Source organism: Podarcis erhardii (genome assembly GCF_964252035.2).
Source record: "Podarcis erhardii genome assembly, chromosome: 5".
Taxonomy (NCBI): Eukaryota; Metazoa; Chordata; class Lepidosauria; order Squamata; family Lacertidae; genus Podarcis; species Podarcis erhardii.
Genome location: NC_138509.1, coordinates 99,968,304 through 100,040,054, shown reverse-complemented (window position 1 = coordinate 100,040,054; position 71,751 = coordinate 99,968,304). Strand labels below are relative to the sequence as shown.

Genomic DNA, 71,751 nt, shown 5'->3' with positions numbered 1-71,751 from the left:
GTGGCTTGGCTGACCTTGCACCTGTGATTAGCTCATTCTGTGGGAATGTTGAGGGCATTGGAAAGGATATATTGATTAATATTATCCTTCCTCACTCAGGCTAATGAGGTGGTAGCAGAGCACATTCCCTTGTATATTGCAGGAAACTAATTGATTGGATACATGAGAATCACTTGAGTTAAGCAATCCAGTGTGGCTAGTCCAGATTGGACTTGTTCCTGGTAAAACCGCTTTTGTTCCCTCTTAAAACAATAATGACACAGTAATCTTCTTCTAAAGTAATGATAAGGTTTGCTCACGGTCAATCCTCTGTGTGATCCTGAAGTCAGGCTTTACCTTGTGGTTACAGATACAGAGAAAAGTCTGGGTTCGTCCTCTTGTCAGGAGTGAGCCCGTGTGCTGCTGGCTGAGAGCCAGCAGACAGCAAAAGCGTCAAGATGGTTGTGGCGTTTGCCTCCCCGGTGGGTCATAAGGAAAGGGTTAAATGAGTGTGATGTGATTGGCCAGTGGGAATGCAAGGGAGGAGTAAAAGTTAGAGTGGGAGGTTTTGAAAGTCAGTTGAGGTTTGGGCATTGGAGAAGGAAGAGGGAGGAATAGGCAGTGGGTTGGTCGAGTTGTATTGTGAGAGAGTGAGAGGAATTGTTAGGTGGAGTCAGATAGACTGTTGGAACAATCAGTTTGAAGTTGTTAGTGTCAGTATATGGAAACATCACCACTGCAGACAGCCAGATTGTTGACACGACATGATGCCCTTATCTGTGGGAAAGAAGATTTTCCCAGGACGTTCACAGGCTGGATAAGTCTTTGTGAAGAGTGTAACTTGAAACCTTCTGTGTGCGCATGTTCAGGAAGTTTGTCAGACTTGCTGGAAGAACTGAACTGAAAGGACGTGTTTTTCTCTGGTGCTGTAATGTCAGAAATAAACATCATGTAAATAGATTTCTGACTTATTTTCTTTCCCCTGCGGAAGCAGGAGGGAGGGGTTGTGCATTTTGCCCATGCTTGGGAAAATGTCGCCTATCAAAATCTCCCTGGTCTGCCCGAGATATCAGCCAGAGGAGGTTACCGGTAAGCAAGCTCCGAGGACAGTGAGAGGGGCCAGCCTCTATGGAGAGGGCTTGCAAACCAACAGTTAGGACACATAGGTTGGTAAGAAACTAAGATTAAGAAACTGCCAAGAAAAATTAACTGTAACCATAAGCTTGTTCCTGCATTTAAAAATAAACTTGATTATTTGTTTATGTTAACAACTGTCTGGACTCTGTGTGTCCCCATGAGAAACAGGGAGGTGGCAGCGGAAAAAGCAATCGCAGTGGTGGCACAGGGTCAATAGACCGTCAAACGTCCGGGGGCCCTGTGTGTGATTGCCACAAAATTGGTGGTAGCGGTGGGATAAATAAAATACGTCTGTGGTAGGATAACAACACCTGTCACCACAAAAGTGGTAGGCAAGTGGTAGGATAATATCTATACGCTTGAGGTGGGACCAGAGAGATACGCCGGGGGGGGGGGGGGAACAATACACCTGGAGTGGGAAAGGTAAATCTGTGAAGTGATTACCTAGCCCGGGGGTGTAGTTGTGAAATACCCAAGATAAGCTGCAAAGCCAAAATAACAAAGAGAAAGAGAGCTCAAAGTGGCAAAAGAGCAAAAAAGGCAAAAGAGGAAGATGGCTGGGTGACTAGCCCTTTCATGGGGTCTCTCACACACAGGAAGGCCTCCTGGCTGGGGCAACATTCCCCCGTGTGTCTACTCTGGGAAAACAGGAAATGTTGCATTTGACTGCTTTTGTCATGTTACATCCCACACATCCATGGGAGTGATTCTTGCTGATGAAGGGAATTTACCCCTTCTTAGTTACTCCTACACATTGTGGCTAGTAGGCGTTGATAATAATAATAATAATAATAATAATAATAATAATAATAATAATAATAATATTTATTTATACCCCACCCTCCCCAGCCAACACCAGGCTCAGGGCGGCTAACAACCAATAATAAAAATAAGTTGATTAAAATACAACTTGAAAAACAAGATTAAAACACAACATTAAAACATTAAGATGCAGCCTCTTCACAGGAGGAGAAAGGGGGGGGGAAAGAGGGGGAGGGAATCGAATTGACTCCAAGCCAAAGGCCAGGCGGAACAACTTTGTCTTACAGGCCATGCGGAAAGAAATCAGATCCTGCAGGGCCCTGGTCTCATGAGACAGAGCGTTCCACCAAGCTGGGGCCAGTGTTGAAAGGGCCCTGGCTCTGGTTGAGGCTAAGCTAACTTCCTTAGGGCCCGGGACGTCTAGGGTGTTGCTATTTATGGACCTTAAGGTCCTCCGTGGGGCATACCAGGAGAGGCGGTCCTGTAGGTATGAGGGTCCTAGGCCGTGAATAGCCTTTTCCCACCATGGATTTGTCCAATCCCTCTTTAAAGTCACCCAAGTTGGTGGCCATCACTGCCCCCTGTGGTAGAGAGTTCCATAGCTTAACTGTGCTGTGTGCGAATGCCCAATGGCCCGGGATACTGACAGAAGCTGCCGGCCCTGCTCTTGTCCAAGCACATGCCCAAAGCAGTAAGCTAAATCAGTTGCCAGCCCTGTGCAGATCAAGAGACCACAAGAGCCAATGACCCACATGGAAGAATTGCAAGGAAATGCTACCTAAAGGCCACAAGACAAAATCTATTCAGATTACGAGGATTCAAATGGCGAGAAATGAGATTTCAACTGAACATTAGGAAGAACTTTCTAAGGGTAAGAGATGTTTGACAGTGGAACAGCCAAGCGCTTGAAGTTTTTGAACTGAGGTTGCCTAACAAAGTGTTTTCCTGCCCCTTGTAGGGACACCTGAATCCACCTGAAGTTACAGGAGGAGAGGCTTTTCTGAGCAGCAGCTGCTTGAGCACATCTGCAAAGCCAGGCAACTTCCTCTGATTCATCACCTGATTTTCTTGGAATCAGGAAGCTTAAAACTGGATTGACTGGGGGTGGGATTCACTCCTGGCAAAGGCAGCTACCAGAACTAGTTATACCAGGTCAGCAGTAAATCACACCTTCCTGGACTCTTCTTTCTTTGGCAAACACTCGTAGCTGAGTAAGATTGTCTCCCATAAACATGGTCTTAACAGTGAGTCCGTAAGTGACTGTGGAGGCCAATTCTGGATCCACACGTCCTTCCACAGTGGGGACATTGGTTTCCAGGCAGGAGTTGATCCTGGTGAGGGTTTGCCAAGCGTGCCTTCCTCTTAGCACATTTCTCCCTTGCATCCTGAGTTCGACTGTCTTCAGAGCCCATGACACCTTTGGTAAAGGCTGTTCTCCTGGAATATATATATATTGGTAAAGGCTGTTCTTCCTGGAATATATATGCAGGCACAAAGTTTAGTTTGGAATAAGACGTTGCCAAAACCAGGAGGGCCTGATCCTGTGTAAATAATAATAATAATAATAATAATAATAATAATAATAATAATGCGATGAAACATTAAAAAACTTCCCTAAACAGGGCTGCCTTCAGATGTCTTCTAAAAGTCAGATAGCTGTTTATCTCCTTGACATCTGATGGGAGGGTGTTCTGCAGGGCAGGTGCCACCACCGAGAAGGCCCTCTGTCTGGTTCCCTGTAACCTCACATCTCGCAGAGAGGGAACCGCCAGAAGGCCCTCGGAGCTGGACCTCAGTGTCCGGGCTGAACGATGGTCCCAGGAGGCAGTGATGGCCACCAAGTGGGATGGATTTGAAAGAGGACTGAACAATTCATGGAGCAGAGGGGAGGACTATTGATAGCTACCAGGTGGGATGGTCCTGCTCTGTCTCCAAGGATAGAGGCAGCAAATGTTCCTGAATGCCAGCTGCTGGAAACTGCGGGAAGGGAGAGAGCACTTGGGCTCGGATCCTGCTTGCAGATTTCCCTTTGGGGTATTTGGTTGGCCACTCTGAGTACCGGATGCTGGGCTGGATTAGCCCTGGCTCTCCTAATTTCTCAGTGGAAGGATTCCTCCAGGTGTCACATCTATTGAAACTTCACAAGGCTGTCCCAGAAGACAGACTTCATTGATAATTTGTTCTCTTTTATTTATAAGACACGGTGCATTTAACCTGATTTGCACGGGGGGCGGGGAGTTTACACGCCTCACTGTTAACCGTTTCCATACTTTCCAAGCAAAGTTCCCCATCCCTTTCCCACAGAGAAGTCCGTTTCTTTTTAAAGTGATTTGTTACACAGGAGGACGAGAGAGCGCTTTAATCCACAAACCTAAATTCTTGGTGCATTCCCTTTTGCTGAATAGTGACAGTCTCTGGAGGCACCAAAAACTCTCCTGCCTGTGCTGAAATAAGTCTCGCTGGGACTTACTCCCAGAGTTGTATGGGGAGCAGGGAGAAGAGGTATTCCCCATGGTGGGTGCAGGCCAACCTAGCCTCTGATGGGTACCGCTGGAATGGGAACTTTGAAGGGCGAGGACAAAGAACAGGTTTTAAAGCACAGAATCTTGCAAGCTGAAGGTTTTGTGTTGACTCCATGTCTGTCTTCTGAGCATTTTCCACCAGGTGGCAGTAGCTTCTTCTTGCTCAGGTACTGGTGTCAAACCATAGAAGAAGGTTACAATTTGGAAGTTCTGGAGACAGACGATCCCATCATTTCACTTACGGACCACATTTGCAGCCACACAAATAGATCACCTCTCTCCCCCTCTAACACCCCTCCCTCCCTCCCTCCCTCCCTTCCTTCCTTCCTTCCCATGGGTAGTGGTGGTGTCCACTGAAGTTTGGGAACTGTAGCGTGAGGGCAAGGGAGGGGGGGGGAGCCAACTGCCCGGATATCTGCACAGTTCTGGGTACCACAATTTAAGAAGGATGACAAGCTGGAATATGTGCAGAGGAGAATGACCGAATTGATCAAGGAGCTGGAAACCAAGCCTTATGAGGAACGGTTGAAGGAATTGGGTATGTTTAGCCTGGAGAAGAGACAGCCACCTTCAAAAATCTGAAGAGCTGTCACATGGAAGAGGGAGCAAGGCTGTTTTCAGAGGGGAGGACACAAACCAATGGATTCAACTCCCTGAGAGCCGGAGCCCCCTGACAGGGGAACAGATGCCCTCCTAAGGTTCCATAGGAGATATCCAAACCCTTGAGAAAGAACTTGAAATCCAACAAGGGCAGGTGTGTTCAGGCAGCAGCAGCAAGAGACACACCTATTTCTGAATCAGCCGGTGAAGCAAATGAATCAGGTTCAGTTTCAACGTGATGCCGGAAATGAGCAGGAAAACTTTATTGGTCTTGGTGCTACATTTAAAGTTGGCACTTGGCTATTACCTGGGTAATGTCACGGCACCTGCTCAGGTGACCGATGTGTTGGATTACACTTTGCATACACGAAGGACGGCTTGATTTAAACCGAACCTCACGATGAACGGGTATGCTTAGCCTGTACAGTAGAATAATAATAATAATAATAATAATAATAATAATAATAATAATAAATTTTATTTGTATCCTGCCCTCCCCTGCCAGAGCTGGGTTCAGAGCGGCTAACATCATATAAAACACAATATACCAAACAAACAAACAAACAATTAAAATGCATCCCAAAATTAATTCAAATGAATTAAAATTAGACTGGACAAATGGCCAACCTTAAGTTAAAATTGAAAGCGATTAATACTCGCCAGAACCAGCTGTTTCCACTGATATTTTAAGGACCTGTGAGCAGAAGGCTGAGAGATGTTGGGCTGGCCATCTTTGAAGACCTCAAAGGCTGTCCCATGGAAGATGGAGCAAGGGGCCCAAAACCACGGATCCCAATTGCAAGGGAGGAGATTCCCACTAAACATTTGGGAGAACTTCCTGAAGGTAAGAGCTGTTCAGTGCTGCAACAGACTCCCTCCATTGGAGGTTTTCAAACAGAGGTTGGATGGACATCTGCCAGGGAGTCTTCAGCCATGACTGTGGCGGGTCGGACTAGATGGCCACCGGGTTCCCTTCCGACTTCACGATTCTGTGCTATTATTCTGTTTTCCCATGGTGCTTGAAATCAGAGAGCGCTGGCGCCGGGCGGGAGGGAAGATTCCCCAAACAGAGAGACAGCGGAATCTCTTTTGGTCCGAGGCAGGCAGGTCCTCCTGGACAACAAGTCCTGAGAAGATCCTCCCCACCTGCCAGGGATTCTTCAGCTGAGATTCCTGCATTGCAGGGGGTGGGACTGAATTACCCTCCCCCCCCCCCTACAATTATATGATTCTAGCCTGCAGTGTTGGCCACAGCTGCCCTAAAATCCTGAGACCCTCCCTGCCTGCAAACTGTCTCATCAGAGTGGTGCATGCTCTAGTTATCTCCTGCTTGGACTACTGCCTTGCGCTCTACGTGGGGCTACCTTTGAAGGTGACTCGGAAACTGTAACTAATCCAGAATGCGGCAGCTAGACTGGTGACTGGGGGTGGCCGCCAAGACCACATAATACCAGTCTTGAAAGACCTACATTGGTTCCCAGAACATTTCCAAGCACAAGGTGCTGACCTTTAAAGCCCTAAACAGCCTTGGTCCAGTATATCTGAAGGAGCGTCTCCACCCCCATCGTTCTACCCGGACACTGAGATCCAGCTCCGAGGGCCTTCTGGCGGTTCCCTCCCTGCGAGAAGCCAAGTTACAGGGAACCAGGCAGAGGGCCTTCTCGGTGGTGGCACCCGCCCTGTGGAACGCCCTCCCACCAGATGTCAAAGAGAAAAACAACTATCAGACTTTTAGAAGACATCTAAAGGCAGCCCTGTTTAGGGAAGCTTTTAATGTTTAATAGACTATTGTATTTTAATATTCTGCTGGAAGCCACTCAGAGTGGCTGGGGAAACACAGCCAGATGAGCGGGGTATAAATTATTATTATTATTATTATTATTATTATTATTATTATTATTATTATTATTAAAACCAGGCTTTCATCCTGAGTTTGTCACTGTGAGATCAGGCCCCGATCCACAGCAAACTTGAATATCAGGACTGTAGCCTTCCTCTTATGGAAAGTGTGCGTCACCAGCTTCTGTGGAAGTCATTATGGGGTGTAGGCTTCCACTTTAGGGGGCGGGGTTTCTGTGGGTGGGTCAAGATCTGTGGTCAACCCTCCCCGGTCCTGACGTCATTCCTGTTCTGGGAAAGGAGTCAGGAACTGCTTCACTTCCTCAAACAGTTTCCAAGGAAGTGGGGAGAGAAGTGCTTTGCACAGGTGCCAGCAGCAAGGGAAAGCTTGGATTTCTGCATTTGCAGCGGGTTGGGCTAGATGACCCCTGGGGGTCCCCTCCAACTCTACAGTTCCATGATTCTGGGATTCTGTGAAGCCATATCCTGCTTTGGGGAGGCGGTGGGGTGGGGAGAAAGCTTGCAAGCTGGCAAGAGGGGAACCTACTGGCTTAATAAAATTTGCTGGAGCAGTGTGGTGTAGTGGTTAGAGCAGTGGTTGCCAAACCATTTTTGGGGGGCCACCACCCACTTGGTTATAAAGACAGGTCCCTGGGGCTGCCTACCTTATAAAAAGCATTATTGGGAATAGGGCTTTGCATGACCCACTAAGGAACCGCTCTGAGATCTATGGGTATAGGGTGGTAAAGGTAAAGGTAAAGGTAAAGGGACCCCTGACCATTAGGTTCAGTCGTGGCCGACTCTGGGGTTGCGGCGCTCATCTCACTTTACTGGCCAAGGAAACAGTAAAGCTTCCGGATCATGTGGCCAGCATGACTAAGTCGCTTCTGGCGAACCAGAGCAGCGCACGGAAATGCCGTTTACCTTCCCGCCGGAGCGGTACCTATTTATCTACTTTCACTTTGATGTGCTTTTGAACTGCTAGGTTGGCAGGAGCAGGTACCAAGCAACGGGAGCTCACCCCGTCACGGGGATTCGAACCGCTGACCTTCTGATCGGCAAGTCCTAGGCTCGGTGGTTTAACCCACAGCGACATCCGCATCCTTATAGGGTGGTATACACATTTAAATAAATAAATAAATAAATAAAAGATAATAACAGAATAAAAATTTAAAAAACAGCAACAAATGAGTTGCACGTTTATTCAAAATCCAATAAATAGCATTTAACTTAATTAATTCCACAACACTGATGAGTTTGATCTGGTGATAACAGTTTTCCAAAGTCTGATAGTATTCTACATTTCCAGCACCCCTCCCAGACGTCCGTTTGTTCTTAGGTACTCCCAGTGCCTCCGGGGGGGGGGCTGACACCCGCTTTGGAAGCTGGTTAGAGCACTGGACTCGGACCAGAGAGACCTGAATGTTACTGAGTGACCTCTGGCCAATCACTCGCTCTCAACCTTGCAGGGTTTCTGTGAGGATAAAATGTGGAGTTGAGGAGAACTAGCTTTGAGCTCCTTCGAGAAAAAGGTTGGCTAGAAATGCAATAAATAGGTCTCTCATCATCTGGGTCAAATGAGTTTCTTTATCGGAGCACTTTAGTTTGATGCAATGCGGCACGTGCTATGGGGATTCCCAGAAATGAATTCCTCCGAAAATTCCTCACACCTGAATCCTCCAGACAGCCAGTGAGTGGTGACATCAAAAGGTATGGCCACGCCAGTGGGATGGGCACAGGAGTGGCTGACAGGGAAAGCCTTGCCCTGGCTCTCACAGGAGAACCATAGAATTATAGAAGGGACAGCCAAGGGTCATCTAGTCCAACCCGCTGCAATGCAGGAATCTCAGCCCAAGCAGCCATGACAGATGACCATCCAACCTCTGCTTAAAAACTTCCAAGGAAAGAGTCCACCACCGTCCAAGGGAGACTGTTCCACTGACAAACAGCTCTTACTGTCAGAAAGTTTTTCCAAATGCTGGGTCGGAATGTCCTTCCTTGCAACTTGAAGCCACAGGTTTGAGTCCTACCCTCCAGAGCAGGAGAAAACTGGGAGGGGTGGCTAACACCCCAGAGGACAGGATCACACTTCAAAACGACCTTGACAGATTAGAGAACTGGGCCAAAACAAACAAGATGAATTTTAACAGGGAGAAATGTAAAGTATTGCACTTGGGCAAAAAAATGAGAGGCACAAATACAAGATGGGTGACACCTGGCTTGAGAGCAGTACATGTGAAAAGGATCTAGGAGTCTTGGTTGACCACAAACTTGACATGAGCCAACAGTGTGACGCGGCAGCTAAAAAAGCCAATGCAATTCTGGGCTGCATCAATAGGAGTATAGCATCTAGATCAAGGGAAGTAATAGTGCCACTGTATTCTGCTCTGGTCAGACCTCACCTGGAGTACTGTGTCCAGTTCTGGGCACCACAGTTCAAGAAGGACACTGACAAACTGGAACGGGTCCAGAGGAGGGCAACCAAAATGGTCAAAGGCCTGGAAACGATGCCTTATGAGGAACGGCTAAGGGAGCTGGGCATGTTTAGCCTGGAGAAGAGGAGGTTAAGGGGTGATATGATAGCCATGTTCAAATATATAAAAGGATGTCACATAGAGGAGGGAGAAAGGTTGTTTTCTGCTGCTCCAGAGAAGCGGACATGGAGCAATGGCTCCAAACTACAAGAAAGAAGATTCCACCTAAACATTAGGAAGAACTTCCTGACAGTAAGAGCTGTTTGACAGTGGAATTTGCTGCCAAGGAGTGTGGTGGAGTCTCCTTTTTTGGAGGTCTTTAAGCAGAGGCTTGACAACCATATGTCAGGAGTGCTCTGATGGTGTTTCCTGCTTGGCAGGGGGTTGGACTCGATGGCCCTTGTGGTCTCTTCCAACTCTATGATTCTATGATTCTAAAACAAGCTGGTTCCCTCTTCCATGTGACAGCCCTTGAGATATTTGAAGATGGCTCTCCTATCTCCTTTCTGCCGCCTCTTTTCCATGCTCAACATGCCCAGCTCCTTCAACCGTTCCTCATCAGGCTTGGTTTCCAGACCCTTGACCATCTTGGTTGCCCTCCTCTGCACGCCTTCCAGCTTGTCAACATCCTTCTTAAATTGTGGTGCCCAGAATTGGACCCAGTATTCCAAGTGTGGTCTGACCAAGGCAGAAGAGAGTGGGACAATGAATTCCCTTGATCTGGATACTAGACTTCTGTTGATGCAGCTTAGAATAGTTTTTTGCTGCTGCATCACACTGTTGACTCAGGTTCAGCTTGCAGTCCACCAAGATCCCTAGATCCTTTTCACATGTACTGCTAGTAAGCCAGGTGACCCCTATCCTATATTTGTGCATCTGGTTTTTCCTGCCTAGGTGCAGAACCTGACAGTTGTCCCTGCTGAAATTCATCTTGTTAGCTTGCACCCAGTTCTCCAATCTGTTGAGGTCATCTTGAATCCCAATTGTGTCTTCTGCTGCATTAGCTACCCCTTCCAGTTTGGTGTCATCTGCAAATTTGATGAGCATCCCCACAATTCCTTCATCCACGTCATTTATAATGACACTGAACAACAACAGACTCCCTGGTCCTGAATGGGGTAACTGTGTCCCTGAATGACCAGGTGCACAGCCTGGGAGTCATTCTGAACTCACAGCTATCCATGGAGGTGCAGGCCAATTCTGTGTCCAGGGCAGCTGTCTCCCAGCTCTATCTGGTGCACAGGATGAGACCCTACCTGCCCGCGGACTGTCTCGCCAGAGTGATGCATGCTCTAGTTATCTCCCGCTTGGACTACTGCAATGCGCTCTATGTGGGGCTACCTTTGAAGGTGATCCATGAAGCTCCGCCACTGACCAAAGGGGCTCGCAACATATCAGATGGACAATAACCATTCCAAAACTGCATTAGAAATTACCTTAGGTCACACCCAGCACCACACACCCAAAGCACATGAGCAGCACTTTCAACGGCCATGGCTTCCCTCAGAGAATCATGGGAACCGCAGCTGACCCCTCACAGAACAAGAATTCCCAGCACCCTTTGCATACTACATTTCCCATGATCCCCCAGGTAGCGTGCTTCAAACACACTTCCATATATATATATATATATATATTTAAATTTTCTGTTTTACAATTTAAAGTACTTATTTTACATCCTTCAGACAACAGTGACTTCCCTTCTTCTTTTCCCATGGTTCATTTTACATATCATAAATCCCTGCATATTTTACAGAAAGTATACCATTCAGTATTCCATTATTGCATCCATCAAAGCTTATTTACACTGATGAATTTATCTTAGCTCTGCCAGCGTTTTCAGCTGTACACAGTTGTTTCCCATATATTCAATAAACCTTTCCCAGTCTTCTTGTTCTCTTATATGTTAAGTCCGCAAGCTGCGCATATATTCTGTCAACTTATGTTGCTCTTCAAACATGCTTCCAATGCACGGTGTGAATGTGACCATAATGCAGATAAATGGATACAAAAATACAATAAATAAATGCGTACAATATGATTTAAAAATAAGCTGGCCCACAACTAAAGGGGAGAGAGAATAATGCCTAAAAGAGGGATAAGAAATCCTCTCCCGTACAAAGATGTCTTCCTGGCCTGAACTGAGCAGCCGAGTCTGGTGTTATTGAAGAAGCCAGGAGATTTGCACGTGTGTAAAGTTTTCGCCCAGACATGCCATTTGTTTTTCAGCCTTAATTCCTCCCCATTAATCGCTACAATCCCTTCTGACTGAATTGCAGCTTTGCCGTGAAATTGCTGTTGTGTTTGCTCTGACTCAGAACACTTTGTTTCTGCCACCCACACACTCTGAAGCGTTGATGTTTTTAAAGTAAAAACAACTATGTTTGGCTCCTTGAGTCGCGGCTCGCTCGCTCCTCTTTTCAGAAAAAGAAAAGTTGTCTTAGAGGCTTCTGAAGCTGAATCATTTCCCCTAAAGATAGAAACAAAGAGGAGAGAGAAGGAAAATTCAACAGATATTCTTCTTCCTCTTTCTTTGGTGATCCCTTGTAGCCGAGTAAGATCGTCTTCCATAAACACAGTTATAACAGGGAGTCCGTAAGTGACTGTGGAGGCCAATTCTGGATCCACACGTCCTTCCACAGTGGGGACATTGGTTCCCGGGTGGGAGTTGATCATGGTTTGGATTTGCCAAGCGTGCCTTCCTCTTAGCACGTTTCTCCCTTGCGTCCTGAGTTCGAGTGTCTTCAAAGCCCATGACACCTTTGGTAAAGGCTGTTCCCCAGTTGGAGCGCTCGCAGGCCAGTGTTTCCCAGTTGTCAGTGTTTATACTACATTTTTTTTAGATTTGCCTCGAGACAGTCTTTGAACCTCTTTTGTTGACCACCAGGCATTACACTTTCCATTTTTAAGTTCGGAATAGAGTAGTTGCTTTGGAAGACGATAATCGGGCATCCGACCAATAAAGCTGAATGTTGGGAGATTTGGAATAGATAAAAGAAAGTTCTTCTTTAAGCAGCACATAGTTAATCAATGGAACTCCCTCCCACAGGAGGCAGTGATGGCTACCAACCTAGATGGCTTTAAAAGAGGATTGGGTGAATCCATGGAGGAGGAGAGGTTGCCATCATTTCCTCCTGTGGGAGGGAGTTCCACAGTTTCACTACAGACTACATAAATAAGCACTTTCTTTTATCTGTCCTTTGATTTTCCAATATTCACCTTCATCGGATGTCCATTAGTTCTAGCTGCTTGCACAACTGTACCATAAAATTCAGAGATGTGTGCCTTCTGCTTTACCTGCTGGTTTCAGAATTTCCCATTAGGCAGGTTGACATAAAAAGCCCGAATCCAGTCAAATTTCTCTCCTCCCCGTCTTCTCATTGCATTCGTTGTTGTGTTTGTGTTTTTAAAATTGTGATACAAACATAAAGGAATCAGGTTTTTTGACTCACCTGGCTTATTCATTCCCTCTCACTCTCACACACATAAAGCACTACAGCCAAAACAAAACAGAACGCTAAATGCTGCTAATTAAAAGTTCATTACAGCTCATTAAAAGTACAGGGAAATGGAAGAGATTTGGGGTTTTTTAAAACAACAACAACCACCACCACATTTTTTAAATTAGCTTGAATAGTTTTTGGAGGTCATGCCCACAGTACCACGTGAGCATCCTTTGGCTGGGATGCTACCCCCCCCCCAGCACCAAAACACCCCTCTTTCCCAGGGACCCTGAAGTGAAATTCCTTGGATGCTGATACATTTACATTTATGTATTTAGAGCATTTACAGCCTGCACTTTAGCCAAAAAGAGCAGCTTACATGCAATCAAAACAAGACAGTCTCTGCCTGCAGGGTTACAATATATTTTTTAAAAAGACACACAAGGAAAAGGGGACAGGGAGGGAAGAGGAAAACCAAAACTAAACAGTTGTTCCCATATTGATCAGCTGGCACAGTTCAGGCACAGGGGGTGCTGGGACTCCAGCAAGGGTCATAGAATCATAGAATCTTAGAGCTGGAAGGGATCACCAAGGGTCATCTAGTCCAACCCCCTGCAATGCAGGAATCAATCAGGGGTCAGTCATAGAATTATAGAGTTGGAAGGGTGTGATGGCCTGGGACTCGGGCTTGGACTCGGAGCCAGAGGAGTCTCAGTCTGCACTGGATCCTCAGGCATCATCTGAACCAAGTTTGGGGCCTGATCCTGAAGAGTCCCAGTCTACACAGGTTCCCCTGAAACAAGCACCAGCTGGGCCGAGTCAAGGGCCTGATCCTGAAGAGCCCCAGTCTGCACAGATTCCCCTGCAACAAGCACCAGCTGGGCTGAGTCAGGGGCCTGAGCCTGCCCTGGCTCCAGATGCGGGGATGACCTCATTGCCTCCAGCTGGGCCATCACTTACAGCTGCTCCACTACCGGTTGGGTCAGGGGAGACTGAGGTGGCCCCTGGGTATAGTCACCCACAGACGCCTCCCGAGCTGCAGAGACTCAGGTCTGAGAGAAGGAGAGACCTGAGTACTCGCAGGAGGAGTGCTCGCCTTTGGGCAAAACAGGGAGGTGAGTCACCGGGGGATCAGGACCGGCCAATAGCCCGACAAAGATGAAAGGCTGTCGGACCCCACCCCAGGTTGCGGGAGCAACATTGCTGTATGCCAGATCCTGCCTGAGATCCTGTGCCTGTCCTTGCCTGGTTTCCTGCCTCATGTCCTGCCTTGGCCCTGACTCCTAGTGGAACCTACGGATTCTGGCCTGGTCCTGGACCACGGTTCTCGGGTTCCCCCTGGGCCCAGCGCACCTATACAGGATTGCCTTCCGAGTGTTGGATAACTCCATCTCCTCCAACATTTCTCCAGTGAAAATAGGGGCAACTTAAGGAAAAGCGGGACATACCGGGATCAAATCAGAAACCAGGATGGCTTCTCTAAATCAGGGATGTCCCTGGAAAATGGGGACAGTTAGAGACCCTGAGACCCTGTGCCTGTCCTTGCCTGGTTTCCTGCCTTGTGTCTTACCTTGGCCCTGTCGGACTGACTCCTCATGGAACCCTTGGATTCGGAACCAGACCTGGACTGCATTGCTTGGGTTAACCCCTGGGCCCAGCACAAAGGGATCACCAAGGGCCATCTAGTCCAACCCCCTACAATGCAGGAATCCTGCCCACCACTGCCCCTGGGTGGGCTCGAACCACCAACCTTCTGGTGAACAGCCACACACACTGACCCATTGAGCCACTAATGGGCATGTTAAGCTTGAACAATTAAACAATTAAAACAGGGTTTTAGTTTAGGTGGCACATGATTGGGCAGCAAATCCTGTAAACCTGAAGGAGCGTCTCCACCCCCATCGTTCTGCCCAGACACTGAGGTCCAGCTCCGAGGGCCTTCTGGTGGTTCCCTCACTGCGAGAAGTGAGGTTACAGGGAACCAGGCAGAGGGCCTTCTCGGTGGTGGCACCCACCTTGTGAAACACCCTCCCTTCAGATGTGAAGGAAATAAGCAGCTATCCTATCTTTAAAAGACATCTGAAGGCAGCCCTGTTTAGGGAAGTGCTTGATATTTAATGCTGTATTGTTTTTAACACTTAATTGGAAGCCGCCCAGAGTGGCTGGGGAAACTCAGCCAGATGGGCAGGGTATAAATAAATTATTATTATTATTATTGCTCTCAGTTTTGTTCAGTACATAGACACGGAGGCCCTTGGGTGGCTTTTTCTCTGCCTTCACTCTCCTCTCCAAAAAGGGAATGTGACACTCTCTCTCTCTCTCTCTCTCTCTCTCTCTCTCTCTCTCTCTCTCTCTCCCATCTCACCAGACCACAAATGCCTATGAGTCAACAGCCACAAATAATCTAACCTGGAGACCCTCCAAAAACATTGATCTCATGCTGGCAAAGCGTGTTTGGGTGTCTGCAGAGACACGCTGTGGGTCTGCCCCAACCTGCAGCCTTCAAAGCCACAGGGCTGTTTATCCCAAACAACAAAGTCTGGGGAGAAGTAAACAGAAAAGCAGAGTTGAGCTCAGTGCAGCGGGTGGCCCCTGCCCAGCGAAGGGAGGGGGAAAGGGGAAAGAGAGTGTGATCCGTGGAGGTCCAGCTAAAAATAGGGGTGTCTGTGAGCTCTGCCACCCCATTCATTTCTCCACGGAATTCCCTACTTTTCTGACCCAGAGGAAAGACTTTGGAGAGCCTCTCAGAGAGCCTTGCTTTTAGGAACTGGGGGAGAAAATCTTCCCCTGTATGAAGACTGGGAGGCAGAACTCACCCCACCGCCTTGGATGTAACCAGGCCAGCCCCACTTGGCCTCTTCTCCCATCACCTGTCACCTGGTGGCAGCCATCCCATCAGTGGCGTAGCGCGGATTGTCAGCACCCGGGGCAAGGCAAGTAATTTGCACCCCCTAACCCGTGGATTTGCGCCCCCTAACCCTAACCCCCAGATGTTGCGCCCGGTGCGGCCGGCCCCCCCTGCACCCCCCACGCTACGCCACTGCATCCCATCATCCAGAATGTGGCAGCTAGACTGGTGACTGGGAGCAGCCGCCGAGACCACATAACACCTGTCTTGAAAGACCTACATTGGCTCCCAGTCCGTTTCCGAGCACAATTCAAAGTGTTGGTGCTGACCTCTAAAGCCCTAAACGGCCTCAGCCCAGTAGACCTGAAGGAGCATCTCCACCCCCATCGTTCTGCCTGGACACTGAGGTCCAGATCCAAGGGCCTTCTGGCGGTTCCCTCATTGCGAGAAGCAAAGCTACAGGGAACCAGGCAGAGGGCCTTCTGACATTCAGAAGACATCTTAAGGGAAGCTTTTAATGTGTGACATCTTAGTGTATTTTTGGTCTTTGTGGAAGCCGTCCAGAGTGGCTGGGGAAACCCAGCCAGATGGGCAGGGTACAAATAATAATAAATATTATTATTATTATTATTATTATTATTATTATTATTATTACAGTGGTGCCCCGCAAGACGAACGCCTCGCAAGACGGAAAACCCGCTAGACGAAAGGGTTTTCCGTTTTGGAGGCGCTTCGCAAGACGAATTTCCCTATGGGCTTGCTTCGCAAGACGACAGCCCATAGGGAAATCTCCGGGACAGCGGGGAAGCGCAGCTCGTCTTCCCCGCTGTCCTCGGACCTCCTCCGAAGCCTGGCGGCGGGGCGGGGACACCTCCTCCCGCCGCCGGGCTTCGGAAGGATGCCCCGATGCCGGGCGGCGAGGCGGGAATGCCTCCCCCCGCCGCCCGGCATCGGAACGATGTCCCGAAGCCGAGCGGCGGGGCGGGAACGCCTCCCCCCGCCGCCCGGCTTCGGGGCGGGAAAGCCTCCCCCCGCCGCCCGGCTTCGGGGCAAGAAAGCCTCCCCGCGCCGCCTGGCATCGGAACGATGTCCCGAAGCCGGGCGGCGGGGCCGCGAAGCCTGGGCGCGCTGGCAACTCTCCGCAAGGAGCGCTCCCGCTGCTTGCGGAGAGGTCCGCGAAGCCTGTCCTGGACCTCTTCTGAAGGCAGGGGGGGGGCAAAAGTCTTTGTCCCCCCTGCTTGCCTTCCTAGGGGCTTTTAAATCGCCTGGACAGCGTCCGCCAGAAGAGCTCGGGGGAAAGGCGGTTTCCATAGGAACGCATTAATTGATTTTCAATGCATTCCTATGGAAAACCGTGCATCGCAAGACGAAAAACTCGCAAGACGAAGAAACTTGCGGAACGAATTAATTTCGTCTTGCGAGGCACCACTGTATTATGCCTCAGTGGGAGAGATGGGAAGCAGGGCTCGTTTCATCACTGCCTCTGAAAATGGTGGACTCTCCTTCACTGGAATTGGTTTTTCTTAGCAGAGGTTTTTGTTGTTATTTATCTTCCAATGATCTCAAGAACTCAAGTTGGTGTGCATTGTTCTCCTCCTCCCCATCTCATCCTCACAACACCCCTGTGAGGTAGGTTAAGCTAAGAGATTCCTGCTAGGAGTTATGGGTAAAGGATTCCAAAAAGTTTACGAGAATCTTTATGTATGCTGCAATTGCCGCCAGAAATTTAACTGCAAAAGGTGGGAAGGGAGAAACTATCCCTTCCATATCGGACTGGCAAAACAAATTAAGAGAGTATGCAGAATTGGCGAGAATATCAGCAAGGCTACGAGATGCTACAGATGAAAAATTTATTAGAGAGCGGGATATATAGAGTCTATGTAAAAGAACATTGTCAAAATATCAATCTGTTGGCAATAGGACAATTTTGGAAAAATCTAAAACAAGTTAAATACTGTAATAGGGAGAAAATAAAGTCAAGTGTGTATCCAAGGAATCTAATTTGGGAACATAATGGGAAGATCGGAGGTCATGTTAAACTGAAGTATAGAATGAGGTACTAAACAAGCAGCAATCGAGGAATGAATGAATGCTTATCTTTATTTTGTCATTAACATCTATTGATTATTTCTGTTATGTGGTTTTGAAACCAATAAAGCATTAAAAAACCCAAAAAGCTAAGAGCTGTTGACTGGCCCAAAGTCACCCAGTGAGCTTCAAAGCTCAGCTGGGATTCGAATCCTGCTCTCCCAGATCCTAGTCCAACTCTCTAACTGGATAACCATATGTCTGGGATTCTTCAGCTGTGATTCCTGCATTTGCAGGGGGTTGATGACGCTTCCAAGTCTATGATTCTATGATTATTATTCTGTGGAGCATGTGCAGAAGAAGGAGATCAAGGGTCTGGAAACCAGGCCTCATGAAGAAGCTGGTCTGGAAGAGACAAGACTGGATCTTCAAATATCTAAACATTCGGAAGAACTTTGTGACAGTAAGGGCTGTTTGATGGTGGGACGGAAGTTTTTAATGTGTGACATCTTAGTGTATTTTTAATCTTTGTTGGAAGCCACCCAGAGTGGCTGGGGAAACCCAGCCAGATGGGCAGGATACAAATAATACGTTGTTGTTGTTGTTGTTGTTGTTGTTGTTGTTGTTGTTGTTAACTTTAGCCACCTACTAAACTGCACCATCTTCCCATCTTTGGATTTTTTTGTATTTTTATCAAGGGAATTCAGGTGTGTATAAGGCCTGAGAATATGCACTGCTTGAAAATAGCCATGTAGTTTATTTATTTTGTTCCACTGTATGGTAAATATATACCACAGCGGTTTGCGAAAACAAGTTAGAAGGAATTTGAAATGCAACAGGGGAAGGTGCGGAGAATAGCAGCGGGAGCTACTCCCATTTCTGAATCAGCAGGTTAGACAAACATTGCCTGTGAAGCAGGTTCAGTTTCAGCGCTATGCCAGACATGAACAAGAAGAAAGCTTCTCGGTGCCTCATTTAAACTTGGTGCTTGGCTGGTTCCTGGGTGACAGAAACCTCATTTCACCTACAGGAAGGGTGGCTTGATTTAAATGAGCCAGGGGATGAGGATGTGTGAATTTCTCAGGTAAGCACTTGCTCACCTGCTGACACATTTCAACCAGGCCTTAGAAACTGTGAAGATGTAATTGAAACCAAGAAGACATCTGCATCACAATCCTCACTCACGCTTACTCTTCCACGTCCCTGTTGCAATTCCTACTGCAGGCTCCCAGGGCTTTTCTTATGGAATTATAGAAATGTAATGTTGGGCCCATCACCTCCTGGCAAATAGAAGGGGAAGAAATGGAGGCAGTGAGAGATTTTACTTTCTTGGGCTCCATGATGACTGCAGATGGGGACAGCAGTCACAAAATTAAAAGACGCCTGCTTCTTGTGAGAAAAGCAATGACCAACCTAGACAGCATCTTAAAAAGCAGAGACATCACCTTGCCAACAAAGGTCCATATAGTTAAAGCTCTGGTTTTCCCAGTAGTGATGTATGGAGGTGAGAGCTGGAACATAAAGAAGGCTGATCACTGAAGAATGTATGCTTTTGAATTCTGGTGCTGGAGGAGACTCTTGAGAGTCCCATGGACTGCAAGAAGATCAAACATCTCCATTCTGAAGGAAATCAGCCCTGAGTGCTCACTGGAAGGACAGATCCTGAAGCTGAGGCTCCAAGACTTTGGCCACCTCATGAGAAGAGAAGACTCCCTGGAAAAGACCCTGATGTTGGGAAAGATGGAGGGCACAAGGAGAAGGGGACGACAGAGGACGAGATGGTGGGACAGTGTTCTCGAAGCTACGAACATGAGTTTGACCAAACTGTGGGATGCAGTGGAAGACAGGAGTGCCTGGCATGCTGTGGTCCAGGGGGGGAAGAAGAGGCGGACACCCCTAAACAACAACAATGTTGGAAGGGACCCACAAAAGTCATTTAGCCCAACCCTCTGCAATGCACATGCCTTCTTGATTTCAATTGTGTTTTCACAGTTACTAAGGCCTGATTAAAATGTGTCAACAGGTGGCATTCATGGTTTTCTCCCCCCCCTCCTCATTTAATCCGTACAACAACCCCATGAAGTAGATTAGGCTGAGGGTGAGTGACTGGCCCAACATCACCCAGTGAGCAACATCGTCAAGCGGGGAATTCAAACCCTGGTTTCCAGGATCCTAGTGTGACACTCAAACCACTTCTTCTTCTTTGGCGATCCCTCGTAGCTAAGTAAGATTGTCTTCCATAAACACGGTTTTAAAAGTGAGTCCATAAGTGACTGTGGAGGCCAATTCTGGACCCACACGTCCTTCCACAGTGGGGACATTGGTTTCCGGGCGGGAGTTAATCACGGTGTGAATTTGACAAGCGTGCCTTCCTCTTAGCACATGTCTCCCTTGCGTCCTGAGTTTGAGTGTCTTCAAAGCCCATGACACCTTTGGTCAAGGCTGTTCTCCAATTGGTGCACTTGCAGGCAAGTGTTTCCCAATTGTTGATGTTTATACTACATTTTTAAAGATTTGCCTTGAGACAGTCTTTAAACCTCTTTTGTTGACCTCCAGCATTACGCTTTCCATTTTAAAGTTGGGAATAGGGTAGTTGCTTTAGAAGACGATAATCAGGCATCCGCACAACATGACCAGTCCAACGAAGTTGATGTTGAAGAATAATTGCTTTGACACGGGTGATCTTTGCTTATTCCAGTACACTGATATTAGTTTGCCTGTCTTCCCAAGTGATGCGTAAAATTTTCTGAGACACCGTTGATGGAATCTTTCGAGGAGTTGGAGATGGCGTTTATAAGTGGTCCATGTTTCACAAGCATATTGCAATCTAACCACTACCCCACCACTGACTTCTCTTCTCTTCTCTTCTCTTCTCTTCTCTTCTCTTCTCTTCTCTTCTCTTCTCTTTGGTTTGCTTTGCTTCTCTATGAAACCATATGGAGCAGTCATCCAGAGATTTGGAGCATGATGTCACCAAGATGTCCATGCCACCCAGCTCTCACTGCATTCCATCAGGAAAGGGTGTGAAGGTCTTGCAGCAGTGCCTGGAAGCAGTGATGGGCTGGATGGCAGCCAGTGAACTGAGGCTGGATCCTGATAAGACAGAGGTACTCTGAATGGGTGGTTCCCATGTTTTGTGAAGGGCTGTGGTCCCTCTGAAGGAGCAGCTTTGAACCCTGGGAGTACTCTTGGATTCCACCTTGTCCCCAGAGTCTCAGGTGGCACCTGTGGTTAGGAGCACACACGCCAACTTAGTCTAGTTTGCAAGCTGCAGCCACTCCTTGATTGGCATAGCCTGGCATCAGCTAGCCATGCTCTGGATTAGTTGTAGTTTCCAAGTCATCTTCAAAGGTAGCCCTACATAGAGCACATTGCAGTAGTCCAAGCAAGAGATAACTAGAGCATGCACCACTCTGGCGAGACAGTCCGTGAGCAGGTAGGGTCTCATCCTGCATATCAGATGGAGCTGGTAAGCAGCTGCCCTGGACACAGAATTTACCTGTGCCTCCATGGACAGCTGTGACTCCAGAATGACTCCCAGGCTGCACCCTTGATCTTTCAAGGGCACATATTGGAAGCATCCCAGCTGATCCCAGGGATCAGAAAAATCAATACATGTGGTGGAAGCCAAGAGACCTTGACCGTTCTCTTGTTTATGGAGCCTGTCTTGTTTGCTTCTTCTGCTGTTGTTTTTCTCCACGATTGGATCCCCTCTGTGGTTAAGCCAGCCTTGACAGGTAAATCACCACTTTAGCAGCCCTGTCTTGTCAAGGGCTCAGCGAAGCCCAGGTGAAATCCACCAAGTCATCAGGATGAAGCAACCTCAGCATGGAAACAATGAGCTGAACTCCCGTATCAGAGGAGTCCTTGTTTTGCAAAAGTTGTGGTTTCGCTTGATTGGAACAGCAGAACAATTAGGGTGGACACTGTCTGAGAATTACCTGGTGGAGGATTAAGGAGCAGTGCAAGCACCACAGAGGGACTTGGCAGCTGCAGAAGAACAAGAAAACAGTTATTTTCCAATGCACAAACTATTTATGGGGTTTTGGAAATATGGTACTGAGATTAGAACCCCACATTTGGCACTAACAGCCCCCTTAAGCCTCTCTCTCACTCCTTGAGCAAACGTGTAATTAAAGGGAGATATAGACGGCAGGAGAGCGCTGGATTTAAGCCCAATATACACTTGAGCCAACCTAGGTATTGCATCTGGATTTCAGGTGCAGGAAATTTAAAACTCTGAGACAGTCCTTGATCTGAATTAAAGTCTGATGGGACCAAGGAAAACAATAGGGCCCCAACCTTCCCACCTGAAAATGGCAAACTGGAGCTCAGCATTCATTTCATTCCACAAATATTCCAGTTCTGCCTGTTTGACTGTATTGGCACAGAGTTTGGCCCCTTATTTGTTTGTTTGTTTGTTTGTTTGCATTTATATCCCAGTTTTCGCTCTCTCCAAGAAGTTCAAGGTGGCATGGAGAGTTTTTTCCTTCCTTCCTCATTTAATCTCCACAACAACTCCGTGGGCTGAGAGGTAGCGAACGGCTAAAGATCACTCAACTCCCTTCACTTCTGAGCTGCGATTTGAACCCTGGTCTCCCTTGTCTTAGACCACACTGGCTCAGAAAAGAAAAGAAAAAGGTTGCATTTGAATGGATAGAAAACAACTGGCTCATTGTCATGATGACTAATCTACTACACAAGAATACATGCAAATCAACCCAACTTACATATTTATTTGAGAGTTTGGGCCTAAAAAGGGGTGCTGCCCTTATATCAATTGATTTCAGGGTCATTTGCAAAAATGTAAACAAAAAATATAATTTCTAACAAATCATAATAAAATTGAACTCAAAACTAGAATAGTAGGACACAGGCTGAGAAAAACTCGACACATTCCCCCGATGCTAAAAATGTTTAAAATGCATTGGATATAGTTCACAGCACCTTTTACCTATCAGAAAGTTCTTCCTAATGTTTAGTCCCAATCTCCTTTCTTGTCACTTGAAGCCATGGGTTCGAGTCCTCCTTTCCAGAGCAGGAGAAAACAAGCTTGCTCCATCTTCTACGTGACGGCCCTTCAGATATTTGAAGCTGGGTATCATATATCCCCTTTCAGTCTCCTCTTCTGCAGGCTAAACGGCCCCAACTCCTTCCAGTGGCAGAAGAAGGGGGTGCAGTGGGGGCGGTCCACCCCGGGTGTCATCCATGAGGGGGGTGACAAAATCCCCCCTGGGCAGATCGATGCGCTGCCCCCCTGGGCGCCGATCGCCACACCGATCGCCCCCCTGGATGCCAATCACCCCCAATGGGCGCCAATTGCTGTGCCAATCGCCCTCCTGGGCAGCTCCCCCTGTCCCCCTGAGCTGCTTGCCCCACCCCCTGGGTGCACGGCATGTGTGCCGTTCTGGGGCAGCACCCCCTGGGACGCTTGTCCTGCCCCTGTGGGTGGTTAGCCCCGTCCCCACAGACAGCTAGCTCCACCCCCAGGTGCACAGCATGTGCACCACTCTGGCTGCTGGAGCAGCTATCTTCACCTCTGACTCATTCAACTGTTCCTCATAAGGCTTGGTTTCCAGATCCTCGACCACCTTGGCTGTCCTCCTTGGCACACTTTCCAACTTGTCAATGTCCTTCTCAAAATGTGGTGCCCAGAACTTCACCCAGGGCTCCAGGTGGGTTCATCCCAAAGCAGGATAGAGAGGTGTCGATACTTCCCTTGATGCCCCTTACAGAAGTATTGGTACCTCTGAAGAATGACGAGTCATCTCCCAAAACAGCAATAAAGTTAACACACAAGTCACCAATGATTTCAACACTCAGTGTGTACATGATAGTAAGAAAGGTGCTACTGAGTCAGTGTTTTTAATTAGGTATCCTTGCAGCATCAGTAATCTCTCATCCCTTGCCACTGCTATGCCCTTAAAAGTAAAAACCACCAAGGGAACAGGGTGGATCCCAAAATGAAGGCCTCATAAGCGATGGAATGCATGATGTGCCCATGCGCGCGAAGCATGCTACGGTGGCCTTTAATGGAGGCACATGGCTGGCTCTGACTCTGCAAGGAGACAGGAGGCTGGAGCAAAGATTCCTTTTCATCTCGCTGCAATGGATGAAATCGCTGCATTTTTCACACCCAAAACACAGCAACCCTGAAATACCCAGGTTTAACCTTTTGGTGGTTCCTAACTTTCTTTTGGAGCAGTCAGGATGCGCTGGCAAACTCAAGCGAAACCACTAGGGGGCTCTCCGAGGACTCTGATTTAAATAGTGAGCCACAGGTGCAGCTGACTTTAGTTTGGGTAGCTCCTCCATCCAGCAACCTGCTCTGAAATCTCTCGGATTACAAGCGCAGAAGTACAAGCAGAAGCTCGCTTTGCTCCTCTGTCAAGGTTGCTCAAAGAATCGGCTGGGCTCCAGCGCTGATCGATCCCCAAAGCTCCAAGCCTTTGGAAACTTCCCAGGAGCTCCGGTGCAAAGGAGATGGCCAACAGTGGTCTACAGATGCTGGGCTTCATCCTGGCCTTTGTCGGCTGGGTGGGCTTGATCATCAGCACGGCCATGCCCCAGTGGAAAATTAACGCCTATGCTGGGGAGAACATCGTGACAGCCCAGGCCATCTACCAAGGTCTGTGGATGAACTGCGTCACGCAGAGCACAGGGCAGATGCAATGCAAAGCCTTCGACACTTTGCTCAGCCTTCCAAGTAAGTGGTTTGCTAGATTTCCTTTCGGTGCTGGTGGGTTTCCCTTCAATTCAGCACACCAGGGCTGTGGTGTCAATAAACCGCCTTTCTTGGTGATCAGCACTACAGGGACTCAGAATTCCAAGACAGAAGAGGCAGGATAACTTTTAGAAGTTGTCAAATTACACACCTTAACAAGAAAAGCAGGCATCTCCATGTCGCACACGGCCTTAGAGATGGAAACTTTTGGTTTCACTGGGGAAAACTTCTTTTTTTTTTGAAGTTTTATTCGAATTTGGGATTTTTACATGCATTATATTATCTCCTTCCAATTCTAAATTTCTCGTACATTTTTTTCCTTTCCTTTCCTTCCCTTCCCACCCCCACTCCCACCATATCCATTGGAAGGGTTCAAACTATTATCCTCAGCCACGGGCATAGCGTCTTTAGTTTCCACCAAACGTCTTTTGTTCCAGTAGTTTTTATCCATTGAAGATAGGGGTTCCATCTGTTCCTGACCGTGGTGGATTTGACCTTCCATGTTGTTTCCTGTGACATAACTGCGACAATGTCCGACTGAATAAGTTCAAACAAATAACTATTCCATGCCTCTACTGTCCATTTTTCTCTATCTTTCCAACCTAAAGTTATCATTGCCTTTCCCGCTAATATCATAGCTTTGAAGATAAACCGGTCACCTTTCTCTATAGCCCTGTTTCCAAGTATACCCATTGTCATGAAATAAAAGTCTATTGAAAGCTTCACTTTAAAAAATTCATTAATAACCTTTAGGGTTTTATTCCAGAATTCCCCAGGGCATTCCCTGGGGAAAACTTCTTAACCAGACTCAGGGAAATAATTTTTTCAGGCTACAGAGGCATTTCTCAGGCTTCTGCTAGGTCCCAGAGCATCAACGAAGTCCTTTGCTCTTTTCTAATTCAAAGGCCACTTGGCTTTTGAATGCTTTCTTTTACTGCTCAAACATCTTAAATGTATACATCCATATGTCCCCACATCCCAACTGCACTCCATACCCCACAGACAGGACTGTCTTCTCGGCTACCATTTCCTTAGCACATCAGTATCAGGCTGGTTCACAACAAAGAGCTCTGTGAGGTCGATCGTCACAATGCCCATTTTACAGATGAGAAACTGAGGCTGGCAGGTGGCAGCTTTCTCAAGGCTGCTCAGTGGAGGTGGGAGCTGTTCTGTCTGCCTTTCTCTGCAGAAGACTCCTGGTAGTGAGAAAACAGTTGCTAAGGCACGTAGGAAATTGTTGGTAGGGATGCAAATTCCTCTTGTAGGTTTTGTTCAAGATACGCTTGAAAATCCTTCTGGCTGCTTCTCACAAGGGTGGGGACAGTAATTATATAGTATCTATTTTGGATCATTTTTTAATGGTAGCCAGCTTTGGAGTTTCACATAACTCATTCCTCTCTGATGAGATCTGTCTAGTTCCAAAACACACTACTTTTTCATCTGAACTATTTGTGATTCTCCCTTCCCTGACCAGGGATGTGTGTTGAGGTTCCAGAGGGCAGTTGTTAAAAGTACAGGAGTTTTACGGAGCTAAAACTGACGTGTGCATGTGAAAATCGGATTCTTTGCAGGTAGCGTTTTTCACAGTTCAAGTTACTTATTTGCCCTTGACAGAAGTTTAGAATTTGACAATGTTTGAGATCGATTTCAGAAGATTTGAGAGGTGACATGCAATGGTATTTTGTATTTGACAACATGTAACAGATGATAGGTCATGAGAGTTCACTAGGGACGTTTGTCGGAATCAGACCCTCAAGAAACACTGTACAATGTTGTTTTGCCCAAGTTTGAACTGTCCACATTTTAAGAGCAATTGCATAATCAATCTTCTAGATGTCCTTTGGGATCTCTTCCAACTCTACAAGTCCTTGAATCTATGATTTCAATTTGAATGTCAAATTTTCTGTTTATTGATTCTTAAAGTCATATCCTGCCTTCGCACGAAAATGTGCCTCTGGCAACGTGAGAAGCCAAACTGAAATGTTGAGGAACTTCAAATACATCTGAAGGTTTTGCTTCACCTCTAAAGAGGCAGATATAGGCGGAATCATGAGATATCACTGCTTCCCTGGGTTTCAATATGGATGATTTTAGACACTGAACGAGAAAGAAGTTGACATGTTGGCTTTTCCTTATACCTTTTGCTCACCCAAAAACAGGCGCACCCCAAATCTGAGGTTGGATGGCCATCGATCAGGGATTGTTTGGCTGAGATTAATACGTTGCAGGGGGGTGGGGTTGGACTAGATGACATTGGGGGGTCCCTTCCAACTCGATGGTTCAGATGTCAGCATTAGTAACAGAAGCTTGTTCCCAGGGAACTTTGCTAAGAATCCTGGAAGTTAGCCAAAAGGCTTGAGGGCTCGCAGCTGAGATGCAGAAGCCACTTCTCAGCAGCGGCTACTGACTGCTGTATCACGACAAACCTGTCCGTATCATGTAATATAAGTCTTTATTCCTCTGGGTAGCTGGAAGGAAAGAAAGGGGGGGGAGGGAAGAATAATGACTATAATTTGATTTGATTAAATACTGAGGCTGGCTTGGCAAGTACACTTGAACACAGTCCGCTGTTTCTGGGGGATGGAGGGAGACGATTTAGCAAAGGTGGACACAATTAGCAGAGTTTGGGGTCCAGGAATTTGGCGAGGGTTTCCTGTGAGTGTTTTCATGCTGTTCCTAGAAAGAACCGGTTGGCTGGCTTTCTTGTTGGCACCAGCAAGGCGACCAGACCCCCATCCCGTGGCTGCTAGAGCTGGAATTAATTGGGACGCACAACTTAGGCGGTGCCCGTTCACCCTCCGCGGGGCGCAGTGGTCTCTGAGTTCACATCTGGCATTCAGGCAACAGCCTGCGGATAGATAGCGTGTGCGCAGGTGGAAAAAAGGTGTGCCCACAGTCTCTCCAAACCAGAAGTCATGGCTTGGGCATTGCTCCCGTTGTGCGCGTTTGGGTACGTGTGTGTGTGTGTGTGTGTGTGTGTGTGTGTCTTTGTGTGGGTGTTTTGGTGTGCTTTTCCAGCTCAGCTCTCCTGAGTGGGTGGAATAAGCATGAGCTTGAGGGGGTTTAGTTGGAAAAACCTCCCATCACACACACTGATTCCTCCCATCACACACACTGATTCCCGGTTGTGTGTTCAGATCCCGAGACCTCCCCCATAAATAAAAACACATTTGACTCAAATTTTGGTTTTGGTTTTTTGGCAGAATTTAAGCCACAACTTTATTGATTACAGAAAAGTGAGTGCTTTCATAGGCTCTGGTTCAACTAGCTCCCTATGCCCATGGTAGGTAGCGCTGACCCAGGGCACACCATACCGGGGGTTGACCAAACCAATTAGAGTCCTTGGATTCCTTTAAAGCAGTGGTTCTCAACCTGTGGGTCCCCAGATGTTGTTGAACTACAACTCCCATCACCCCTAGCTAGCAAGGCCAGAGCTCAGGGGAGATGGGAGTTGTAGTCCAACAACATCTGAGGACCCACAGGTTGAGAACTGCTGCTTTAAAAGAATACCCTTCACAGAGGGATCGGCACAGCTCTGCCTCCCTAACCACCTTGAACCAGGTCCTATCTGCAGCTTTACAAGTTGTGATGATTTGCTATGTGGCAGGCGAAACCCAAATGCCAACAGCCAATCAGCCAAGTGGGGGAATTCCTACCGTGCCACTGTCCCAGTGACAGACGACACACGACGGGCTCCCAGTACATTTCCAAGCACAATTCAAAGTGTTGGAGCTGAGGTCCAGCTCCAAGGGCCTTCTGGCGGTTCCCTCTCTGCGAGACGTGAGGTTACAGGGAAACAGGCAGAGGGCCTTCTCGGTGGTGGTGCCCACCCTGTGCAACACCCTCCTGTCGGATGTCAAGGAAATAAACAACTATATGACATTTAGAAGACATCTGAAGGCAGCCCTGTTTAGGGAAGCTTTTCAATGTTTCATTGTATTTTACTATTCTGTTGGAAGCCGCCCAGAGTGGCTGGGGAAACCCAGCCAGATGGGCGGGGTATTAATAATAATAATAATAATAATAATAATAATAATAATAATAATAATAATTGGTTCAGTCACATTGATCTCCCCATAACATGTGCCCTCACAAAATTTAGAGTTTGTGCTTGATCATTTGGAAAGTAATGGACTCTCATTCACTGGAGGGTTTTAAAACACAGGTCATCTGTCAGGGCTTCTTTAGCTGTGATTCCAGCATTCCAGGGGGCTGGACTGGATGACCCTTGATGGCCCCTTCCAACACTACAATTATTTGAGTCTGTGGATTTCTTCTCGTTCAACTTCAGCCATTCCAGTTAATACATTTTATGCATAGCACAGAGAAAGAGAGAAGTTTTTCTCCCTCTCTCCTGACACTAGGACTCAGGGACTTCCAGCAAAGGGGGATGTTGGAAGATTGAGGGCAGACAAAAGAAAGTTCTCCTTCATGTATCATATAGTACAACTGGAACTCACTGCAGGATCACCAAACTCAATGCCTTTAAAAGAGGATTGGACAAATTTGTGGAGGAGGAGAGAGCTATTGACGGCTACTAGTTCCACTTTTGGAGGGCAGTAAGTGCTCAGGGACATGGGTGGCGCTGTGGGTTAAACCACAGAGCCTAGGACTTGCCGATCAGAAGGTTGGTGGTTCGAATCCCCATGACAGGGTGAGCTCCCGTTGCTCGGTCTCTGCTCCTGCCAGTTCGAAAGCACATCAAAGTGCAAGTAGATAAATAGGTACCGCTCCGGTGGGAAGGTAAACGGCGTTTCCGTGCACTGCTCTGGTTTGCCAGAAGTGGCTTAGTCCTGCTGGCCACATGACCCGGAAGCTGTACGCCAGCTCCCTTGGCCACTAAAGCGAGACGAGCGCCGCAACCCCAGAGTCGGCCACGACTGGACCTAATGGTCAGGGGTCCCTTTACCTTTATTTTTAAGTGCTCAGGGATGCCAATCTCTGGAAGCTGCAGGAGGGGAGAATCCAGCTCGCAGGTTTCACCAATAGAGCCACCTGTTTGGCAACATGATCCTGGGCACCCTTCTTGATCCTAGATGGCTACGGAGTCCAGGTTGACTAGGGCCTTTCCGTCATAAAAAGACCCTCTGTACTTCCTCAGAGGCTCATCCTTGCCTCCATGTTTGTCCCTCAGTGCCCAGCACTGAGCTTTGGCACTGGAAAGTGGTGCTGGGTCTGATCTTTAATTAAGCCCTGCTCCCAGCAAACTGCTCAGCTATTCTGAGGGCGTCAGAAAGCATCTCTGTTTTGGCTCCTGTGTCTGTAGCTGGTGCCACAATCTGATTAGCAACCTTGTTTCGCTCAGCAAATCCCTCACGGTTTCCTGCTGAGCTCTGCCTGAACTGGTAAGCCGACTCGTCAGGTGGCAGCCAAAATGGTTGACAAATGCATGGTGGCATAAGCTTTAACGGGCATGCACCCGCCAGCTTCTCGGGTACGTCTTGCGATGTGGATTCAAGCCCACAAACACATCCCTGGCCTCTGAGGCGTTTAAGGTCCAGAAGCTCCTGTGTCGCATTTGCTGCAGTTTCAGCTGGACCGGGCAGCTGGCTGGTGTGGCTCCCCTTCAGGAATTGGGCAAGGACACTTCGGAGGCTTGAATGACTAATGAGAAGAGGGGGAAATAGCTTTGATTCCTGCATTTGCAGGGGTTGGGCTAGATGACCCCTGGGGTGCCTTCCAGTTCTACTATGCTATGATGCCATGAAAATGTACTTGCAAAGTCTGGCCTAAGGTACTGAGGCTTTTAAATCCCATGTATACATGGTGATGCTATTCAGCAATGCGCACACACTTCTCCCCTTCTCTGTTTCATGCTCACAACAACCCTGTGAGGTAGATTAGACTGAGAGATCGTGAATGTCCCAGTGAGCTTCGTGGTGGAATGGGGAATTGAAACCTGATCTGCCAGGTCCCAGTCCAATCCTCTAACTGCTACACAATCTGGGCTCTGTAATACACTCTGTCCATGTTCAGAGACATGCTTTCCTTTGTTTATTGTTTCACACTGCTTTGGGAACAGATTTTGGGTTTGAGCCACAGTCCCTTACACCAGTGGTTTTCAACCAGCGTGCCATGGCACCTTTGGGTGCCTTGAATGATGGTCAGGGGTGCTGTTGGTGACACTGTCCTCTGTCCCGCTTTCCTCTGATGCCCTCTTGAGTCTCTGCCTCCCAAAGGCTTGCACAGCTGTTTCTTGCAGCAGCCCTGGTTACAAGTTCCCCGGGTGAATGGTGTCTCTGACGCTGGCCAGGGGTTGCTGGTTGCCAGGAGCTGAGGTGGCCTTGGAGTAAGCGGGCGAGGGAGCCCAGCCAGATAGTCTGCCAGCCCTTGATGTTGGGAATGGACAGACAAGTCCTAGGTCCTGTAGGGCAGTGTGAGGAAACACCTCTCTTTGGGTCAGGGGGGTGCAGCTCAGAGACCAGGGGCGGCAGCAGCGGCTGCCCAGAGGACTCCCAAAGAGAGGAGAGAGGAGGCTGAGGGCACACTCCACAAGGGAGGGTATCAAAAAAGGGTGAGAGACTGCCAGCTCTGCAGGCAAGGGGGGGGGGACATAACTGGGCTCCTGAGCCCCACAGGGGAGCTGCAGAAAGAAGGTAGAATCATAGAATCCTAGAGTTGGAAGAGACCCCAAGGGCCATCGAGTCCAACCCCCTGCCAAGCAGGAAACACCATCAGAGCACTCCTGACATATGGTTGTCAAGCCTCTGCTTAAAGACCTCCAAAGAAGGAGACTCCACCACACTCCTTGGCAGCAAATTCCACTGTCAAACAGCTCTTACTGTCAGGAAGTTCCTCCTAATGTTTAGGTGGAATCTGTTTTCTTGTAGTTTGGAACCATTGCTCCGTGTCCGCTTCTCTGGAGCAGCAGAAAACAACCTTTCTCCCTCCTCTATGTGACATCCTTTTATATATTTTTATATATTTGAGGTAGTTGGTCAAGGGAGCCGTGGACTCAAAAACATTGGAAACCTCTGCCTTATGCCCCAAAATCTGAGAACATGGCAACTCAGCCTGCCAAGATGACTTTTCTGTTCTTTGGATGAGACATTGATGCAAGGGTAATTAAAATCCACTCCCTGACACCCCGTATTGCATGTGAGTTCTGCAAAGGGATCGTCACTCAGTTTCTCCCTGGGTCTGAGGAAAGGTATCATTTGCAAGCATTAATAGGATGCAGGGTTTATTTGCCTCAGTAAGCCACCATCCTCTCTGTGCCTGGGTGTTGCCACCCAACATCCCATAGCTTCACGACTGATTCTCAGGCAGAACCTGTCTCCATGCCGGAGCCACACCCTGGCAATGCACGCACACCCTGCCTTTCCCTGTTTATGAGGGCTAGTCTGGATCCTGCCACTGGAAAAAAGGCTGTCTCTGTTTTGAGCCTATTTTAACTTTCAGGGAATGCTTTTTAAATGCTTTGTGAGTGTGCCCACACTCAGCCTGATGCTCCTTGCGCTCCACAACCTTTCTCCCTATCACTCTGGAAATTATGTATCTCTACAATAACACCGCACAAGAGCAGGTCTCCCTTTCTGTAGTTTCCAGTAACTGGTATTCAGCATTTTACACATCACTTGGGAAGACAGGCGAACTAATACCAGTGTATTGGAAGAAGCAAAGATCTCCAGTGTCGAAGCAATGATTCTTTAACATCAGCTTTGTTGAACTGGTCATGTTGTGTGGATGCCTGATGATTGTCTTCCAAAGCAACTACTCTATTCTGAACTTAAAAATGGAAAGTGTAATGCTGGTGGTCAACAAAAGACGTTGAAAGACTCTTTCAAGGCAAATCTTAAAAAAGTAGTATAAACACTGACAACTGGGGAACACTGGCCTGCGAGCGCTCCAGTTGGAGAACAGCCTTGACCAAAGGTGTCATGGGCTTTGAAGACACTCGAACTCAGGACGCAAGGGAGAAATGCGCTAAGAGGAAGGCACGCTTGGCAAACCCTCACCATGATTAACTACTGCCCACTGTGGAAGGACGTGTGGATCCAGAATTGGCCTCCACAATCACTTACAGACTCACTTTTGGAAACCGTGTTTTTGGAAGACAATCTTACTCAGCAAGATCGCCAAAGAAGAAGAAGATTTAGAAGGATTGCTCCCTCCAATTGTGGAGTCAGAGCAGAGTCGCCATCAAAAGCCATGGATTGGTCTAATCCAGGCTTTCTCAAACTCAACCCTCCAGATGTTTTGGGCCTACAACTCCCATGATCCCTTGCTAGCAGGACCAGAGGTCAGGGATGATGGGAATTGTAGTCTCAAAACATCTGGAGGGTTGAGTTTGAAGAAGCCTGGTCTAATCCTCTTTTAAAAGCCATTGAGGCTGGCAGTCATCACTGCCTCCTTTGGGAGAGAGTTCCACAGTCCAACTACACATTCTGTAAAGAAGGACATTCTTTTCCATGCCCTGAATCTTCCAACATTCTGCTTCATCTGCTGTCCATGAATTCTAGTGTTAGGAGAGAGAGAAAAAACTTTTCTGCATCCATTCTCTCCATGCCACACATCATTTTATAAACTACTATCATGCCACTTTATAAACTTCCATCACATAAATTTGTTTCGAAAGTGTGGGATATTAAGGAAAAAATTGCAAAGTAGCAGAAGGCAGGGAAGGAAAAGATGGCAGTGAATAGATCTGCTCCTTTGAAAGCTCCACTTTCTTTCTGCAGATGGAATTGGGTGAACGATTGATGGAGCCACACACAAAATGCCCGGAACCATGGGCTGATTTTTGCATGGATCCATGCATCTGTTCCCCACTTTCTTGAGCGCTGACCCTTGGTGTTCCCAGAGAGTATGGATCAAGCCAAAATGGACTGAAGGAGTCAAGGAGAAGTGGACGCCACTGGTTTGCTCTGACTAGGATTTTGCTAGTTGATTGAATATGGATTTGGTAGATGTGCCAAGATCCTTGAAGATGGGTGTGGCAAAAATGATGATAAATGATTTAACAGGCACTTGAGCAAACCGGATTTCCAAATTGGTTTATGTCACAGCTGCAGAGGTAACTAGATGACTTCACTCTGCCTGATACCTAGCACTTTGCAACTGCACAATGCTTGCTTTTTGGGGTGGAAATGGCTAGCTGTAGTCATGTTTTGCGTGACCAAATGGATGCTCCATGATTGTGGGTTGAATCTGGGTGTATCCACGCAGAGTTCAGCAAAAGCAATCACGTGACTGCTCCTGAGCACAGCCAAAATTGCAGGTCAGTCCAAATTTTAGCTTCTGCCACATTTGAAGAGTGGCTAAGAGTGGGTTGGAGGGTGTTGTGGAGCACGTCAGTCTTCCGACATGCTGCTCTGGGCTTCTTCTGCAGTGTGTGGTTTGCCCCTCTTGTGTGATTCATGTTCTGCTCTTGCCCCAACATCACTCCATCTTCTTGGATCATCATGGAGGTTTAGATTGCCTAGAGTGTTTGATAAAAGGCAGGAGAGAGGGAGATCCTGTCTTGCAGAAAGAGCTTGATGCCCTGTCCTGAGGTTAATATTTCAGTAGCCCTACTCTGAACAAGGGACGCGGGTGGCGCTATAGGTTAAACCACAGAGCCTAGGGCTTGCCGATCAGAAGGTCGGCGGTTCGAATCCCCGCGATGAGGTGAGCTCTCGTTGCCCGGTCCCTGCTCCTGCCAACCTAGCAGTTCGAAAGCACGAAGTGCAAGTAGATAAATAGGTACCGCTCTGGTGGGAAGGTAAATGGCATTTCTGTGCGCTTAGTCATGCTGGCCACATGACCCGAAAGCTGTACACTGGCTCCCTCGGCCAGTAAAGTGAGATCAGTGCCGCAACCCCAGAATCATCCGCAACTGGACCTAGCGGTCAGGGGTCCCTTTACCTTTACTCTGAACAAAACCTAAGTCAGGCTTCCTCAACCTCGGCCCTCCAGATGTTTTGAGACTACAATTCCCACCATCCCTGACCATTGGTTCTGCTAGCAAGGGATCATGGGAGTTGTAGGCCAAAAAATATCTGGAGGGCTGAGGTTGAGGAAACCTGACATAATAATAATAATAATAATAATAATAATAATAATAATAATAATTTATTTATACCCCGCCCATCTGGCTGGGTTTCACCAGCCACTCTGGGCGGCTTCCATAGAACCCAAAAATGCAGTAAAATATCACAGATTAAAAACTTCCCTGAACAGAGCTGCCTTAAGATGTCTTCTGAATGTCAGGTAGTTATTTATCGCTTTGACATCTGATGGGAGGGCATTCCACAGGGTGGGTGCCACTACCGAGAAGGCCCTCTGCCTGGTTCCCTGTAGCTTTGCTTCTCGCAATGAGGGAACTGCCAGAAGGCCCTTGGCGCTGGACCTCAGCGTCCGGGCAGAACGATGGACTTAAGTGGGCTCCTGCCTCTGCTCTCGATGAGAAGCCCATGGGGCACAGTGGGACAAGGCAGGCAGGTGTTTCAGCACCAAGGTCAGCTCCAGGTGTCTTCACTCCTTCCAGCCTGTGCCCCTTCCTTGTGGTCCAGAAGGCCTCAGATGAGCTGGACTCTGGCTTGAGCATAGGTTGCCTTCTCCTGCTGCTCCTTTCTGGCAGTTTCCTTCGCAAATTCAAATGTCAACATGGGGAACTCAACCCCTGCCCTACATGGAGGAGCTTGATTCCTCAGAGGGTACCAGATTCATGTGCTGGATGCCATAGGGGCTGACTGGGGGCTCATGAGCACCAGATCGGATAGCTTTGGACTGTGGCTCAGGTCTGGTCCAGATGCTGCTGACCTTCGGCATCTGGCCATCCCCTCTGCCTCCAAGAATTTGAGCTCAGGTTTTTTATTTATTAAATCTGTATACAGCCCTATATCTGTAGATCTCAGGGTGGTTCACAATATAAAAGTACAATAAATACAGCATATTAATAAAAACAAAGACAGCCCAATAATGCCCCCATCCACAACGCATTTTCAAAGGACTGGTGGAAGAGGAACATTTTTGCCTGGCACCTAAAGGTGTATAATGAAGGTGCCAGGTGAGTCTCCCTGGGGAGGGAATTCTACAAATGGGGCCACCACAGAAAAGGCCCGTTCTCATGCTGCCGCCCTCTGGACCTCTCGTGGAGGAGGCACACAAAGAAGGGCTGCAGGGGATGACCTCAGGGTCTGGATAGGTTCATACGAAGGGAAGTGGTCCTTGAGGTATGTTTCTCACTAGGTTGCTTTCCTAGTATCCAGATCAAGTTATTATGCGTTATTATGCCAAAGTCAGGCTACACCTGGAGTCCTTTGTCCAGTTCTGGGAACCACAGTTTAAGAAGGATGTTGACAAGCTGGAAGGTGTGCAGAGGACAACTAAGATGTTTAGCCTGGACAAGAGGAGGCAAAACGATAGCCATCTTCAAATATCTGAAGGGCTGTCCCATGGAAGATGGAGTCGCTTGTTCCTCCTGCTTCAGAGGGGAGGACCCGAACCAATGGATTCAAATGACAAGGAAAGAAATTCAAACTCGACATTAGGAAGAACTTTCTGAGGGCACGAGCTGTTCAACCGTAGAACAGACTCGCTGGGAGGTGGTGGACTCTTCTGGTTTTTAACTAGCTATTGGGTGGCCTTATGCCATGGGATGCTTTCATTGAGTTTCCTGCATTGCAGAAGTTTGGACTGGATGACCTTGGGTTCCCTCCCAACTCTAAAACACTGTGTTTCTATGATCTTCTTCCAAGCATGAGGAACTTTCATCTTGTGCAATCTGATCGCCAGGCGAGCCTCTGCTTGCCTTTCCGGCAACACCTCCTTGTGGAATGACAAGCCTTTTATATTGTTCAGCATCCAGACCCCAAGCCTGCTCCTCTCCCTTCCCAGAACATCGTCCTGTGTGCTCTTCCCAGGCCTGCTCTTCCACTGGCCTCTGCCAGCGATGGAATTTAGGGCAGGGTCTTGACTGGAGCTTTTCCTTTGTAGTGGGTCTGCTCCCTGGCTGTGTGGTAAACATCATGGCAGGAAGAGGGTAGGGCAGGTCTCTCTCTCTCTCTCTCTCTCTCTCTCTCTCTCTCTCTCTCTCCAACAGTGCCCTGTGGTGGCAACATAAGGACAATTGCATTTATCCATTGTCTTAGAACCCCTTCCATCATCACCCCACAGAACACACTGTAGCGTGTATCTCTGTGTTTCTGCATGTGTTTTTGTGCAAGGTTATTGATAGCATAATGCACTTTACATATGCTCATTGTTTTTTTAAAAAAACTATATTAAAAATATGTAAGCTATAGCCAAAGGTTGACAATGGAACAAATTATCTAAAGGGATTGTGGCCTCCCCCGCCCTACACAAGCCATATATTGGGGGTGTTTTTGCTCTGGATTTCCTGCATCATTGAGTGGGAGGGTTGGGCAACAGGGACATCTCATTCTCTAGCCTATGCATTTATTATACGTATTCCTTGGCTGGAGAAAGGCTTTGCATAATTCAGAGAAGAGCGAATTTCAAAGGACGGCTGTGTTCCAGTTCTTGTGTTGGCTTAGAAAGTGGAAATTAATTTTTGCTGTTGTTTAGTTGTGTCCGCCTCTTTGTGACCCGCTGGACCAGAGCATGCCAGGCACTCCTGTCTTCCACTGCCTCCCGCAGTTTGGTCAAACTCATAGTGGTAGCTTCAAGAACACTGTCCCACCATCTCGTCCTCTGCTGTCCCCTTCTCCTTGTGCCCTCCATCTTTCCCAGCACCAGGGTCTTTTCCAGGGAGTCTTCTCTTCTCATGAAGTGGCCAAAGCCTTGGAGCATCAGCTTCAGGATCAGTCCTTCCAGTGAGCACTCAGGGCTGATTTCCTTCAGAATGGAGAGGTTGGATCTTCTTGCAGTCCATGGGACTTTCAAGAGTCTCCTCCAGCACCAGAATTCAAAAGCATCCATTCTCCAGCGATCAGCCTTCTTGATGGTCCAGCTCTCACTTCCATACATCACTACTGGGAAAACCATAGTTTAATTGTGAACAGAATTTAATTCGGCTGTGATACCTTTACTGTAGGGGGTTGGACTGGATGACCATTTGGGTCTTGTCCAACTCTACAGTGTTGTGGTTCTACAAATTCCTCCCCCTCTCTACTTCCAGATGACCTCTTTCTTTCTTGAGCATTTATCCTGATTTGTTTGCATAAGGTGTTCAGGGAAGCAAACCTTTTGTTTTATCATGTTTTTAATATTCTGTTGGGAGCTGCCCAGAGTGGCTGGGAAAACCCAGCCAGATTGGGGGGGGGGATAAATTGTTGTTGTTGTTGTAATATAATGCCACCATTTCTTGAGCATCAGTTCTGCCTTGTTTGCTTTGAGGTCATGCAACATCCAGCAATTGCCACCCCACACTTTCCTGTGCCATTGCTTTCCTTATCAAAAAAGTCTGATTATTATGTTTGGGCTAAGTGGAGTGATTCACTTTAATTGTGCAACCTTGCACAACTGCCTCTGAGGTCAGAGAAGGAAATGCTTCGGAATCCCACATTGTGGGAGAATGGGCTTGTGCTTGCCGGTTTCTCACATGCAAGAACAGGAAGCTGGGTTTTTAATGTATTTTTAATCTTTCATAGAATCATAGAGTTGGAAGAGACCACAAGGGCCATCGAGTCCAACCCCCTGCCAAGCAGGAAACACCATCAGAGCACTCCTGACATATGGTTGTCAAGCCTCTGCTTAAAGACCTCCAAAGAAGGAGACTCCACCACACTCCTTGGCAGCAAATTCCACTGTCGAACAGCTCTTACTGTCAGGAAGTTCTTCCTAATGTTTAGGTGGAATCTTCTTTCTTGTAGTTTGGAACCATTGCTCCGTGTCCGCTTCTCTGTTTTGTTTTTTTTAAAATTCTTTTTATTGAGTGACTTTCATCATAACACAAACTTCATCAAAACAGAAAAACGGAAAAACATTTAAAGGAAAAAAAAAAGAAAAAAAAAAGAAAACACATAGTGCGACTGCTCACTATCCCAGTAATTAAAAATGTCCGTGTCCGCTTCTCTGGAGCAGCAGAAAACAACCTTTCTCCCTCCTCGATGTGACATCCTTTTATATATTTGAACATGGCTATCATATCACCCCTTAACCTCCTCTTCTCCAGGCTAAACATGCCCAGCTCCCTTAGCCGTTCCTCATAAGGCATCGTTTCCAGGCCTTTGACCATTTTGGTTGCCCTCCTCTGGACACGTTCCAGTTTGTCAGTTCCATCTTTGTTGGAAGCCGCCCAGAGTGGGTGGGGAAACCCAGCCAGATGGGCGGGGTACAAATAAATTATTATTATTATTATTATTATTATTATTATTATTATTATTATTAAACAGACCCCCTTGGACCTGATCCAGCAGACTCTTCTTTCATATGAAATCGCCGGAGTGTGGCTGAATCCCACTTGCAAAAAGCAACAACCTGGAAGTGGTCAGACGTGACTTACTTCCAAGTAGAATCAGAAGGTGCTGTTTATGGATGCTATGTTGTTTATGGATGCTCTGCTGTCTACTCACTATTAACTTGACTAAGGGATGCGGGTGGCACTGTGGGTTAAACCACCGAGCCTTGGCCTTGCCAATCAGAAGGTCGGCTGTTCGAATCCCCGCAACGGGGTGAGCTCCCATTGCTCGGTCCTTGCTCCTGCCAACCTAGCAGTTCGAAAGCACGTCAAAGTGCAAGTAGATAAATAGGTACCGCTCTGGCGGGAAGGTAAACGGCATTTCCGTGCGCTGCTCTGGTTCGCCAGAAGCGGCTTAGTCATGCTGGCCACATGACCTGGAAGCTGTACGCCAGCTCCCTCAGCCAGTAAAGCCAGATGAGCGCCGCAACCCCAGAGTCATCTGTGACTGGACCTAATGGTCAGAGGTCCCTTTACCTTTTTATTAACCTGGCTATGAAACATTTCACATTTCTTCCATGGAAGGATGAAGGAGGCCTTTGGATATTAGAGGACAAATGCTAAGGAATGACCCCCCCCCCCCCATTTTGGTCCTCTTTGCCTATAGCCTAGTCCTAGGCAAGAAGGTCCTGATCTGGAAATGCCATCCTTCTGTGCTTTTTCTCCTTCTTGGTAGCACAACAAGAAATTTAGGCTTTTCTCAGCTCTAACCAAGACTTTGAATTGTGCCTGGAAAACATTGACGGGACAGAGTCAGGGTGCGGCTGGGGGTTCATTTTTATTTTTCTTGCAGAAGCTGCTCCCTTTGGCAACTCTCCAGAGTCAGCCCTGTGTAAGAACTCTTTTATAAGCAGTTATCCTTTGAGCAGGAATCTGCCTTCAGTCTCTGTTAAAGGGAGGGGAGGGAGTAACAGCCGGATGTGGGTAACAGCAGGGAAAATTACCACATCAGAAATAACTTTTTGGGACATCCAGGCTGATGACAACAATAAGTTTGGGGCAAGGCAGGGAGCGTGTTGATGAACCAGGAGGGCGTGCAGTGCTCCAAGTTTAAGAGTCACACACTGTGCTACAAAAGTCTTTGAGTGCAACGTTTGGAGAGATATAAAATGCAGAACCGAATTTCCTGTGGGGATTTGGGATAGGGTTATTGGCTCAAGAGATGCTCCCCCCTCCCCCATATAAGAACATATTAAGAGCCTGCTGGATCAGGCCAAAGGCATCAGCGGTGCCCACCCAGGTGCCTCAATGGAAAGTATCCAGAAACTGGCATTGCTGCCTCTGGCTCATGGGCATCCTCAATCCTCTGGACTGCCAGCCATCACTTCCTCCTGTGGCAGTGAGTTCCACCGTTTAAAATTATTTACAGCATAGACTACCCCACCCAGAACAGAATGGAACGTCTAGTCCAGGCATAGGCAAACTCGGCCCTCCAGATGTTTGGGGACTACAACTCCCATCATCCCTGACCACTGGTCCTGTCAGCAAGGGATGATGGGAGTTGTAGTCCCAAAACATCTGGAGGACCGAGTTTGCCTATGCCTGGTCTAGTCCATGGGTGGGCAACCTTTGCCAACCTGATGCCCGCATCCAGACATGGGTAACCTTCCAGTGATTGGCAGGGCCAGAGTAAAATACAAAACCTCTTCCAATCTGCTTTTCTCCTTACAGGGGGAAAGATACGCATGTCTGAATTGGGGGGGGGGGGTTAGTGGAAGAAACCGCTGGCAGGCAAAAGCATTAAATGCTTCCTGCTCCTTCCACAACCATGGGGCTCTCAATTGAACTCCCCCCCCAAAAAAACACCCCCTGTGTTTCAGGTGTGTTTTTCTTTCAGACTGGAGTTAGTTATGCACACCTGCACGTATCATCTGGCTCAGTCCTCGGAAAGCCCCATGGATGTTGCCATCCAAAAACATTTCTAGCCGGGGATTCCCACATGAGCTGGCTGCTCCATGATTCATCCTGACTCCTTGCCTCTCTTCCTGGCAGTATCAGTTACATCTCCATATCCCTGGCTGGTTTCATCCGTCCTGCGCTGCCCTTGGGCAATACCAGCCCTTCTCCTGAAGTCTTGGGCTTTGCGGTTAGAGATTTGGCAGTCTGCAGGTGCAGAAGCACCTGTGGCCGCCTGGCTACCTCAAGGAGACCTCAAAAAGACCACCTGGAGCACTTTTAGGAGGTTCTCATCTTGGCTTTCCAAGAGAACAAGAAGAACAACTTTTCGCTCTTCAGTTAGTTAGTTTCATATTAAAATGCCAACCAAACTGATTCCCCCCCCCCTCCATTTTCCCTGGTGTTTTTGACCTGCCTTCCCATCTATGACTATGATCCTGGCTCATGTTGACTTGACTGGAAAGCTATGGCTCCTTCCAAATCCTCTCACATCCATTGAAGAACCTTCCTGTGAGTTCTCATTGCCCACATACACAGGCTTCTTTTGAACCTCCAAGGCAATCCTCTTAAGATCATGGTTGCGTATGGCTGCAGAGGAGGGCAACAAAATATGATCAAGGGCTTGGAAAATCAAGCCATATGAGGAATGGTTGAGGGAATTGAGCGTATATGGCCTGGGGAAGACTGAGAGGTGATATGATTGTTGTTGTTTAGTCATTTAGTCGTGTCTGCCTCTTCGTGACCCCATGAACCAGAGCACGCCAGGCACTCCTGTCTTCCACTGCCTCCCGCAGTTTGGTCAAACTCATGTTCATAGCTTCGAGAACACTGTCCAACCATCTCGTCCTTTGTCGCCCCCTTCTCCTTGTGCCCTCCATCTTTCCCAACATCAGGGTCTTTTCCAGGGACTCTGGCCAAAGTCTCAGCTTCAGGATCTGTCCTTCCAGTGAGCACTCAGGGCTGATTTCCTTCAGAATGGATAGGTTTGATCTTCATTGCAGTCCATGGGGCTCTCAAGAGTCTCCTCCAGCACCAGAATTCAAAAGCATCAATTCTTCGGTGATCAGCCTTCTTTATGGTCCAGCTCTCACTTCCATATGATATGATAGCCATCTTCAAATATCTGAAGGGCTGACACATGGGAGATGGAGAAAGTTCCTTTTCTGCTGCTCTGGGAGGGAGGACCTGATCCAAGGGATTCAAGTGACAAGAAAGGAGAATACAACTAGACACTTGGAAGAACTTTCTGGCAGTGAGAGTTGTTTGACAGTGGAACAGACCCCCCTGGAAGCTGGTGGACTCTCCTTGGAGGTTTCTAAACAGAGGTTGGATGGCCATCTGTCAGGGAATTTTTAGCTGTGATCCCTGTATTCCAGGGGGGTTGGTCTAGATGACCCCTTGAAGTACTTTCCAAATCTACAGTTCTATTATTCTCTAATAGAACTTTAGATCTGCCTTTAATCCCTCAGCCGTGTCTTCTGCCAAAGCGTAGCTATTATGTGGGTGGTATTTTTGTACATCTTCCTGGGAAGTCAGAATTCCAGAGATCTCTGCTACTGACCAGCAGCATCATGTGTGGCCTTAAGGTAGTATGAGCTTCCTTTATGGTCATCTGGAGGTTTGGTGATCCTTGTTTACCCAGGTGTTATAGGAAGCCATCCATTTGGTCCCCGATTTGCTCACCCAAATGACTTAGGTATGTGTGTGATAAGTGTTAGGTTTGGCCTCAAGTCATTTCTAAAAGATGGTTTGCCTACAATTAGCAGGTTTTGCCCCATAACTCATTTCTTGGGTTGTTGTTTTTATAATGCTTACCTTCTTGAAAAGTGGTTGTTCTGGTTTTCTTAGGCATTTGGTTGTGTGTTTTGCTTCTTTGTTTTCCTAAGGAGTATAAAGCTTAGCTTCAGAGATAGGAAAACTGTTTTAGTTTAGATTCCTGCATTGCAGGGGGGTGGGTTAGACTAGATGACCCCAAAGGAAACGTTCCAACTCTACGATTTTCAAGGCCGCTCCCATCACAGCTCTAAAAACACAACGAGATTTGCACATTCTCACTCTCATTCCTCAGGTCTGTGGAACATCTGGGATTCAAAAAATGCCATTAGATTGATATCAGTGATGTTTCTCGTGGCATCTGGAGGGGAAAGGCACATTTCTGCCATAAGGAGGTGATGGGTGATGATAACTTTAAAATCACCCCCCTTCCTCCCTTCTCCTCCTTCTGGATTGCAAATCGCTTGGGTTAAAATCACCAAAAGAAGACTCACAGACATAAGTGGAGGAGAGGTTACATCCATTAAGCCATAACAAGTTGAGGAACTGCATGCAAGCAATTAACCAAATTAACAGAATTTAATTAACCAAATTAAGAGAATTGCAGGCAGGAAGGCCTTTGCTAACTCCAGCAAGGAAACATCCCTCGAGCTATCTTGGCACAGAATCAGAGAATTGTAGAGTTGGAAGGGACCCAATGGGTCATCTAGTCTAATCCACATTGTGAAACCATGGAACTCCCTCCCACTGGAGGCAGTCATGGCCCCCAAGTCGGATGGCTTTGAAAGAGGATTGGACACATCCATGGAGGAGGAAAATCCTGCTCACTGGTTTCCCACAGGCAACTCTTCGGCCACTGTGAGAAGAGGATGGGTCCATGGCCTGATCCAGTGGGCTTTTATTACATTCTTATGTAGGAATCACAGCTAATGCAGCCACCAGGTTTGACTCCCCGGTTGAGGACGGGGAAGAAATAACTCCCTCTTTGCTCAGCGAACCCCAAAGATGAGCCTGGCAAGGACAACTGCAAAGTCCAGCAGGCATAAGCACGGCCCAATCATGCCTCGGTTTACCTGCTGTTTTCCTTCCCGCTTCCTTCCCTGCCCATATTTATGGCCTGCAGTAAGCCGCCATGCCACACAATTGCCTAAACACCAGTCGACTTTTTCCCTACCATGTGGGATGGGCAAAAAAACAAGGGACCTTCAGGTCAAGAAGGAATTTTCCCTGCAAAAATTCCTACTTCAGTAGTCTAAGGAAGGGTGGGAAGGTGCTATAAAGCAGAAAGCAAGAGGCAGGAGAGGAGTCAATTTGTAAATTGAGCTCCCCCCCCCCCATTCTTCTTTTGGCCTCACGTGGACATCCACCTAACCCCTTCCGTCCAGGAGGGTCAAAAGCACTCTCCTCTTCTTCAGCTGTGGCTCTTGCATTGAAAGGGTTTGGAGTAGGTGAACTTTTTTTTGGGGGGGGGTCCCTTCCAACTCTACAACCGTACGCTTCTTTCCAGGGTCAGAGTGAGGCCAAGCACACTCCCCCAGCTTAATATCCTATGCACTTAAAAAAAAATGTAGAGGGGGGGCTATTGGTTGCTTTTATTTTTTATTATATATGTTTTATTATGTATTCTGTGAACCGCCCTGAGACCCCCAAGTATAGGGCGGTATATAAATAATGATAATGATACCAGGGACGACATTGCTGGGGTCATAAACCCCCCTGCTGGCCAAAGGATGAGGATGGTGGATTTCATTTGCACCCCATCCTTCCTGTAAGGAGGTCTCAGAGCAGCGTACAGAGTGCATGCGGAAACAGACTCCCGCTGGGTTCAGTCTGAGCTGCTGAAATCCTCCGGATCATTGTGCCTTTTCATCTTTGGAAGTGAGCAGCTTAGAGCCAACACCCTAAACAAAAAAAACAAAAACAAAAAAAAACACAAACTCAGAGCAAATAAAAAACTTTTTACAAGATTAATCGGATCTTGTGAACCAAACAAGTCCAAACCCCTTTATAGGCAAAGCTGAAGAAGAGGCCAGAGGCAGAATTTTGTTCTCGGAAAGGCTGGTGTCTGGCTCCAAGGATTCCGGATACAAGTTTGGCATTCCCTGCTTTTTAAAAAATAATTGTGTGGGACATCGTTCCCCCTACACCGCCACCCCCCATAACGTTTGCTCAGAAATCGGCTCCACTGAGTTGAGAGGGACCGAGTACATTGGCAGGATCACAGCTGTCGTTCAAGAGTTCACGGGGGCACGCACCCAAAGGTGGCTGCTATCCCTCTCCAAAAATAACCTCTTGGTTTGCCTGAGTGATTGGGCTGACCAGGTCAAGAAGACCAGTCCCTCAAGCAGCTAAGCCAGTACTTTTGTTAAACTGCAGGAGGGGCTAACAAGCATGGGGCTAACATGAACTTTCTTAATGAAGAATGGAAGAAGGAGGAAGAGAACTTTTCGCTTTCTCCAGTTCACTGCTGCTGTATTCTGGCCGGAATTTATTTGTCTTAACATGACAGTATTATAGAATGGTAGAGTTGGAAGGGACCCCCAGAGGCCATCCGTACCCTCCAGGTGTCTCTCTATTTTCCAGGGATAGTCCTGGAATTACGAAAGCCGTCCTGGTTTTCTGATTTGACCCCAGAAGGTCCATATTTCCCCTGCCTGTGCAGAGTTTGGGCCAAGGGAGTGTGTAGACCCTTTGTAAGCAGAGGTCTGAATCTGAGAGAGAGGATGGCTTCCTGCGTATCTTCTGGTGCACTGCTGTTGATATAGTCTGTATCTTTTGCAGGGCTTTCGTAGGCAAATGGTGACTCAGTTTCTCCTTCGTTCTAATGGGAAGGAGCTTGATCCACCTCCATCAGTGATGAGCTCATTGACTTGGAAATTTGTCCTGGCTCCAGCAGCTTCAAAGAGGGTGGCTCATATCAGAATACAGCTGGTGGCTGGATTCCTAGATTCACATACCTAGGTGTGAACCCCATTGAATTTAGTGGGGCTTACCTGTACGTCATGTGGATAGGATTGCGCTGTTAAAGGATTAAGCCACTTGATAAACGAGTTCAGAGGCTATTTAAAAATAAATGAAGGATTAACATTGGAAATGTTTTATTTTTCAACCAACCAAAGAATGCAGTACAATGTGAGATCATTACTCCTCGAACTTCAGAGCATGGGAAGTCACTCAAAGATATAAAATTTGGCATAAAATTTGGTCTTTTGGATTGTATTATAATTCAGAATGTACTTAATGTGGTTTTTATTGGATCGTTAATATGGAAAACTTAATAAATATATTTTTTTTTTTTTAAAGGATCTTGCTGTTAAGGTGACAAGCCATCGTCATCACTGGTGTAGTGCCTAAGGGTTAGAATGGCTTAATACATTGCCATGAACACATCACTCACTTATATAAGGCCTGTTTTAATAGCTATCCCTTCTGCAAGCATGTCTGAGGACAAGTATCTGTGAAGATGCAGCTCCCACTCTGTGTAATTATTACATGCTTGGGACCTTGGATGCATTTGAAACAAGCACACAAGTATCAGGAATCTGCCTTCAGAATGCTGAATCAACTTGTGGAGCAAATGGGATGATAAAGGCATCTCGGAGAGAGGCAATGATATCTCCCCTTTGCTCAAAGATGCTCTCGGCGTCTTGAGCAACACCTGTCGCCCTTGCAGTGTTCCAACATTGGCAATTGCTCACATCCTGCAGTATTATCCCTCCTGCCTTAACTAATCTCACAGGAGCTGCCTGCCTGAATCTGGTTTCTTATCTGTGCCAGCCTAAAATTGCATCAGGAGGAAAATCCAGGGGATATTTTACTATAATCAGAAAAGTCTCACCATGGCATGGTGGCGCGATAGGCGGTGATAAATTTAGTCTGGGGGTGGACAGACGGCAGGTCAGGGACTTTGGCTGTGATTCCTGTACTGCAGGTGGTTGGGCTAAATGGCCTGTTGGGTCCCTGCCAACTCTGCAGTTCTATGATTCTACGTCTAGTTGGTTTCCAGCAAGTCTCCTGGTGGTTGCTGAGATTCTTGCAAAGGAGGATGATGGGCTTTGGTGCGCCTGCAGGCGGGACCTTAAAAGCATAGAATCCTAGAATCGTAGAACTGGGAGGGACCAAGGGGGTCATCCCAGGGGGTCCAACCCCCCTTGCAATTCAGGAATCTTTTGCCCAGTATGGGTCTCAAAGCCACAACTCTGAGTCCAGATGCAGGGCTCTTGCCCCATTCCTACGCTATTCTGCAGCATGACTGCCAGGTGGCCTGAACGGATCAGTGGTCTGACTCATAAGAAGACCCTGTTCTGGACCAGGCCAATGATGCATCGAGGCCAGCATCCTGCTTTTGCAGCCGCCACCCACAAGCAGGATCCGGGCACAGCTATTACTTTATTATTTATTCAATCTCTATATTGCCTTTCCTCCAAGAATAACAGGGTGGGTTACAATATAAAAACACAACAGTGCATACCACGGCAACACAGGGAAACCATAACCCACCACACACCCAGCTTCAAAGGCTGCAGATTCATTAATTAGCCAAAGGCCTAATAGGAGAAGAGGAATGTTTTTGCCTGGCACCTAAAGATATGTAATGAAGGCGCCAGACGAGTCTCCCTGGGGAGAGCATCCCACAAATGGCTGCCACTGCAGAAAAGGCCCTGTTTTGGTGTTGCCACCTTCTGAACCTCCTGCAGAGGAGGCACATGAAGAAGGGCCTCAGAGGATGGTGTCAGGGTCCTGGTTGGTAGTCATATGAGGAGAGGTAGTCCTTGAGGAGCCCTCTGCCCTCCTGAGGCTTCTGGCAACGGGTGTTCAGGAGCGTTGCTGCCTCCGAGTGTTGGAGGCAGAGCAATCACCATCATGGCTGGTGGCCACCCGTAGCTCTGTCCTGCAGGACTTGGCATTAAGTGGTTCCCTGTCTTCTTTTGCAGGTATTCTCCAGGCAACTCGGGCTTTGATGGTGGCCTCTATCCTCTTGGGGCTCATCGCCTTCTCCATCTCCTTAATCGGAATGAAGTGTATGAAATGCATGGAGGATGACCAGGTCCAGAAGATGAGGATGGCCATTATCGGAGGCATCTTCTTCCTGGTTGCAGGTCAGTAGCATCTCTCTCTCTCCCCAGACAGTTGTTTTCTCGAGGGCAAGGGGGAACTGGATGGGGAAGCCACCAGAGGGGAAGACCGCAAGATGGTTGACTCACTGCCTGCCTTTTTTCTCTCATCTCCATTCACAGGATTTGCCGCCCTGGTGGGGACTTCTTGGTATGGAAACGACGTCGCACGCCAATTCTTCGACATTTACACGCCTGTCAACACCAGGTAAATGCTGCCCTCATGCAACCGGGCTGGGTTAAAGGTGTGGCGATGTCTCTCGTTTGCTTCCGGGACCCAGGTGGCAAAAAGGTGTTGTCCTGGACAACCCATCTAAGCTTGCCAGGATTTGCTGAGCTCCTGTGAAGAGGGGGCAATGCTTCTGAGTTCCAGATGCTGGGAACCACAGGAGGGGATCATAAGAACATAAGAACAGCTGGCTGGATCAGGCCAATGGCCCCTGTAGTCCAACAAACTGTTCCCAATGGGGCCAAACAGAAGCCTGTGGGAAACCAGCAAGCAGGATTAAAGCACAAGAGCAGCTCTTCCCTATTGCGGAGTCCAGCGAACTGGGATACAGAAGCATTTCTGCCTCTGATTGTGGAGGCAGAGCCAAGCCATTGGGGCTATCAGCCACCCAAAGCGCTCTCCTCCATGAATTTTTCTAGTTCTCCTTTAAAGCCATTTTGGTTGGTGAACATCACTGCCTCCTGGGGGAGGGAGTTCCATAGTTTAACTATGGAACATAATACTGGTCTTGAAAGATCTGCATTGGCTCCCAGTCCCTTTCCGAGCACAATTCAAAGTGTTGGTGCTGACCTTGAAAGCCCTAAACGGCCTCGGCCCAGTAGACCTGAAGGAGCATCTCCACCCCCATCATTCTGCCTGGACACTGAGGTCCAGTGCCGAGGGCCTTCTGGCGGTTTCTCATTGCGAGAAGCAAAGCTACGGGGAACCAGGCAGAGGGCCTTCTCGGTAGCGGCACCCGCCCTCTGGAACGCCCTCCCATCAGATGTCAAAGAGATAAACAACTACAGTGGTACCTCGAGTGACAGACGCTTCAGGTTACAGACGCTTCAGGTTACAGACTCCGCTAACCCAGAAATATTACCTCGGGTTAAGAACTTTGCTTCAGGATGAGAACAGAAATCGTGCTCTGGCAGTGCGGCGGCAGCAGGAGGCCCCATTAGCTAAAGTGATGCTTCAGGTTAAGAACAGTTTCAGGTTAAGAATGGACCTCCGGAACGAATTAAGTACTTAACCCAAGGTACCACTGTACCTAACATTTAGAAGACATCTGAAGGCAGCCCTGTTCAGGGAAGTTTTTAATGTGTGACATTTTAATGTATTTTTAATCTTTGTAGGAAGCTGCCCAGAGTGGCTGGGGAAACCCAGCCAGATGGGCGGGGTACAAATAATAAATTATGATGATGGTGATGATGATGATGATGATGATGATGATGATGATGCTCTGTGTAACAACAACAACAACAATTTATTTATTGTACCCCACCCATCTGACTGGGTTTCCCCAGCCGCTCTAGGAGGCTTCTAAAAAATATAAAAAGACCATAAAATGTCAAACATTAAAAGCCTCCTGATACAGGGTTGTCTTCAGATGTCTTCTAAAAGTTGTGTAGTTCTTTATTTCCTTGACATCTGGTGGGAGGGCGTTCCACAGGGCGGGTGCCGCTACCAAGAAGGTCCTCTGTCTGGTTCCCTGTAACCTCACTTCTCACAGGGAGGGAACCGCCAGAAGGCCCTCGGAGCTGGACCTCAGTGTCTGGGCTGAACAATGAGGGTGAAGACACTCCTTCAGGTCTACTGGGCCGAGGCCATTTAGAGAGAAAGAAGTGAAGAAGTCCTTTTTATCTGTCCTGAAACTTCCAACCTTCATCTTCACTGGATGTCCCTGAGTCCTTGTGTTATGAGAGAGGGAGGAAAGGGGACTGTAGGCAGGTCTAGGCAGGCGAAACATCACACTGCAGCCAAGAGGGAGGGACAACCTCCTCTTCCTTTTGTACATCCTGCCTGCCAAAGAGAGTTTTGTGGCTTCGCAACTTGCATCTTGCATGTTAAGATCAATTCATCCTAAACTGAGCGATCCCTTGTGACCCAGTCCGCATTCCACACCGAAGGGAATGTCTCTTGTCTTGCCACAAATGCTGGAGCAAGTTTTCATGCCTTCCCTCATCCATGGCTGATCATTTATGATCACAGTATTAAAGCGGATGAATCAGACCAATGCCTTGTAACTGAATCACAACACCTGCCCCTCAACGCCTGCAAGTTTCGTCCTGCTTTCAGGACGCTTGTGAAAGCCCCGAGTGACTTTCATAGATAGCTGTACATATCCAGCTGTCCCAGACGGATGCAAGGAGACCAGGGCACCTCGCAAACAAACCTATGTGGAGTTATGAGTAGGAATGTTATTTATTCGTATAGCTGAAGCTCTTCCAAAAAGTCAAAATACACAAAACAAAATAAAACACATCACACGGTTAAAATAATTATTTATTATTAATATTATTTTCAAGTTGAGGTAGAATTATTTTTTTAAAAAATATATTTTTGTTAAGTTTTACACTTTTATATTCATCTCAATAACATTATCTAAAAAAGAAAAATAAATGCAGTTCTCCAATCTCCCCTCCCCTCAACTTCCTCTTCTGGTTTATTATGCAATAACGTCTCCTGCCTGTTTTTTTATATCTTAACATTGCATTCTTTAAGTTAAATATTTTTATATTCTTATCATTTTTATACCTTAACAATTTTCTAAATGCCTCTTATACTTTGCTATTTTCTAATTCTTACACCTTACTTTTTATCTTTATTTTCTTGGTTGTAAGTGATTACTCAAACCCTGCTAGTGAGTCCACTTCCTTACAATGTTTCTGTAAATACAAGATAAATGGTTTCCAGTCTTTTTAAGTCTTTATTGCCCTTATCTCTAAGTTTTCCAGTTAACTTGGCCATTTCCACATACTCCATCAGTTTTTCTTGCCATTCTTCTTTGGTTGGTATCTTGCTGTCTTTCCATCTTTGGGCTAGTAATATCCTAGCTGCTGTTGTAGCATACATTTAAAATAATTATTTAAACCAGGCATTCTGTGAGATAAGAGCTCACTCCCCTAAAGAATTTAACTTACCATACCCTCTAACTTTTCTCCTTAAAATTGCCCCCCTTAAAACAGGCCACTTTTCCAGAAGTGTAAAGTGTAAAGTGTACCTGTGGCCCAATAAGAAGTTAATCAGATACCCATTTGGTCTCTCAACTGAGAGATTTAAACCTTTGACCAAGGCTTCTCTTAAGTCCTTGTAGGTTGGGCAAACCATTAAGAAGTGGGGTGAATCTTCATGCACTGGAAAGGGAAATGCAATTAATGGTTAGCTATTGTTGGTGGTGATTAATTGGTGGTTTCCTTTCCCCCTTCTCCTCTTCTCCCAGATTTGAATTTGGACCCGCTCTCTTCATCGGCTGGGCAGCTGCGGCCCTGACCATCCTGGGAGGGGGCTTCTTGTGCTGCTCCTGCCCTCGCCGCGAAACCACCTACCCGCCCAGCCGGCCGTACCCCAAGTGCGCCCCCTCTTCTGGGAAAGATTACGTATAACCCGGAATGGAGACGGAGCAAATTGCCTTGGCATTTAAGAAACCAAAGGGACGCTGACTTCTCGTTGTCCTTCGGAAAGCAGGGCATGTGCCTTCGCCCCCTCGCCCTGCTCTCCCTTGCGTAAAACAAATGCGTATATTTATATCGATGCCATTCATGTGTAGCCATTTCTGCTCCCGCATGGGCAAATTCGTCCCTATCCTTCCGACAGATGAGGAGGCCCCAAACATGTACATAGCTGCTGTGAAATGGCACCAAATTTATCTATCTTTCCTTGAGGGTATGAGACAGGCAGCCCCACCACCTCCCCCCCCCAAATATTGTTTGTGTATTCCCTCTTTATTCCCTTCCTATGTTAGGGCACTCAAGCATGGGCCTGCTGCCTCATTCTGCTTTTCCTTTGTATATATTTTGATGCTGAAGTGGCAGAAGGGGCACAGGTCTAGCGCAGGAGGCCAGAGGTTTCAAAACCTTGAATGAGGGTTTGCTTGAAGAATCCGTTTTAATGCATGGATGTGTTGGGTTTCTGTTCCTCTCCCCAACCCCCCAAACCCTTTGCCAAGGAATAGTTGGGCCCAGAGTGGCCCCGGTCCTCCTGTTTTTCCTGCATGCACAGAAGCAAGGCAGAAGGCCTTTGGTCAGAGAAGATGACCGTGTTTGAATTTCCCCAAGGTACTTGGCTAAGGAGACCCCATTCCACAGCTAAGGGTGGACCTAAGGAGTTGGCCTCTGAGAATTTGCTGCCTGGATACCTCAGGTCCAGGTTTGAGTTACAGCATCATAGAATTGTACAGTTGGTTGGGACCCTCGAAGGTCATCTATCCAAACCCCTGCATCACAGCTATAGAATTGGCCATCCTGAAAAATCTCCAATGAAGGAGAGTCCACCACCTTCCATTGCTGAATGGCTCTTAGAAAGTCTTTCCTTGTGTAGTCGGAATCTCCGTTCTTGTAACTTGAATCCATTGGCTCAGGTGCCCCCCTCCAGAGCAGCTGAAAAACAGGTTTGCTCCATCTTATAAACATAATAATCTTCCACTTGAAAAGTCCTTCAGACGCTTCCCTGTCTCTCATAAAGCTCCCTGGGTGACCGTGATAAAGACTGAAGATCTGCGTGTGCCTACTTGGGAGTAGACCCCCTTGACACCAGTGGGATTTACTTCCCTTCTCTCTCGATCAAAGCCTGCCTCCTAACCCTCCCTGGTTTGTGATTGTGGTTCAGTCCAAATTTCTCCCCACCTGTCTGTATTAATTGGCTAAACTTCAGTGCCTGTGTGTTGGCAGGGTGGGTTGGGTTGGGGGCTTATCTATGAGGATGTTGTATAAAGTGTTGACTGTTTTCAATAAATGTAACCTTTTCCTTTTTTTAAAGAAACCATGTCTCTGTTTTGCTACTTATTTTGTATATATATACTTGTACCTGAAGAGGGAATAAAGAAAAAGAAATCAAACTTTGTTGGGAAATCACTCTTTGGGTGGCTTCCTCTAGAGTTGCAAAATAGCCTGACTAGGAAATTGGCCCATGAGATGTCCTTGCAGTAGATTAGGACAGGAAAAAGGAAGCCTTCCTCACCAGACATGGTACGCGGCCAATGGTCATCTACAGGGAACTGCACTGAGCACTGCTGCTGCAGCCCACAATGGCTTATGATCAGATTTGGTTGGACCAGTCCCAGTCCACCAGACCTAGTCAGCACTTGTTCTAAAACAGGGTGCAATTTGCAACGAAATGTGCACCCAGGTGGAAGGAGCTGACCCAACGTTTGAACCTTGGGGGAAAGATAGGCTGAGCCCAAAGTGAGGCCTGGAGGAAGCAGATCAGGAAGGGAAGCAAAGGGTCAGAGCCAGTGGCGTAGCGTGGGTTGTCAGCACCCGGGGCAAGGCAAATAATTTGTGCCCCCTATCCCGTGGATTTGCGCCCCCTAACCCTAACCCCCAGATGTTGCGCCCGGTGCGGCCGGCCCCCCTGCACCCCCCACGCTACGCCACTGGTCAGAGCAGGGAGCAGAGATGGTACCCACTCAAATACCACTGGTCTGGAGAAAAGAGTGGAGTCCAAGACAAGTCCTTCAGAACCCTGGACAGATCTCAGGGAAGAGACACTAGGGCTACTGCAGCCCTACCAACATAGCCCACTAATGAGAGTTACCATCCAAAACATCTGGAGGACATCAGATTGCAGTATATACTGTGCCAGCTGCCAACTGAGGACTTTCATAGTTCTTCGGCCTGACTTTCCCACCTTCCAGGAGAGGAGAAATCATTAAAGGGGAAAACCTCTGGTCTGGAGCCTGTCTGTCCATGGTCATGTTTTCTGCAGCGATGAGCAGACTTAGCAAGGAAGACAGGGGGATGAGGAAGAGATGCTGGTTCCTTTAAGAACCTAAGAAGATCCTGCTGGATCCGGCCAATGGCCCATCAAATGCAGCATCCTGTTCCTACAGCAGCCAACTAGATGCCTTAATTAAAATTAAACAAATGGCAGTCCTCAGGTTAAATTGAAAGCGGTTAATACTCACCAGGACCAACTGATATTATAAGGACCTGTGAGTGAGCTGGGAAACCTCCTTCGTGCTTGTTCTTATACAAAGAGAAAATGAGTCAGATTGAACCCTGGCCCAAGGCCTGGTGGAACAGCTCCATCTTGCAGGCCCTGTGAAAAGATGTCAAGTCCCGCAGGGCCCTGGTCTCTTGTGAGAGAGTGTTCCACCAGGCTGGGGCCATGACCAAAAAGGCCCTGGCTCTGGTCGAAGCCAGTCTGACCTCCCTGGGGCCTGGGATCTTCAGGGTGTTGTTATTAGCAGACCGTAGGGTCCTCCATGGGACATACCAGGAGAGGCGGTCCTGTAGGTACGAGGGTCCCTGTGGAGGCAACACATGGCCATCCTGACTTGTAGCCCCTCCATGAATTTGTCCAATCCTCTTTTAAAGCTATCTGAGTTTATAGCTTGGCTCAGGGCTGCAGACCCCAGAGATCTGAGACTTTTCCTCTGTGCAGCAAGCAATTCCTCCACCACCTCAATCCCATTTCGAGTTGCAGGGGGTGGAGTAAGGGTGGTGTGGCGTCCCTGCTCCTTCTGTTTCTCACCCTCTGCAGCAAGGCTTCTGCCATCATTTCCTGAGCCCCCTCCTGCTGCCACGCTGGCAACCAATCCAACCACCACAGTAGCCAGTTCTGCAATCTGCCCACCACAGCAGACACTTCTGCAATCTGATTTCCAGACAGGGAGAAGTCTAGAAAGCTGCAGAAACAGACTAGAAAGTGAGCAGAGTGTCCCTGCTCCCCAGACAGCTCCCTTGCTGCAGACAAGAAGGCCAGAACAATTGGCCAGAAATATCTGCAGACAATTAGCCAGAAATATCTTCCTTACTGAGAAAGGCTCTTGACCTTCTGCTGCCACTTTGCAGCACTCATGGGAATTTACAAAACGAGTGTCTGATCAGAATGAGATGTTCTAGTCTAGACAAGGCCTGTAGTTCTCCTTTGGTTTGGTCAGCCATGGCTGGAATTGGAGCTCTTAGTAATTAGTGTAGGGTTACCAGACGTCCCCGGTTCCCGGGGACAGTCCCCAGATTTGCAAATCTGTCCCCGGACAAATTCCGTCCCCGGAATGTCCCCGGATTTGCAAATCTGTTCCTGGAAAACGTGGCAGCGGCAACCTCAGCATCCTGGAGCCAGCCTGGTAGCACAGTTGGCTCTGGCTGGCTTCAGGAGCTGCTCACTGCCATGACGCTGGCTATTGTTCCTCACTGGAAGTCCCCATATCATGTGCATTGTGCACACCACATCATATGAGGACTTCCGGAGAGGAAAAATAGCGGGCACCACGGCTGCGGGAACAAGCAGCTCCTGAAGCCAGCCAGAGCCAACCACACCACTAGGCTGGCTCTGGGATGCTGAGGCTGCCGCCACTGCCGAAGGGGAACCAGGGACATCTGGTGGTACAGAATCTCCTTCCCCCTTCCTCCTTTGTTTTGACTGATTGGGGGAGGCTCGGGAGTCACGGCCGGCCGTTGCCCAGTTTTTGAAAAAACTCTGCACATTTATGTTTCACAGGGTGCGAAAGAAGGGCTTTGCACCTTGCCTGGCAGGGAAACCACTCGCCTTGTGCCCCTCCTGGGCAACAGCCACCTGCCCGCGACTCCTGAGCCTCCCCCAAACAAAGGGGGAAGGGCGCAGGAGATCGGGGAAGGCTCGGGAGTCATGGGCGGGCAGCGCACCATTGCCCAGTATTTTTTAAAAACTCTCCGCATTTATGTTTCACAGGGTGCGAAAGAAGGACTTTGCACCTTTATACAATATGCATGTGTGCTTGGGCCCAGAGTCTTTTGTGTCACCATCCCCGCTACTGACTCCTTGTTGCTACTCAGCTTCAAAAGAAAAAAAGGGTCCCCGGATTCATTGAAAAAAATCTGGTAACCATAAATTAGGGCTCTGGAGGTCAGTGGTGGGACCTCCTGCTTAAGTGTGGACCTTGGCAGATGCCCAGCTATGCTGGCCTCTGAAGCTCCCCCGATCCCTATAGCTCATCACTTCAAGTTGCTTTCCTGACTCTGATACCAAACTGAGCCAGGGGTGTGTGTTGGAAGCAACAGAGCAGGCACCCCCAAACTCTGCCCTCCAGATGTTTTGGGACTACAGTTCCCATCATCGCTAGCTAACAGGACCAGTGGTCAGGGATGATGGGAATTGTAGTCCCAAACCATCTGGAGGGCCTAGTTTGGGGATGCCCGCAATAGTGCATGAAAGAGAAAAGTGCGGAGAGCTCAGTTCCCTCATGTCACATGAGCTTTTTGATGTAGAACCCTATTTTAGACCTGAATCGGGAATGCAGAGATATTTTATAGAGTCAGCTTTCTCTAATCGTCACCTGGGCTCTGGGCTCCAACTCCCTCAGTCTTGGGAGATGTGACTGGTGTCAGTCAGGAACAGGGCCTTTTCTGTGGTGGCACCTGCCCTACGGAATGCCTTTCCAAGTATGGTCCACCTGATCCCATCACTTCTGTGCTCCTGGTATTTGGTGAAGACCTCGCCTTTGAGAAGGCTCTTGGTGAACTTCTCTGTTATTTTTTCTGCTGTTGGACTCTGTTAAGTGTCTGCTATTAATCTGAAAACATTGGGAGCAGGGGGAGGTATGTTTTATTCTGTTTTCCTCACTGTCTTTCTACATACAGATAGGTAGCCGTGTTGGTCTGCCATAGTCAAAACAAAACAAATTCCTTCCAGTAGCACCTTAAAGACCAACTAAGTCAGTTCTTGGTATGAGCTTTCGTGTGCATGCACACTTCTTCAGATAAAAGAAGTGTGAAGAAGTGTGCATGCACACGAAAGCTCATACCAAGAACTGACTTAGTTGGTCTTTAAGGTGCTGACTTAGTTGGTCTTTAAGGTGCTACTGGAAGGAATTTTGTCTTTCTACATGTCCTTGATGAAAGGGGTAAGAGCAGAAAGATTAAAATTAATTAATATGGTTTGGTCCCCATTTTCCAGGGACATCCCTGATTTAGAGAAGCCGTCCTGGTTTCTGATTTGATCCCGGTATGTCCCGCTTTTCCTTAAGTTGCCCCTATTTTCACTGGAGAAATGTTGGAGGAGATGGAGTTATCCAACACTCTGAAGGCAATCCTGTATAGGTGCGCTGGGCCCAGGGGGAACCCGAGAACCGTGGTCCAGGACCAGACCAGAATCCGTAGGTTCCACTAGGAGTCAGTCCGACAGGGCCAAGGCAGGACATGAGGCAGGAAACCAGGCAAGGACAGGCGCAGGATCTCAGGCAGGATCTGGCATACAGCAATGTTGCTCCCGCAACCTGGGGCGGGGTCCGACAGCCTTTTATCTCTGTCAGGGTAACGGCCGGTCCCGATCCCCTGGCGACTCACCTCCCTGTCTCACCCAAAGGCGAGCACTCCTCCTGCAAGTACTCAGGTCTCTCCTTCTCTCAGACCTCAGTCTCTGCAGCTCGGGAGACGTCGGTGGGTTACTAGACCCAGAGGCCGCCTCAGCCTCCCCTGACCCAACCGGTAGTGGAGCAGCTGTAAGTGATGGCCCAACTGGAGGCAAGGAGGTCATCCCCGCATCTGGAGCCAGGGCAAGCTCAGGCCCCAAACTCGGCCCAGCTGGTGCTTGTTGCCGGGGAACAGTCTGTGCAGACTGGGACTCTTCAGGATCAGGCCCCAGACTTGGTTCAGGTGATGCCTGAGGCAAAGAATCCGGCACAGACTGAGGCCCCTCTGGTTCCGAGTCTGAGCCCGAGTCCCAGGCCATCATAATAGGGAAGTTTTCTATTTTTAAAACATTTTATTATGTTTTTATATATGTGTCAGAGCTGACAATATGTTGGAATCTGCCCAGAGTGGCTGGGGCAACCCAGGAAGATGTGTAGGATACAAACAGTAAAATTATCATTATGGAATGGGACGTCCCTATTTTCAGCAGAGGAATGTTGCAGGGTATGATCTCCTTGGCCTCCCCTACCTCCCGGAGGGAGAGCCATTGTGGTGTAGTGGTCAGAGTGTTGGTCTAGGACCTGGGAGACAAGGGTTCGAATCCCATTTTTGGCCATGACACTCACTGGGTGACCTTGGGCCAGTCACAGCCTCTTAGCCTAACCTACCTAACAAGGTTGTTTCATAGAAGAATGGAGGATGTTTGTGGAGTATGTTTTTAAAATACAACAGTCAAATGAAACCACGCTCAGAATTCGAGATAAAATCAGGAGAAGAAATATGATAAAATAGGTGTAATAGAGAAACTTTTTATAATAGACAAAGACATAATGCAGTAGAAAGCTCTGGAACCAAGAAGACCAACACTTCAATAAAGAAAAGAATGGGGGGAAATGATAATTTATTTTGGAGACCACTGTAAGCAGGTGAAAACATTGGCATGATTGCAATAGCACTTGTAAGTCAGCAAATATTATGGACAAAATGGAGTGGCATAAAATATGGATTATAAGGATGCAGCGAAAGGGAGGTATGGGGAAGTCGATTGAAAGAAGTTACAAGAAAATAAGATTATGAATTTATTTATGTTAGATTTGTTTATGTTTGTTTGTGTTTTGTGATGTGGTTGTCTTTTAATTATGTGTTTTAAAAATTGAATAAAAATTATTTTAAAAAATAAAATAAAATATGGATTATGAAATAATATGTAGTTGAAAAGGATGACAATAGGACCCACGGAGGGGACGGTGGAAAGTCTAGAGATTTGGAAAAATCTCTAAATATGGATATGTAATTGGCATTGTTATAATTTTATATTTGTAAAGACATATATAAAGACATAATGCAGTAGAAAAGGTTTGAGTAAAAGCACTGTGGAAGTAGGGGTGGGAAGTCAATTTATGAAACAGCAAAACTATTTGAAATGAAGAATATTGTAAAAAAAAAAAGTCAGAAAATTTTAATTTTAAAAAGTATTACAAGCAAAAAAAATCCTGCTTGTGGGTTTTGCATGGGCACTGTGAGAACAGGATGCTGGACCAAAGGGTTTGCCCCCTTTGACTTGAGCTAGAAGGCCCTTCTTCGGTTCTGCACTTTCCTTGTGTGTTTCCTTTCTTTTCTTTTTTTGGAAAACGCAGGAGCCTTCCCAGAGCTAGGCTCTCTCCCTGCTCCCCCTCTCTCTGCAGGAGCCTGCCGTTGGACAGAAGTCTGCCTTTCATCTTCCCTGCACCGCCAAGACCGCGTCCGACTTCCCTTTTGCAGAAGAGCTGGCCGATCCCACTTCTGCAATTTGCACACACACACACACACACACACAGAGGCAAGCCTCAACGCAGCTTGAGGGAATTGGGGAATGCAGCCCAGCACAAAGGGTCCCGAGGAGTGGCCCGCCTCGTCGGGGTGAAGAGCAAGTCAGAGGAGACACCTGCGGCGCGTGGGATTTGTTGATGTAGCAACCGCAGAAGCATCTCTCGCGCCCACCCAGCCCTTCTTGGCAAGCGGCTCCTCATCTGCACAAGACCAGAGACCCACCTGTTTCAGGGCCTCCAGAAAGCCGCCCTCCTCTTCCAATCGCTTGGCAGCAATGGCAGCTGCCTCTGAGCAGGGTCATCGCCTTGCCCAGATTTGTGCCAAGGGGTAGTGCAACTCATGCAACACGGGGGCGAATCTTGATGTGTCTGAAGGTGTGTTTGTGTGTGCGCACAGACACACACACACCTGGGAAGAGGCTACCCAGCTCTGCTTCTGGGCTTCAGCAGGTGTGGAACTTGTCTGGCAAGCTTAGCAGGCTCTTCCTGCTCCTTGAGGGAGGCTTCGTGGGCGGCCGAGGACAGGAACATCCATCCCAGAATTCCCAGTTGAGACACTCTCGCCTGGAGATGAGCAAAGCCGCTTCATCAGTCCGCCTTAGTGCAGTCAAGCTCTCTGCTCCCCTGGCAGCCGATTCAGATGTCAGCTGAAATCAGAGCAGACATTTTTTCTGAGAACATTTAAAAGATTTGTCCCCCTCCTGCCCTCCGCTGAAACCAATTTCTAGAATTTTGAAAGGCAGTGTAGTCTAGTGGTTAGAGGGTCAGACTGAGACCTGGGTGAGCACGGTTTCTTTTTATTTTATTTATGATTTTCAGTTTTATACATTCCAGTAATTTTACAGTCATTTTAATGTTTTGAAAGTTGACATCCTCCCCCCCCCTCTTTCTGCGGATCCTTAAAATTTATTTTTAATATTTCCTGCATATCCAATGGGTGCCAAGCACCACACCAATCGCCTCCCTGGGTGGCATCTGCTGCTGTGTGAAGCAATGATGCAGGCGTTCTTTCTGATGACCATCAACCCATCTACTCATGAGAAAGCCTGGATGAATCAGGTTCTTTCTGACTGGGCTGTCCTTTCAGAAGAGGAAATGCCTAGGAGAGAGGAAGAGGAAGAGGAAGAGGAAGAGGAAGAGGAAGAGGAAGAGGAAGAAGAAGAAGAAGAAGAAGAAGAAGAAGAAGAAGAAGAAGAAGAGACTCAATCGCACAACTTGTCATGTGCTTATTTTTAGGCACAGATGCCGATATAGAAATGACGACTGTTAAAAACAGCGTCTTGCATCTTGTTCTCACCATGGCCAACCAGATGTCTGTGGGGAGCCCACAAGCCAGGCTGGACCCCCATAGCCCTCTCCCCTCCTGTGGGGTCCAGGAATTGTTATTCAGAGGCATACAGCCTTGAACCACAGAAGCAGACCGTAGCCATCATGACTAGAAGCCACTGGTCACTTTCTCTGCCATGAATTCTGTCCTGTCCTCTTTTGTTGTTGTTGTTTAGTCATCTAGTCGTGTCCGACTCTTCATGACCCCCTGGACCAGAGCACGCCAGGCACTTCTGTTGCAGAATTCTGGTGCAGAATTCAGCAGCCAGGTTGCTCCTTGGCAAAACAACAACAGACAAACCTATGGTCACGTAAAGCATCCTCAATAAACACAGGAGACGTAACCGGCTGTGTTCTTAGATAAATAAGGTATACTATTCATAGTATCAAATTATAAATTTCAACGGAAGTAACTCATAAAGTTCAACAAACGAATAAAGCAGAAGACCCAGTGGATCAGAACATTCTTTAGTCAGTTCATGCATAAGATCCATGGTGTCTATTCCATCTGTCTGTTCATAAAATCCAAAAAATCCACATGAAAGGTTGTTAAAGGTAAAGGGTAAAGGGACCCCTGACCATTAGGTCCAGTCATGACCGACTCTGGGGTTGCGGCGCTCCTCTTGTTTTATTGGCCAAGGGAGCCGGCGTACAGCTTCCGGGTCATGTGGCCAGCATGACTAAGCCATGTCTGGCAAACCAGAGCAGTGCACGCAAACACCGTTTATCTTCCCGCTGGAGCGGTACCTATTTATCTACTTGCACTTTGATGTGCTTTCGAACTGCTAGGTTGGCAGGAGCAGGGACCAAGCAACGGGAGCTCACCCCGTCGTGGGGATTCAAACCGCCGACCTTCTGATCGGCAAGCCCTAGGCACTGAGGTTTTACCCACAGCGCCACCCACGTCCCTGTTACAATTCCACAAAATCCTTACACAGGGTCTAGACAAGGATTTCTGGAATATTTGCCTTGTTTCGCTGTCCTGGGCTTCATCAGTACAGTGGTACCTCGGGTTAAGTACTTAATTTGTTTTGGAGGTCCATACTTAACCTGAAACTGTTCTTAACCTGAAGCACCACTTTAGCTAATGGGGCCTCCCGCTGCTGCCACACCACCGGAGCACAAATTCTGTTCTCATCCTGAAGCAAAGTTCTTAACCTGAAGCACTATTTCTGGGTTAGCGGAGTGTGTAACCTGAAGCGTATGTAACCTGAGGTACCACTGTACTTAAAGCTCTAAGTAATGCAAATAAATACAATATCATGATCTCACACATTTTAGAGCAAAAATAATATGAAACCATAAACAACTGTACATACCATATGTGATATTACAGGTCAGTGGATCTTATGGCATAATAGTAGCTGCGGTAAGTAGCAACTGTTACAAAGTACGGTTATATGGACAAGCACAAAATTGATTAAAAATTGAACTGACTAAAGAATGTTCTGATCCACTGGGTCTTCTGCTTTGTTCGTTTGTTGAACTTTATGAGTTACTTCCGTTGAAATTTATAATTTGATACTATGAATAGCATACCTTATTTATCTAAGAACACAGCCGGTTACGTCTCGTGTGTTTATTGAGGTTGCTCCTTGGGGCAGATGGCTTGAGCCTATTGCACCAATCCTGACTCGACTGCACTGGCTGCCAAGTGGTTTCCGGACCCAATTCAAAGTGCCCATAAAGCCTTAAGTGGCTCAGGACCACAATACCTCCCCACATGAACTGACCTGGACCCCACAACCATCATCTGAGGTCTTTTTTCATGTGCCTCCTCCCCAAGAAGCCCAGAAGGTGATAACACAAGAATGGGGCCTTTTCTGTGGTGGCTCCCCATCCATTTGTGGGATGCTCTCCCCAGGGAGCCTCACCTGGTGCCTTCCTTGCATATCTTTAGGCACCAGGCAAAAACATTCCTCTTCTCACAGGCCTTTGGCCTTCTATGGTCTTTTAAATATGTGTGTGTGATTACAACAACAACAACCCCCAATCTGGCTGGGTTTCCCTAGCCACTCTGGGCAGCTCCCAACAGATTATCAAAACAGATTACAATAAAACATCAGACATTAAAAACTTCCTTAAACAGGGCTGCCTTCAGATGTCTTCTATACGTCAGCTAGTGGTTTATTTCCTTGACATCAGATGGGAGGGCGTTCCACAGGGTGGGCGCCACCACCGAGAAGGCCCTCTGCCTGGTTCCCTGCAACCTTGCTTCTCACAGGGAGGGAACTGCCAGAAGGCCCTCGGAGCTGGACCTCAGCGTCTGGGCTGAACAATGTGGGTGGAGACGCTCCTTCAGGCATCCTGCGTTCCTCAGGTGAACAGTGGTATATAAATTTAATAAGTAATTAAATAATAATAGTCCTATTGGCCCTTGCTGTTTCTTCCAACCCTAGATTTCTATGTTTCTAAGTGACCAAACACAGCAATTCTCATGGCAGAATGGTATTCCTTGAGCCGCTCTTCCTCCTCCCCTGTGATCCAGAGGCTGCCACGATGTCTCCGATCTCCAGCCGTGCCTCCCTTTTGCAAGAGGACAGTGAGGTCCCTACTCCAGAGAAAGATCACGCTGCCTTCTTCCTGTGCCAGGCACTTTCTGTCCCTGCAGTGTTGCATAACTCTGTCCCTTATGGTTTACAGTGTTTGTTATTCCAAACCATCAAAGAAGACTACCCTGGTCATTAATATTTCCTGGCACCACACCAAGACTCTTCCAGGAGCCTGGGTGGGTGGCTCTTGCAGAGAGGAACAAAAGGGAAAACAGGAGATGCACCGCAAAGGTTTCTTCCTGCTCCAAGGATACTGCGCAGGAAACATTTTGTCCTCCGGAAAAGTCCAGCATTGTATAAGTGACCACACGCTCTGGGGGAGGGACGCCCTGCTTGCCCAACTCATGAGCTCCTCATCCGGGCATTTCTTGGACCAGGAAGAGATTGCTGGACCAGATGAAAGATGATGCAGAAATTTCAGCAGGTCCAAAACACAGCAGTCAGATTCCTGGCTTTTAAAACCAATATTGCAACCTTAATCCGGCCCCTACCCACATCACATGTCCAGCAGCCATGGGTCATGGGTTTGAGTCCTACGTTGGGCAAAATGATTCCTGCATTGCGGGGGGTTAGATTAAATGACCTCTACAATTCTATGAATCTCTGGTTTTATAAACTTGTACCATTACACATTTATTTTATTTTATTTTATTTTACAGTGGTACCTCGGGTTACATACACTTCAGGTTACAGACTCCACTAACCCAGAAATAGTGCTTCAGGTTAAGAACTTTGCTTCAGGATGAGAACAGAAATCGTGCAGCGGAGGCGCAGCGGCAGCAGGAGGCCCCATTAGCTAAAGTGGTCTTCAGGTTTGGAACAGTTTCAGGTTAAGTACGGACCTCCGGAACGAATTAAGTACTTAACCCAAGGGACCACTGTATTTTATTTTATTTTGTTTTATTTTATTTTATTTTATTTTATTTTTTATATTTTATTTTATTTTATTTTATTTTTTATATTTTATTTTATTTTATTTTATTTTATTTTATTTTATTTTTATTTTATTTATTTATTTTATTTTATTTTATTTTATTTTATTTTATTTTATTTTATTTTATTTTATTTTATTTTATTTATTTTATTTTATTTTATTTTATTTTATTTTATTTTATTTTATTTTATTGCATTGCATTGCATTGCATTGCATTGCATTGCATTGCATTGTTAGGGGGGGTGATTTCTGCTGCATGTGAACTCGGGCTTTGACAGATTGAGTGGCAAGACCAAGGGTGGGTCCAACGGTCAAGAAGGTGGTTTCTGCCCATCCCATAGAGGGAAGTGAGGGTCAGATGGGGCTCATCCACCTGGGAAAGTAACCCATCTAGGAGAAGAAAAACTCTGTCCCTAAACCTCTCCTGCCTTGTGGGATATCTCCTGGAGAATAAAAGGCTGAAGAGTAAACCCTACACAAATCCTAAGATGGTTGGATGGCACCTGGTACCCCTCCTTCGGGCACCTCCTGAAGACAAGCTGGTGTGTAATGCATTGCCCTGCTTTCCTTTGGACCACAACAAGCATCCTGGTTGGTAGCATCACTGCATCCTGTGGGAATGAGTTCCACCGTTCCACCAGCCATTTGGAGTTCTGTTGTGGCTGTAAGAACATGCCATGCTTTCTTCTTCAGAGGTCTGTGGCTTCCTTTTATTTATTTTTATTGTTATTAAAGATTTTGTTTATTTACAAAGGTGTGTGCAATGTCACTCTCTCGTATTCCCCCCCCCCCGTAACATTTTTACAAATCAGTTTCATTTGTTGAGACATAAGGAAGAAAAGGGGGGAAGTGGTCTGGTGGGGAAGATGGGTGGGGTTGGGGTCGGGTGGCGATGTTTTTATTTTACTTAAAATATGTGGGTTTTGTGTCAGCGTTGCTTGTGCAGGTTCTCTGCTGTTCACTTGTGTTCCTTTGTTGGTGAGAGAGGTTGGGGTTGGCCTAGGGTGTGGCTGTTCATTTGTGGTTGGCTGTGGTGGTACCTTGCCAACAAAGGTCTGCATAGTTAAAGCTCTGGTTTTCCCAGTCGTGATGTATGGAAGTGAGAGCTGGACCATAAAGAAGGCTGATCGCCGAAGAATGGAGGCTTTTGAATTCTGGTGCTGGAGGAGACTCTTGAGAGTCCCATGGTCTGCAAGAAGATCAAACCTCTCCATTCTGAAGGAAATCAGCCCCATAGGCGCTGACTCCATGGGGCCTGAGGGGGCCCGAGCCCCCTCAAAAATTCGTTTGGGGGGGCTCAGCCCCCCCAATAATTTAAGAAAATTATTACCGTAAACTTCGCTCTATAACACGCAAATTTAAGGGGAAATGTCTGTGCGTGTTATTGAGCGAATGTGTGGTCCCTGGAGCCGGAGCGCAGGGGCAAAAATCAGATTGGGCGGTCGGGCGGAGGGAAGGCGGAAGCTGCTGCTTTCCTGCATTCTGCCTCAGGGTCTTACTGCCCTCCCGCTTCTGTTGCTGCGTTTGCTCAAACTCAACAAAGAGCAGGGAATCCCCTGCCCTCCTGGCAAGCAGAGGGTTAAGGAAAGGATTGAGTCCTTCCTTCTAATTCTATCCTAGTCCAGCCCACCACCTCCTCTCCGTGCTCTAGGGACTCGCAGGTGGGGGAGAGAGAGAGAGGGCTGGCTTGGGGGGGGGACTTTTGCCTTCCTTTCCCCCCCACCCCGTTAAACTCCTCCCCTGCATTCTTAGCCAGCTGCTTCTCCGCACACCCCTCTTGTGCTTCTTGTCCCTTCTGTGTTTTTCTTTCCTCCCCCTTTAAAACGTGGTGACAAAGCACGGATCTACATGGATCCTCAGGATTTTTGCATTGGGTCACCCCAAATTCACCATCAGATGACATTACATGTCCATGGCTACAGTCTGTACCAAAAAAATCACGCACCCACTGTTGCCTGGGGCTGCAATGCTGCAAAAACGTGGTTACAAAGCATGGATCCACAGGATCTTTGCACTGGGTCACACCAAATTCACCATCAGATAACATAGCATGTCCATGGCTACAGCCTGCACCAAAAAAATCACGCACCCACTGTGGCCTGGGGCCACAATGGTGCAAAAACATGGTTACAAAGCACGGATCCACATGGATCCTCAGGATCTTTGCATTGGGTCACCCCAAATTCACCATCAGATCACATAGCATGTCCATGGCTACATCTTGCACCAAAAAAATCACACACCCACTGTTGCCTAGGGTCACAGTGGTGCAAAAACGTGGTGACAAAGCACGGATCCACATGGATCCTCAGGATCTTTGCATTGGGTCACCCCAAATTCACCATCAGATCACATAGCATGTCCATGGCTACATCTTGCACCAAAAAAATCACACACCCACTGTTGCCTAGGGTCACAATGGTGCAAAAACGTGGTTACAAAGCACGGATCCACATGGATCCTCAGGATTTTTGCATTGGGTAACCCCAAATTCACCATCAGATCACATAGCATGTTCATGGCTACATCTTGCACCAAAAAAATCACGCACCCACTGTTGCCTAGGGTCACAGTGGTGCAAAAACGTGGTTACAAAGCACGGATCCACATGGATCCTCAGGATCTTTGCATTGGGTCACCCCAAATTCACCATCAGATCACATAGCATGTCCATGGCTACAGTCTGTACCAAAAAAATCACGCACCCACTGTTGCCTGGGGCTGCAATGGTGCAAAAACGTGGTTACAAAGCATGGATCCACAGGATCTTTGCACTGGGTCACACCAAATTCACCATCAGATAACATAGCATGTCCATGGCTACAGCCTGCACCAAAAAAATCACGCACCCACTGTGGCCTGGGGCCACAATGGTGCAAAAACGTGGTTACAAAGCACGGATCCACATGGATCCTCAGGATCTTTGCATTGGGTCACCCCAAATTCACCATCAGATCACATAGCATGTCCATGGCTACATCTTGCACCAAAAAAATCACACACCCACTGTTGCCTAGGGTCACAATGGTGCAAAAACGTGGTTACAAAGCACGGATCCACATGGATCCTCAGGATCTTTGCATTGGGTCACCCCAAATTCACCATCAGATCACATAGCATGTCCATGGCTACATCTTGCACCAAAAAAATCACACACCCACTGTTGCCTAGGGTCACAATGGTGCAAAAACGTGGTTACAAAGCACGGATCCACATGGATCCTCAGGATCTTTGCATTGGGTCACCCCAAATTCACCATCAGATCACATAGCATGTCCATGGCTACATCTTGCACCAAAAAAATCACGCACCCACTGTTGCCTAGGGTCACAGTGGTGCAAAAACGTGGTGACAAAGCACGGATCCACATGGATCCTCAGGATCTTTGCATTGGGTCACCCCAAATTCACCATCAGATCACATAGCATGTCCATGGCTACATCTTGCACCAAAAAAATCACACACCCACTGTTGCCTAGGGTCACAGTGGTGCAAAAACGTGGTTACAAAGCACGGATCCACATGGATCCTCAGGATCTTTGCATTGGGTCACCCCAAATTCACCATCAGATCACATAGCATGTCCATGGCTACATCTTGCACCAAAAAAATCACGCACCCACTGTTGCCTAGGGTCACAGTGGTGCAAAAACGTGGATCCTCAGGATTTTTGCATTGGGCTACTCCAAACTCACTGTCAGATATTAAAAATCTTTATAAAATAGAGAATTAAATACATAAAGAATGTTAAATTTTCAGTTTTGAAATATTAGTACTAGTTTAGTACTGTATTTCTATATTACTATTGTACTGTATTAGTTATTTTCAAATACTTAAATATTTTTAGGGTGTAAGACCCAATTAAAGCCCGTTATTTACATACAGTATTACTGTATTTACATACAGTATTAGGCATACTGTATTAACTTTATTAACTGTATTAAAGCATTAACTTTGAGATATTATTTTTATTTAATGAACCCTCAGCCTTATTCAAAGTAAGCTTAAATTAGCTATTTCACTTATTAATCAAAGTTCTATTACTGTGCGACAGCAATATTTTATGTTTTATTCTTTTAATGATAGTTTAGGATTTATTTAAATATCATTTCAGTCTTTTCAGAGCTATATATTCACTGCTCTGTAATAGTCTATAAGCATAATTGTTACTGTAAATTAAATTAGCTTTTTACGAAAATACCGTGCGTGTTTATGTTTTGTTTCTTTTTTCAAAGCCAAAAAGTGTTTCAGGCTTGTCGAGTTTCCCAGAGTGTGGAGTTATAGAGAGTCGAGTTTTCGGGGTTCTAATGTTGATCATATGACTCTAAAATACTTTAAAAAAAAACTTTTAAAATCACTAATTTTCATCTAAAATTTAGAAAACTTCCCGGGGCAGGACCCCGGTATGGGCACCCCCAATATTTTTTATAAGTCGGCGCCCCTGATCAGCCCTGAGTGCTCACTGGAAGGACAGATCCTGAAGCTGAGGCTCCAAGACTTTGGCCACCTCATGAGAAGAGAAGACTCCCTGGAAAAGGCCCTGATGTTGGGAAAGATGGAGGGCACAGGGAGAAGGGGACGGCAGAGGACGAGATGGCTGGACAGTGTTCTCGAAGAGACCAGCATGAGTTTGACCAAACTGCGGGAGGCAGTGGAAGACAGGAGGGCCTGGCGTGCTGGTCCATGGTGTCATGAATAAACGACTAAATGACTAAACAACAACAACAACAACAACAGTGGTGGTCTTTGTTTTCATGTGTGAGTGGGGTGGGTGGGTGTTTTGGATCAGGTTAGCCATATTGATTTGTGCGCTGTTGGTGGATTTTTGTCATTGTCTTGTTGGGCTGTGTATGTGATAAAGGGGAGCCATACCGGGGTAAAGGCGTCTTCTTCTGTTTTCCCCCATGTCAGTTTCAGTTTATTGGTTTGTGGCTTCCTTTTATGAGCAACAAATATTCCTCGGGAGCGCAGTGGATTCCTTTGTTTTGTCTGGTACACCTTCCAGCAGTTGGGAAGTCCCTAAACCAGGTCGGGATCTGTTTGTGTGTTTTCCCTTCTCAAGAAGGAGGCCGTCACCGTGTGTTTGGCTCCCATAGAAAATGTCTCTCTCTTTCTCTCTCTCCTTGTCTGGGAACCCAACCCAGCCGCTTCCCAGCTCCTTAAGCAAGTCCTAACATGAAGCAACGCATTCCAGACCTGAAATTCCAGAGCGGAGAGAGACAGAGAAAGGTTGGGAGAAAAATCAGACAATTCAGGGGTGGGTGGGTGGGTGTCTGTGTGTCTTGGAAGCCTCTATCTGAAGGGGGATAATTTGGCTGGAAGAAGACAAGGTGCTCTTCTCAGGGGGGAAATATGCCCATTTCTGTGACCCACTTTCCTTCTGGCTTCCCTGCCCTGCCCTCGGGGCATCTTGCATATTTTGACACATCAGAAACTGAGGCGCTGTCCATGACACATATTTTCCTGGGCTCGGTCCAGAATCCCAATCGCTCTTTCGACTCGGGGTGCTTACAAAGGAGCCTCAAGCAGCTGGGCGATCTGAAGCATGAAGTGGTTCGTTCTGGGTTTCGATGAGCTCCTGATTCGCGCCTCCTGTTTCTAGGAGTGAGTTGGCAAAAATCACTGAACAGTGCTACCTTGGTTTTCAAACGCCTTGGTAAGCAGGCAACTTGGAACCCAAACACTGCAAACGCAGAAGGAAGTGCTCCGGTTTGCGAACCTTTTCTGGAAGTCGAACGTGCTCCATTTTGAGTGTTACACTTCTGTTTTAAGTGCCACACTTCCATTTTGAGTGTTACGCTGAAGTCTGTCTGTTTTTGCTATTTATTTCATGTTTTGGTTTCTGCATCTCTTTTTTGTTTTGCTTTTGCGACTGTGTGGAACCCAGTTCAGCGACTGATTGATTGATTGGTTGTGTGAGTGCAGTACATTGCTTTCATTTTATGGATCAGTGGCCTCATTAGATAGTAAAATCCATGTTCAATTGCTGTTTTAGGGGTTGTTTTTAAAAGTCTGGAATGGATCAACACGTTTTGCATTACTTTCTATGGGAAAGCAGTGTGCCTTGATTTTGGAACGCACTTCTGGAACAGATTAAGTTTGAGAACCAAGGTACCACTGGATAATTTGATTTTGAACTTATTTTAAAATGAATGGATTTTAGAATGCTGTGTTACTTTTATTGCTGTTAGCCGCTCTGAGCCTGGCTTCAACTAGGGAGGGCGGGATATAACTAATAATAATAATTATTATTACTATTATTATTAGTGAGAATTAGTGTATGGAAGTGAGAATATTAGTGTATGAAAGGGAGAGCTGGACCATAAAGAAGGCTGATCGCCGAAGAATTGATGCTTTTGAATTGTGGTGTTGGAGGAGACTCTTGAGAGTCCCATGGACTGCAAGAAGATCACACCTCTCCATTCTGAAGGAAATCAGCCCTGAGTGCTCACTGGAAGGACAGATCCTGAAGCTGAGGCTCCAAGACTTTGGCCACCTCATGAGAAGAGAAGGCTCCCTGGAAAAGACCCTGATGCTGGGAAAGATGGAGGGCATAAGGAGAAGGGGACGACAGAGGACGAGATGGTGGGACAGTGTTCTCGAAGCTACCAGCATGAGTTTGACCAAACTGTGGGAGGCAGTGGAAGACAGGAGTGCCTGGTATGTTCTGGTCCAGGGGGTCACGAAGAGGCAGACACGACTAAATGACTAAATGACAACAACAATTATTATTAGAATCGGAAGGGATGCCCCAAAGGTCATTTAGTCTAATCCACTGAATTGGAGGAATTTAAGCTCAGGAATCCCTGGCAGATGGCCATCCAACCTCTGTTGGGGGGGTGTCCAGGGGGGATTTTGTCACCCCTCTCAGAGATGACACCCAGGGCACACTCCCCCCGCCACCCCTGCTTCTTATGCCCCTGACTTCACACCTTCCCTGACTGAGTCCTGAAGGAGGGAGGTGGGAAAGAAAGGTATGCTTTCAGCGCCCTCTGCCGGGGGAACTATCCTCAACACGACATTTCCACAAAGAACAAAAAGCCAAACCTCACACCCTTCATAATAATAATAATAGTATTATTATTATTATTTTACAAGAATCTTGCATAACTCCAATTCAACAGGTTCACCAGTCGCTTTTCTTGAACGTTGTAATACATTTTAAGCTGTCTCTGTTCTGTTGTAGTAGTAATATTCAAGGCAACACGATGACAACAATGCAATATCAATATAAACTCTTTATATAATATATACGGAACATTAAATAATATGAAAAACCAAATAAACAGAAATCTTATAAATCTCACATTTTGTGACTTTCAGAGATTTATAAGATTTCTGTTTATTTGGTTGCCTTGGATATTACTGATAATCGTTTGCAACACAGGGGTTTAATTGTTCTGTTCTGTTGTAACCTGCCCTGAATTCTTGTCTAGGGATAGGTTAGGAAACCAAATAAAGACAAATTTGTGCCAAAGACCCTACTGAACCAGAGAAAGAGAGAGAGAGAATATTTGTCTTCTGTTCAACTTCTTTATTAAAAAGACGATCTGAAAACTCTCTACGGAGAAGCTTTGGCTCAAGACTCCACAGGAATCAGAAATATAGAGTTGGGGGTTGGAATAACACTTGTAGTTCAATGGTGAATTTTAGATATAATGGAGATGTAAAAGATTTGGATTGTTATAGAAGATGCAGGAGGAAATGACTAACATTAGGACCCACAAAGGGGAGGAAGGAAGTCCAGGAGATTCTGTGGAATCTTGTTTTTATGTTGTATGTTGGATATTGGATGGATTTTCCCCCTAAATTGATTTTTGAATTCTGAATTTATTGTTATTCATGTTTTATACTGTATTTTATGCTATTTTTGTTGTTGCATCAATTAAGTGTTTTAAATTTGTTGTTAGCTGCCCTGAGCCTGGTTTTCTGAACTGGGAAGGGCAGGGTATAAATAAAAACAAATTATTATTTATATGTGATTGTAAAATTTTAATTTGAAAACCAAATAAATAAACTGATAAAAAACCAGAATTATAGAGTTGGAAGGGACCCCCTGGGGTCATCTAGTCCAACCCCCTGAAATGCAAGAATCTCAGCTAAAGAAG

At 47.1% G+C, this 71,751-nt stretch overlaps 1 protein-coding gene across 1 annotated transcript; it reads left to right on the top strand.

Annotated features, from left to right (window-relative positions):
* The first annotated feature begins 23,677 nt into the window (after window positions 1–23,677).
* On the top strand, window positions 23,678–51,819 carry CLDN1 (claudin 1). The gene is made up of 4 exons (XM_081862866.1): window positions 23,678–24,338; window positions 47,304–47,468; window positions 47,607–47,691; window positions 50,915–51,819. Exons 1-4 carry the CDS (start codon window positions 24,116–24,118, stop codon window positions 51,075–51,077), a joined length of 636 nt encoding a protein of 211 aa, XP_081718992.1. The 5' UTR covers window positions 23,678–24,115; the 3' UTR covers window positions 51,078–51,819.
* Window positions 51,820–71,751: the final 19,932 nt, after the last annotated feature.

Bases quoted from the DNA above. Each gene is read 5' to 3' on its own strand.
- CLDN1 (XM_081862866.1), top strand. From the start codon at position 24,116: ATGGCCAACAGTGGTCTACAGATGCTGGGCTTCATCCTGGCCTTTGTC. The intron at 24,339-47,303 runs GTAAGTGGTTTG...CTTCTTTTGCAG, and splicing joins CACTTTGCTCAGCCTTCCAA to GTATTCTCCAGGCAACTCGG. The intron at 47,692-50,914 runs GTAAATGCTGCC...CTCTTCTCCCAG, and splicing joins TACACGCCTGTCAACACCAG to ATTTGAATTTGGACCCGCTC.